Genomic DNA, 72,089 nt, shown 5'->3' with positions numbered 1-72,089 from the left:
AAGGGTCAAGAGAGGAGGATGATACAATATGATCAAGGAGAGTGAAAGCTCTAAGCTTGGGGATGCCCCGGTGGTTCATCCCTGCATATTTCAAGAAGACTCAAGCATCTAAGCTTGGGGATGCCCAAGGCATCCCCTTCTTCATCGACAACATTATCAGGTTCCTCTAGTGAAACTACATTTTTATTCCATCACATCTTATGTGCTTTACTTGGAGCGTCTGTATGTTTTTATTTTTGTTTTGTTTGAATAAAGTTGGATCCTAGCATTCATTGTGTGGGAGAGAGACACGCTCCGCTGTTGCATATGGACAAATATGTCCTTAGCTTTACTCATAATGTTCATGGCGAAGGTTGAACTGCTTCGTTAAATTGTTATATAGTTGGAAACAGGAAATGCTACATGTGGTAATTGGTATAATATCTTGAATAATGTGATACTTGGCAATTGTTGTGCTCATGTTTAATCTCTTGCATCATATACTTTGCACCTATTAGTGAAGAAATACATAGAGCTTGCTAAAATTTGGTTTGCATGATTGGTCTCTCTAAGGTCTAGATATTTTCTAGTAAGGGTCGAACAACAAGGAAGACGGTGTAGAGTCTTATAATGCTTGCAATATGTCTTTTATGTGAGTTTTGCTGTACCGGTTCATACTTGTGTTTGTTTCAAATAGCCTTGCTCGCCTAAGCCTTGTATTGAGAGGGAATACTTTTCGTGCATCCAAATCCATGAGCCAAACACTATGTCATTTGTGTCCACCATACCTACCTACTACATGGTATTTCTCCGCCATTCCAAAGTAAATTGCTTGAGTGCTACCTTTAAATTTCCATTCTTTGTCTTTGCAATATATAGCTAATGGGATAAATAGCCTAAAAAACTATTGTGGTATTGAATATGTACTTATGTATCTTATTTCTTATTAAGTTGCTTGTTGAGCGATAACCATGTTCCTGGGGACGCCATCAACACTTTGTTGAATATCATGTGAGTTGCTATGCATGTTCGTCTTGTCTAAAGTAAGGGAGATTTATCATGAGTTGAATGGTTTGAGCATGCATATTGTTAGAGAAGAACATTGGGCCGCTAACTAAAGCCATGATCCATGGTGGAAGTTTCAGTTTTGGACAACAATCCTCAATCTCTTATGAGAATATTATTTGTTGAATGCTTATGCATAAAAGAGGAGTCCATTATCTGTTGTCTATGTTGTCCCGGTATGGATGTCTAAGTTGAGAATAATCAAAAGCGAGAAATCCAATGAGAGCTTTCTCCTTAGACCTTTGTACAGGCGGCATAGAGGTACCCCTTTGTGATACTTGGTTAAAACATATGTATTGAGATGATAATCCAGGTAAATCCGAGCTAATTAGGACAAGGTGCGGGCACTATTGGTATACTATGCATGAGGCTTGCAACTTGTAGGATATAATTTACATAATACATATGCTTTATTACTACCGTTGACAAAATTGTTTCTTGTTTTGAAAATAAAAGCTCTAGCACAAATATAGCAATCAATGCTTCCCTCTGCGAAGGACCATTCTTTTACTTTTATGTTGAGTCAGTTTACCCATTTCCTTCTATCTTAGAAGCAAACACTTGTGTTAACTGTGCATTGATTCCTACATACTTGCATATTGCACTTATTATATTACTTTATGTTGACAATATCCATGAGATATACATGTTACAAGTTGAAAGCAACCGCTGAAACTTAATCTTCCTTTGTGTTGCTTCAATGCCTTTACTTTGAATTTATTGCTTTATGAGTTAACTCTTATGCAAGACTTATTGATGCTTGTCTTGAAAGTACTATTCATGAAAAGTCTTTGCTATATGATTCAATTGTTTACTCATTGTATTTACCATTGCTTTGAATCGCTGCATTCATTACATGTGCTTACAATAGTATTGATCAAGATTATGATGGCATGTCACTTCAGGAATTATCTGTGTTATCGTTTACCTACTCGGGACGAGTAGGAACTAAGCTTGGGGATGCTGATACGTCTCCAACGTATCGATAATTTCTTATGTTCCATGCTTGTTTTATGATGATACACACATATTTTATACATACTTTATGTAACTTTTATGCATTTTCCGGCACTAACCTATTAACAAGATGCCGAAGAGCCAGTTGCTGTTTTCTGCTGTTTTTGGTTTCAGAAATCCTACAAAGGAAATATTCTCGGAATCGGACGAAATCAACGCCCAGCATCTTATAATTCAACGAAGCTTCCAGAACACCGGAGAGACACCAGAGGAGAGGCCCATGGCCACCACACGTGTGGGCGGCGCGGCCTAGGGGGGGCGCGCCCCCCTACTGTGTGGCTGCCCTGCAGCCCCTCCGACTCCGCCTCTTCGCCTATTTAGGCCTCCCTGACCTAAAACATCGACACAGATTGACGAAACCCGAGAAAACCTTCCAGAGCCGCCGCCATCGCGAAACTCCAATTCGGGGGACAGAAGTCTCTGTTCTGGCACCCTGCCGGGACGGGGAATTGCCCCCGGAGTCATCTCCACCGCCATCTCCACCGCCATCTTCACCGCCATCGCTGTCTCCATGATGAGGAGGGAGTAGTTCACCCCCGGGGCTGAGGGCTCTGCTGTAGCTATGTGGTTCATCTCTCTCTTTGTGATCTAGTTGAATATCATCTATGTGCTACTCTAGTGACGTTATTAAAGTAGTTTATTCCTCCTCCATGATGTAATTGTGATAGTGTGTGCATCATGTAGTACTTGGTATATGCTATGATTGTGATCTCTTGTAGATTATGAAGTTAACTATTACTATGATGGCATTGATGCAATCTATTCCCCCTTTCATAGTCTGTCGGTGACGGTGTGCATGCTATGTTAGTACTCGGTATGATTGCGTTGGTCTATCATGCACTCTAAGTTTATTTAAATATGAATATCGAATGTTGTGGAGCTTGTTAACTCCGGCATTGAGGTGCTCTTGTAGCCCTACACAATTAGTGGTGTTCATCATCCAACAAGAGAGTGTAGAGTGGTTTTATTATGTGATCAATGTTGAGAGTGTCCACTAGTGAAAGTAGGATCCCTAGGCCTTGTTTCCAAACATCGAATCTCCGTTTGTTTACTGTTCCGTTGCATGTTTACTCGCTGCCATATTTTATTCAGATTGCTATTGCCACTCATATTCATCCATATCATTTGCATCTCACTATCTCTTCGCCGAACTAGTGCACCTATACATCTGACAAGTGTATTAGGTGTGTTGGGGACACAAGAGACTACTTGTATCGTAATTGCAGGGTTGCTTGAGAGGGATATCTTTGACCTCTTCCTCCCTGAGTTCGATAAACCTTGGGTGATCCACTTAAGGGAAACTTGCTGCTGTTCTACAAACCTCTGCTCTTGGAGGCCCAACACTGTCTACAGGAAAAGGAGTGTGCGTAGACATCAGAGGTGAATGCCGAGTGTCTTGTGCTTGGCGCGGAAGGCGTAGACATTGATACGTCTCCAACGTATCCATAATTTCTGACGTTCCATGCTTGTTTTATGACAATACTTACATGTTTTGCTTGCACTTTATGATGATTTCATGCGTTTTCCGGAACTAACCTATTAACAAGATGCCACAGTGCTAGTTCCTGTTTTCTGCTGTTTTTGGTTCCAGAAAGGTTGTTCGGGCAATATTCTCGGAATTGGACGAAATCAACGCCAAACATCCTATTTTTCCCGGAAGCATCCAGAACACCGAAGAAGAGTCGGAGGAGAGCCAGGGGGCCACCAGGAGGGTGGGCCGCGCGGGCTGGACCCAGGCTGCGCCCCCCTATGAGGAGGCCACCCTGTCGACCCTCCTGCGCCGCCTCTTCGCCTATATAATCCCTTTCGACCTAAAAACACAGTACCAATTGACGAAACTCCAGAAAGACTCCAGGGGCGCCGCCGCCATCGCGAAACTCCAATTCGGGGGACAGAAGTCTCTGTTCCGGCACCCTGCCGGGACGGGGAAGTGCCCCCGGAAGCCATCTCCATCGATGCCACCATCTCCATCATGCTCCGTGAGTAGTTCCCCCATGGACTACGGGTTCTAGCAGTAGCTAGTTGGTATTCTCTCCTCCATGTACTTCAATACAATGATCTCATGAGCTGCCTTACATGATTGAGATTCATCTGATGTAATCAGTGTTGTGTTTGTTGGGATCCGATGGATGATACATTATGATTAGTCTATCTATAAAGTTTGTGAAGTTATTGTTGCTGCAATCTTGTTATGCTTAATGCTTGTCACTAGGGCCCGAGTGGCATGATCTTAGATTTAAGCTCTATATGAATTGCTTAGATTGTATCTACAAGTTGAATGCACATGTTGCCGTCCGGAACCAAAGGCCCCGAAGTGACAGAAATCGGGACAACCGGAGGGGATGGCGGTGATGTGAGGATAACATGTTTTCACCAAGTGTTAATGCTTTGCTCCGGTGCTCTATTAAAAGGAGTACCTTAATATCCAGTAGATTCCCTTGACGCCCGGCTGCCACCGGCTGGTAGGACAAAAGATGTTGTGCAAGTTTCTCATTGCGAGCACGTACGACTATAATTGGAAAACATGCCTACATGATTAATGAATTGATGTTCTATCTTAATGCCTTATCAATCCTATCAATTGCCCAACTGTAATTTGTTCACCCAACACTTGTCACTTGTTATTGGAGAGTTACCACTAGTGTAGATCGCTGGGAACCCCGGTCCATCTTTCATCATCATATACTTGTTCTACATGTCATTGGAAGTAGTATCAACTATTTTCTGGTGCCATTGCTCCTGTGTTACTATTACTGCTGCTGTGTTACTGTTACTACTGCTCTCATATTACTGCTACTTTCACATCACCCCTGTTACTAGTGCTTTTCCAGGTGCAGCTGAATTGACAACTCAGTTGTTAAGGCTTATAAGTATTCTTTACCTCCCCTTGTGTCGAATCAATAAATTTGGGTTTTACTTCCCTCGAAGACTATCGCGATCCCCTATACTTGTGGGTTATCAAGACTGTTTTCTGGCGCCGTTGCCGGGGAGGCATAGCTCTACTCATAAGTTCACCTGGGGAGTACACTCTACCTCTCTCTCTGTTTTTATTTTGTTTTATTTTGTTTTGCTTAGTTTACTTTTGTCTAGTTTATTTGTGCTTAGTTTATTTCTGTCTAGTATTATTTTGCTTAGTTTACTTTTGCTTAGTTTCTTTATGTCTTGTTTTATTTTCCTCATATACCCAAAAATCCATAAAAATTTGAAAAATCTAAAAATTAAAAACTGCTGTTATGGGGGAACCCACAACCTACTTGGAGCTTATGGAATGTTATAATAATTATAGAGAATCGAGAACCGGTAAAGTAATGAGTGCTGTGATGGAAAAATTAAATACAATGGCTAAAATCTTGCTTAAACGCCATGATATAAACTGTTGCTCTCAACAGGATACTAAACATCTTAAATTTCAATGTGGCTTTAGTGAGGAATATTTTATTAAGAGCTATAATCGGAATTGCTATATTCATTATGGGTTCGAAGAGGTAGAACAATTTGTCGTATTTATGGGAGCCTCTGAGATTGAAAGTATAGAGATGGTAAACCTAGAGGGGGGGGGGTGAATAGGTTTCTACAGATTTTAATTCTTTCTTTGCAATATTAGGCTTTGCGGAATATAAAGGTGAGCCTAATGCAAACTAGGTGAGGCAACCTATATGAGGATACAACTAACTCAAGCACGAAGGCTCTCACAGGCAGTTAAATCACAAGTAAGGAGTTCGGTTTAGAGATAACCGATAGCACGCGGAGACGAGGATGTATTCCCGTGTTCCCTTGCTTTGCAACAAGGTACGTCACGTTTGGAGGAGTGGAGATCCCACGAAGGATTCCCCGCGCCACGAAGGCTCACCCTATTCTCCGGAGCCTATCCCACGAAGGAATAGCTCACTCACTTGTGGTAGACTTTGAGGTAGCCTCCAAACCTTCACAATCTTGCCCGGAGCAAATCCACAGCCCGGATGCTTCCGGACTCCTCTTGCCCACCTAGGGTTTCCAAGGAACCCTAGGAAGCAAGCTTCTCAATGAATACAAGGGGGAATGATATTTGGCTTGGTAGAACGGTAGATCGGGTCCTCCTCTAACGATTCCCCGGAGGGATTTGAGTTTGGGTGGAGGAGGAGGGAGATCTGAGGCTTTTGGTGTTTCTAGCAATGGAGTAAGAGAGAGAGAGCTCAAGAACAGCTTGTAGTGTAGTGCCTAACTGTTCAGAGGTAGGAGAAGGCCTATTTATAGTGTTCTTTGAAATACGGCCGTTGGTCACTTGCCACATCAGCAGATTCGTCGAGGAACCCGGTCGACCGGATCTGGCGCCGGACAGGCCGGTCCACAGCCCGGTCAGACCGGGCCACAGACCGGGCGGCCGGTTTCCAACCAGAGCTGGGACCGGGTCTTGACCGGGCAGGCGTCTGAGGTTACTGGATGGCGCCCGGATGGCACAGGCGCAAAGGCCGGTTGCTGACCGGGCCGCTCGGTCAGGTGCCCGGTCCGACCGGGCCGTGGACCGGAGCAGCCGGTCCAAACCGGGCTGACGACCGGACGCCGACCGGAGGGCTTGCCCTTCTTTACTGGAACGTGTCCGGATGGCACCGGTGCTGGGTCCGGTTGGTGATCGGGCTGTCCGGTGCCAGGGCCGGTCCGACCGGATCTGGGACCAGCCAGGCTCTGAGAAACTTGCTGATTTTTCGTCGAATTGGGGGGGTCTCCCGTTGCCTTCTTTTTCCATTGCTATACCATCATACCTCTTTGGCTAATACCTGAAAGTCATCTTGTAGACATGTATTAGTCCAAATACTCTAGCACGGTGTCATAGATACCAAAATAATGGATAAGGGTAAAATACCCTTACAATCTCCCCCTTTTTGGTATACGATGACAAACCGAGCTAGAGTAACATATAGATATTATGATAAGCTCTAAACCTTGATTCCATATAAGATATTACGACAGCTCCCCCATAATGTGTGCACTTGGAGAATTTGCGTTTGAATGCAAAGTGCACCATTTGTGAAATATGAGAAGCTCCCCCAATATCTTTAGGAAACAAGCATGGTATGGACAAGTATATCAAGATATATAAGCATAAAGCATGATTATCCATAAAGCATGATTATCCTAACATAGAGTAGCACACATAATAGTCGTCCATACATATCCATACATGAATTATTCAAAGTAGCAAATGGTTCTTGAGAAATCAAAGCAAATACGCACAAGCCATATAAAATCCAAATAAAGCAACTCCCATGGCCTTGTGACAATCAAAGAACCCCGTGGTCCTAGACTCTACTCTCTTCTCCCCCTTTGGCATCGGAACACCAAAAAGGCGAAGAAAAGAGGAGAGATGCTAGCGCCCCATCAATAGAACTCGTGCCCCGCGGATGGAGAGCTGCCATCACCATCCTCATCGTCATCCTCTTCATCATCATCCTCGCCATTGTCATCCTCATCACCTTCATCCTCTTCATCATCAGCATCAGCATGAGGTGCACGAGCAGGTCTAGGAGGAGGAGCACCAAAGTACAAGGAAGGATCAAAGTTCTGGAACATCTCATCAGAAAGGAGAGGCATCTCCCAGTTTGGTGCGTGGACAGGCTCCAACTCAGGGCCAGGAGGAGGGACAGGTACATTCCTAGTAGCCATGAACTCATTTTGGCGCCTCCTTGTCTCTTGGTTCAAAGAAAGACTTTGATGTGCAACATCATTGGTATTTTTGCACATCTGCCATAAGCTAGAGAAGAACCGTGAGACACCACGCTGTGGGCGCCTAGAGGAGCTGGAGCTAGCATGGTCATGGCGTTCCTTGGACCGGCGCTCAGAAGGCATCATCTCAGGAACATCCGGTCTATCACCTTGGGCAGGTACCTTGAAAGCGTCCATCCTGACCCGCTCACCTTGAGTATTGAGAGGTGCGGGCACAACCTTGTTGATGAGCAGCTGAATGTACTGGGCAAGATTAGGAGTCAACCGCTCGCGAACACAGCGCCGTAACTCACAGTAGATGAGATCACAGCCATCAATAAGTTTCCGGTGCTCAGGGTGACAGTAGTACATCATGTTCAGATGATATGCACGGCATTCACTTGTATCGCCGGACTTGCTGATGAGGGTCTCACGGAATAGCTTGGCAAGTATAAGGTAGGAGTAGTACATGCCAGAGATGGTGGGAGGTCCAGAGGTGGGTTCCGGAGGATAGCAAAAGGCAATGTCCCCTCTGGTGAACTTCTGCTGAGAATATATCTTGAAACCAGAAGCACTCCCTCCACCAAACCCCAAGGCTTCACAGAAATCAAGATAGTTGCAAGTGTATTTCTGTTTGCCAGTCATCCAAGTCATAGTCCGAGCTGCATCATCATGGAAAAAGACTGTGCAGTGAAACTGTCTCACCAAGGTTGGACAATAGCACCCATCAGTAGGTGTCAAGCACATAAGATCATACAACCCCATCCGCCTCAAGGTCGCAACCACAAAGCGAAACTTGGTGGCTTCATACATTCCAATGACATCCTTGATGGCCTTGGGCATAACAATGGTGCCTTTCTTCATGTGCTCGTGGGAGTCATAGTAGTCATCCCACATGACTTGCTGTGTCTTGGTCCAGAAAAACTGATCTCCCCCTGTGTAAGTGGGTTCCTCAAAGCGATAGGGGTTGGACTCTCTGAGTCTTCTCCATGCACCAATATGTACATCACCAACATGGAACTCTGGCAGTACCTCATCACCATCCTGTGCTGCATGTTTATCTTTCCTCTTACTGGCAGATGTCTTGGTTCGGCCCCTAGATGAGCTGCCACCAGTGGGCTGAGATGCACGACCACTAGTACGGCGTGGTGGGTGTCCTGCATGCCTCCCTCTCTTGGCAGGGGTGTCACGGTCCTCACCGCTCCAGTCTCCTGTGAATAAGCAATATAGGGCGAGGAGAGCAATGAGGTAAGTGTACATGTCATCAGCATATATGAGGAAGCCAAAAGCATAGCCTATATCCAAGTGTTTCGACGAGATTATGCGAAAAAGCTGGGCGAGCCGGCGCAGGGGCCGGTCCGACCGGACGACAGACCGGACGAGCCGGTTGGCCATCCGGTTGACCGGGCGGTGCGCCGGACCAGCTGGTCGAGAGGCCGGTCGACCGGGCTGTAAACCGGGTCGTGCTGAGTTGTGATGTTTGCCCAGAAATTCGACACAAAATCATGCAAAAACTCACAAACTTGAACATAGATTATACCAGGAGAGTGAACAATGTGCATAGGAGGGGTGTGACACTCTAGGTGGCATGAGGACTTACTAACCCTAACCCTAACCCTAACTTTTCTCAACTTTCCTCAAAAATGGGCAATGGGAGAGGGAAAGCAAGAGGGAGAGGGATAGGGAGAAAGATTTACCCGAAGACATCGTCCTCTTTGCCCAAGTGAGCAAGAAGAACTCGTGAAGAAGGCTTGAGGACCAAATCCCCAAGATCTCCCAAAATAGCTTGAGAGGGACCAAATCCTTTGGTGAAGATGCTTGAGAGATCCCGATCTATGGTTGTGTGAAGTTTGGGGAGAAACTAGTGGTGGGAAGTGCCTAGGGCGTGGTGGAGATGGTGGAGGCGGCGGCCATGGAGGTTTGAGAGGTGGGGGATAATGAGGAAGAAGATCCCCAAGGGGTATCCTCTCCAAGACATAACAGCCCGCACGGCCGGTCGGGCGCCCGGTCGACCGGGCCAGACGCCGGACGACCCGGCGCAAAGGCCGGTCCGACCGGGCCAGTGACCGGCCAGAGTCAATTTGCCCAAAAATGTGTCATTTTGCCTCGTTTTGCCCCTATTCTTTGTGTAAATGTGTGTGAGTGCTCAGATGATGACATGTACATATAGATAGATAGATGATGATGAGATGAGCATAGACATGGGGTTGGAAACACACAGTTCTCTAGGCATACCCATTGGAATGAAATCCAAACAAAATATAAATAGCGACAATGGGTATGATTCGAAGTATATTTATATCAAGAATCATAAGTCATTTTGAAATGATTTTTGCAATAAGATCATTTGGCCTTATATAGTCAAATCAAGTTGTAATGAAGGCTCAATGAGGGGCGGGGGATTACTCCCCCTATGTGAAAGCGCAAATGTCATGAGACCTCGAAGAGACATGCTTGGGTCCATATAATGACATTGGGTCTATTTATGTTGCACACATAGGTATGCATCATACCAAGACATGGTAAGATGTCTATCCCCATATGTGCTATTCCTCTAAGCTAGATAGCAAGATAAATGCAAGAATGTAGTGCAAGAAGTTAATCAATCCAAGTTTTTAGGATCAAGAATACCAAGTTCTCCTCTCAAGTTAACAAAGCGGGCTTCATCCAAAGGCTTAGTTTAAATATCCGCCAATTGGTAGGTTGTTCCCACATGAGTGAGATCAATATCCTTATTGGCAACATGATCACGTAGGAAGTGATGGCGAATGTCAATATGTTTGGTGCGACAATGTTGAACCAGGTTATTGGCGATCTTTATTGCACTTTCATTGTCACAAAGAAGAGGCACCGTACCAAGAGACACACCATAGTCTTTCAAGGTTTGCTTCATCCATAACAATTGAGTGCAACAAGATGCCGCGGATATGTATTCGGCTTCGGCGGTGGATAGGGCGGTGGAGTTTTGTTTCTTGGATGACCAACTCACCAATGACCGGCCAATAAATTGGCAAGCCCCGGAGGTAGACTTCCGATCAACCTTATCACCGGCCCAATCGGAATCCGAATAGCAAATGAGTTCAAAGGTTGACCCCTTTGGATACCATAGCCCGAGAGTAGGAGTGAGAACAAGGTATCTTAGTATCCGTTTGACCGCCACTAAATGGCTCTCCTTGGGAGCGGATTGAAAACGAGCACACATCCCTACACTTAGCATGATATCCGGCCTAGAGGCACAAAGGTAGAGCAAGGATCCTATCATGGAGCGGTATACCTTTATGTCCACATCCTTCTCACCGTCACATGAACCAAGTTGCCCCTTTACGGGCATGGGTGTCTTCATTGGACTCGCATTGGTCATGTTGAATTTCTTGAGCATGTCCTTCACATACTTTTCTTGAGAGATGAAGGTGCCTTTTGCAAGTTGCCTCACTTGGAAGCCTAGAAAGAACTTCAACTCTCCCATCATGGACATCTCAAATTTCCTAGTCATCAATAGCTCAAAAGCTTTGTTATGATTGGGGTTAGTTCCACCAAAGATAATATCATCAACATATATTTGACATATAAAGAGGCCACCCCTTTAACCCGCTTGGTGAAAAGGGTGGAATCGACCGTACCCATGCAAAACCCATCATGTAGTAAGAAATCCCTAAGGAACTCATACCAAGCACGTGGAGCTTGCTTGAGACCGTAGAGTGCCTTATGGAGTAAATACACGTGGTTGGGTCGGCATGGGTCTTCGAAACCCGGGGGTTGAGCCACATATGCGGTTTCTTTTAGGGGACCATTCAAAAATGCACTTTTCACATCCATTTGATATAATTTGAAATTGTGGAAAGATGCAAATGCAAGCAAAAGACGAATAGCTTCAAGACGGGCTACCGGCGCAAAGGTATCCTCAAAATCCATACCTTCTATTTGGGCAAACCCTTGCGCCACTAACCTTGCTTTGTTTCGTATAACAATGCCATTCTCATCTTGCTTGTTCTTGAATACCCATGGTCCCAATGACATTGATGCGATGATCCTTGGGTCTCTCAACTAGAGACCATACTTCATTACGAGTGAAACACTCCAATTCTTCTTGCATGGCAATTACCCAATCCGGATCGACCAAGGCTTCATGTACCTTAAGTGGTTCAAAACTAGACACAAAAGCATGATGTTGACAATAAGTGATAAGTAATGCATGGTGTCTACGAGTTACCACTCCTCTTGAGATGCTCCCAAGGACTTGATCCACTTTCATGTCACTTGCCCTTGTAGCGGCCTTGATCTTCCGAACGGTTCCTTCATGATCAATGAATTCATCTCTTGCTAGTACTTGATCATGAGGGACCACTTGAGCTTGATCATGAGTTGAGGATGTTTCGTGATCGTCATCATGATCTTGCTCCATGGAATGAGGATCTTCTTCTTGTTCTTCGGATTGAGACTCATCTTGAGTAGAGGATGGTTCTTGAGTTGCACTTGATGGTTCGGCTTGAGTTGAGCTAGGCTCCACTTGTGGCGTGCTTGAAACATCTACTCCATCATCTTGATCATCATTATGAACCTCCATGGGCCGGATGTGTCCAATGCCCATATGCTTGATGGCACTAGATGGATCATCATCATTACCTGCAACACATGGAACAACTTGCTCCACTTGGGAGCCATTATCCTCCAAGAACACCACGTCACAAGATACTTCAATAGTCCCGGAGGACCGGTTGTAGTATCTATAGGCGTGAGAGTTCTCCGCATATCCAACAAATATACCCTCTATGGTTCTAGTTTCAAATTTACCGAGCTTTCCTTTGTTGTTCTTAACAAGGCATTTGCATCCAAAGACACGAATATACATGACATTAGGCTTGTTACCGGTAAGGAGCTCGTATGGGGTTTTGTTGTGGAGGGGACGGAGGAAGAGCCGGTTGGAGTAGTGGACGGCCGTAGAGATGGCTTCTCCCCAAAAGTTGTGGGGTGAGTTGAATTCACTCAACATGGTTCTTGCCATCTCAATGATAGTCCGGTTCTTCCTTTCAACAACACCGTTTTGTTGAGGAGTGTATGGCGCCGAAAACTCATGCTTGATGCCCTCATCATCAACAAACTCTTGCATAGTGTAGTTCTTGAACTCGGTGCCATTGTCGGTCCTAATTGCCTTGATCTCGGATTCATACATACGTTGAGCTTTCTTGGCGAAGGTGATGAACTCTCTATGGGTCTCGTCCTTAGACTTAAGGAGAAAGACCCAAGAGTATCTTGAGTAATCATCAACAATGACAAGTCCATACTTGCTCCCACCAAGAGTATCATAATGTGATGGCCCAAAGAGGTCCAAATGAAGGAGCTCCAAAGGCCTAGATGTGGTAACAATACTCTTGATGGGATGCTTCTTCTTGAGTTGCTTTCCGGCTACACATGCACTACAAACACGATCTTTCTCAAAAGAAACGCCGGTTAGTCCCACAATATGCTCACCCTTTAGGAGTTGTTTAAGATTCCTCATGTTAACATGACCAAGGCGGCGATGCCACAACCATCCTTCGTCATGCTTGGCCGCCATTAGACATGTGGAGAAGGAGGGGCTCTCTTTCGAGAGGTCAACCACGTAAAGGTTGTTCTCCACATATCCAACAAGGACCAATTTGAGATTGTCACTCCTAAAGACTTGCACATAATATTTAGTGAAATATGAATTGTACCCGGCATCGGCAAGATGATATATAGAAAGTAAGTTATAGCCAAGGTGTTCAACAAGCATAACCGTCTCAAGGCACAAGTCCTTAGAGATTGCTACCTTGCCATACCCAAGTACCTTTCCCTTTGAGTTATCACCAAAGGTAATGCTTGACTTCTTGTTGATATCTTCAATGAATTGATCAAGCACACCTTTTCCTCCGGTCATATGATTGGTGCATCCACTATCAAACACCCATTTTGGACCACCGGAGGAATACCCCTACAAAATCAAGTAGAGGATTTAGGAACCCATCGATTAATGGGTTCCTTTGCAATGGCAACAATATCTTTTGGTACCCAAATTGAGTACTCTCTATAAGCATAGCCATTAGGAGGGCCAACATAGTTAGCATAGACATCACCATAATAATCAACAAATAATGCATAGTGATCCTTTGGCCCCGTGCGGTCACCACTAGTGGCTTTGCCCTTTGAGGCTTTGCCATTGTTAGTGACCTTCTTGTTCTTATCTTGAGCGGGTTTCTCCTTCTTGTAGTTGTTCTTCTTGTGGGACTTGGGAGTATATCCAAGTCCATACTTTTGATTGTTTGACCTTTGCTTACTCAAGAGGTCATCCAATCCCATCTTGTTCTTGGCGGTGGTGAACTTTGCAAGTTCCTTTGTTAGCCTAACATTTTCCTCAAGAATAGATGCTTGCTCACAAGAAGATTCATTAGGATGATAGTCAAGACCATATTTGGTCACCAAGGACTCAAGATATGCATTGGTCTCAACATGCAAAGAAAGTTCCTCTTGTAAACGAATATGTTCCTCAACAAGTTTAGCATGCTCACTAGTAAAGGAAATGGAGGAACAAGCAAGCTTTTCAACATCAATGGGATCCTTCATTGATCCAAGAGCCCTTTTGTAGGATTCTTGAAGTAGATCATGGTTCTCTCCAAGTTTCTTGAGCTCATCCTTGACAAGCTTGTTAGCTCTTTCAAGGTGGTCAAGATCCCTAGTGAGAGAAGCATGAGCAACTTCAAGTTCCTCCTTTGAGGCATTGAGCTCTTGGGTCAATAATTGAGCCCTATCAATAGTTTCTAGGTCCTTAACTTTATCAAGTTCATAAGTTTCAATTTGTTGCTTAAGGCCTTGAGATATGCACCTTTCAGTTTTTAGCTCTTGTCTTAGGAGATTGAATCTCCGTTCCTTCTCATTCAATTGATATTCTAATTCCTCAATGGACTCATCCTTTTCTTTGAGTGAGTCCATCAAGAAATCAAACTTGACAAGAGCTTCACCACGAAGGGTGCATCTAACATCATAGAGTTCCTTAAGCATAATTAATTCTTCTTGATCTTCGTTTTCATCATCAAGAACACTAGATAGGGAAGGTGGAGGTTCCATTACCTTGGTTTCCCTTGCCATAAGACAAGAGCCAATGATTGGAGAGGAGGGAGAGTCATCGGAGTCATCATCTTGAGTTGTTCTTGCCATGAAGGAAGAGCCAACATCATTCTCCGTGGAGTAATCTTTGGAGTAGTCATATGTGAAGAGTGACCCGGGCTTAGAGTAAGCTAAACCGGCCACTCCGGCCTCATTCTCCTCATCTTCCTCTTCTTCATCGGACAAGTACTCGGCCCCAACAAAAGCTCTTCCCTTGTTCTTCTTGTACCGATCGTTGATTGGGTTCGGCTTCAATCTTGGCTTGACCCCTTTGATGAACTTTGGCTTGTCTACCCTTTTCTCATAAGGGCACTCATTTGCAAAGTGGTTATCTTCATCACAATTGTAGCAAGTTCTCTTCTTCTTCTTGTCATTGAGGAGCATTGGGAACTTTGCCTTGTACTTCTTGGCAAAGAAAGCAAAGTCGGTAGCGATGTCACTAGTTGAAGTCATCTCTTCATCTTCTTCAATTTCATAGTCTTCTTTGCTTCCATGGTCGGCTCTAGCTTTGAGAGCAAGGTTGTGTGACGCTTCATGGTTGTGTGAGGCTTCATCAACACGGTTCATTGCCTTGAGCCTCTTTCCGGCTTTGGCCATGCTTTCATTGGCGGCCACATAGGAGACTAGATCATCGGAGTTGAGATCGGCACTCTTGGTCATGATTTGCAAGTTGAGTGCAAGGTTGGTGTCTTCTTGTTTGACGGCAATCATAGCAATGACCTTGGATTTTATGAAGGCTTCGTTCATCTCGAAGCCGTCATTGTACTTCTCGGCACCAAGTCCCTTGACCCTTACTTTCAGAGCACCAAGCCTAGCATAGGCATCGGATCTGATTCTCCATCTCGAATCATGAACTGGTGGGCCTCTTGCTTTGCGGTCTCATAAAGAGCTGATTGGATCAAATCGGTTCCCTCTTGGAGTACTACGATCCGATCCCACAACTCTTTAGCGGAGACAATGTCATCGACTTGATCAAGAAGCTTGCGGTTGATGCCACTTCTAATCTTGTCACGTGCGGATGCATTGAGTTGACGGTTGTAGAACTCGGTGGAGGTCAACCGAGTAGGATCTTGTGGCTCTCGATGTCCATGAACAATGAGCTCCCATAGCTCCACACTGCAGCTGCGAATATGAGATTCCATAGCAGATTTCCAATGTGGAAAGTGAGTTCCATCATAATGGGGAACGGTCCCACTATGGTTTATATGAGGCATGGGTGAAGTGTTTTTGGGATAGTCATGGTTAACATCATGGTAGGTTTCCTTAGAGGCCGAAGCCCCACTAGGAGTTCCACCCGCGGTTAGGTTCTTAAGCATGGCAGTCATTTCTGTCATTTGGTTTTGTAACTCATCCTCCTTTTTCTTCTTCTCGGCATCATATGCCAAGAATCTAGATTTCATCTCTTTAACCGAAAGGTTAGAGTCGTCATCTAGACCCTCGAAGAGTTTATCCATCTCACTCTTAAGGCGGTGAAGCCCTTAATAAGAGTCCAGGCTCTGATACCAATTGAAAGTATAGAGATGGTAAACCTAGAGGGGGGTGAATAGGTTTCTACAGATTTTAATTCTTTCTTTGCAATATTAGGCTTTGCGGAATATAAAGGTGAGCCTAATGCAAACTAGGTGAGGCAACCTATATGAGGATACAACTAACTCAAGCACGAAGGCTCTCACAGGCAGTTAAATCACAAGTAAGGAGTTCGGTTTAGAGATAACCGATAGCACGCGGAGACGAGGATGTATTCCCGTGTTCCCTTGCTTTGCAACAAGGTACGTCACGTTTGGAGGAGTGGAGGTCCCACGAAGGATTCCCCCCACGAAGGCTCACCCTATTCTCCGCAGCCTATCCCACGAAGGAATAGCTCACTCACTTGTGGTAGACTTTGAGGTAGCCTCCAAACCTTCACAATCTTGCCCGGAGCAAATCCACAGCCCGGATGCTTCCGGACTCCTCTTGCCCACCTAGGGTTTCCAAGGAACCCTAGGAAGCAAGCTTCTCAATGAATACAAGGGGGAATGAGATTTGGCTTGGTAGAACGGTAGATCGGGTCCTCCTCTAACGATTCCCCGGAGGGATTTGAGTTTGGGTGGAGGAGGAGGGAGATCTGAGGCTTTTGGTGTTTCTAGCAATGGAGTAAGAGAGAGAGAGCTCAAGAACAGCTTGTAGTGTAGTGCCTAACTGTTCAGAGGTAGGAGAAGGCCTATTTATAGTGTTCTTTGAAATACGGCCGTTGGTCACTTGCCACATCAGCAGATTCGTCGAGGAACCCGGTCGACCGGATCTGGCGCCGGACAGGCCGGTCCACAGCCCGGTCAGACCGGGCCACAGACCGGGCGGCCGGTTTCCAACCGGAGCTGGGACCGGGTCTTGACCGGGCAGGCGTCTGAGGTTACTGGATGGCGCCCGGATGGCACAGGCGCAAAGGCCGGTTGTTGACCGGGCCGCTCGGTCAGGTGCCCGGTCCGACCGGGCCGTGGACCGGAGCAGCCGGTCGAAACCGGGCTGACGACCGGACGCCGACCGGAGGGCTTGCCCTTCTTTACTGGAACATGTCCGGATGGCACCGGTGCTGGGTCCGGTTGGTGACCGGGCTGTCCGGTGCCAGGGCCGGTCCGACCGGATCTGGGACCGGCCAGGCTCTGAGAAACTTGCTGATTTTTCGTCGAATTGGGGGGGTCTCCCGTTGCCTTCTTGTTCCATTGCTATACCATCATACCTCTTTGGCTAATACCTGAAAGTCAACTTGTAGACATGTATTAGTCCAAATACTCTAGCACGATGTCATAGATACCAAAATAATGGATAAGGGTAAAATACCCTTACAGAGATAGAATCCTTCATGGTTGAGAATTATGAAACTTGTGTTGTTTGTAAGGACCTTAAAGATTATGTCTCTTCTATCCTTAATTTTTTCAATGAAAGTTATAGTAATAATCCTTATATCATTGACTATAAAAAGAGACTCATTAATGCACAAGAATGCACTCACAATTTGCAGGAACCGGTGGAAGAAGAAACTGAAGAACCTGAAAGCGCATTGGATGAAAAAGAGGAGGAAATTGATGAACTTGAAAGCTCATTGGATGAAAAATAAGAGGAGAGTGATGAACAAAAGGAGGAAGAATGGATTAGCTACCCATGCCAACCTTCTAATGAGAGTAACTCTTTATCTCTTACACTATTTGATTGTCCTCCATGCTTACCGAAAGAGGTTGAATGTTATGTTCCTGTGGATTCTCTTGAAATATTACCTATAAGTAAAACTTGTGAAAATAATTATGCTACTGTTATCTATGATAATCCATGCTACTTTGATAAATCTTATGATAATGCTTTGTTTGTGCCTGATGTCGAAATGCATGGTACTAAAGAATTTTGCTTGGCAAATGTTTATGATAAAGCTCTAGATGATGGTCCTATGTTACTTGATAATAATTGTACTACTAATGAAAATGGGATTGGAGAGTTCTTGACTTTATCCATGAGTCCCATATCTCTTGAGATCGATCAATCATCATGTTATATTATTGATAAAAGTGAGTTTGAAAGTTTTAATTCCACTATTTTTGAGGTTGATAAAAATTATGTGTTTGGAAACCATGAAAAGTATGCTGCATGTGATAGTTATATTGTTGAGTTTGTTCATGAAGCTACTGAAAATTATTATGAGAGAGGAAAACATGGTTGTAGAAATTTGCATGGTACTAAAACACCTCTCTATATGCTGAAATTTTTGAAGCTACACTTGTTCTATCTTCCTATGCTTGTTACTTTGCTCTTCATGAACTTGTTTATTTACAAGATTCCTTTTCATAGGAAGCATATTAGGTTTAAATATGTTTTGAATTTGCTTTTTGATGCTCTCTTTTGCTTCGACTCTTATTTCTTGCGAGTGCATCATCGAAACTGCTGAGCCCATCTTAATGGCTATAAAGAAAGAACTTCTTGGGAGATAACCCATGTGTTATTTTGCTATAGTATTTTGTTTTATATTTGTGTCTTGGAAGTTGTTTACTACTGTAGCAACCTCTCCTTATCTTTATTTTATTGTAATGTTGTGCCAAGTGAAGCCTCTAATCGAAGGTTGATACTAGATTTGGATTTCTGCGCAGAAACAGATTTCTATCTGTCACGAATCTGGGCTGTTTTCTCTGTAGGTGAATCAGAAAAATATACCAATTTACGTGCGTGTTCCTCAGATATGTACGCAACTTTCATTAGTTTTGAGTTTTCTGATTTGAGCAACGGAAGTATTTATTAAAAATTCGTCTTTACTGGCTATTCTGTTTTGGCAGATTCTGTCTCTGTTTTTTTTGCATTGTCTCTTGTGGACTTTAAGCAAGGCTTTCTACACGTGGAGAGCTGTAGCTAATGTTTTATTGAGTACTTGCAATGTGTCACTACAGGACCAAGGTGGATTCAAGTTTTTTTTTTGAGTACTAACCCCTCTAATGAAGTTTATGAGAAGTTTGCTGTGAAGGAAGTTTTCAAGGGTCAAGAGAGGAGGATGATATATGATCAAGAAGAGTGAAAAGTCTAAGCTTGGGGATGCCCCCGTGGTTCATCCCTGCATATTTCAAGAAGACTCAAGCGTCTAAGCTTGGGGATGCCCAAGGCATCCCCTTCTTCATCAACTTATCAGGTTTCTTCTATTGAAACTATATTTTTATTCGGTCACATCTTATGTGCTTTACTTGGAGCGTCTGTGTGCTTTTATTTTTGTTTTTGTTTGAATAAGATTGGATTCTAGCAATCCTTGTTTGGGAGAGAGACACGCTCCGCTTTTTCATATGAACACTTGTTCTTCGTTTTACTTTTAATGTTCAATGATAAAAGTTGGAAGCTACAACACTTATTATTGTTTGGTTGGAAATAGAGAATGCCTCATAATGTTTTGGATAATTTGACACTTGGAAATTGTTTTGAGCTCTCAAGTAGATCATGATTAAGTTTTTTTCATGTAGTTTAAACCTATTAGTGGAGAACTACTGTAGAGCTTGTTAAAATTGGTTTGCATGATTGGTCTCTCTTAAGGTCTAGATATTTTCTGGTAAAAGCGTTTGAGCAACAAGGAAGACAGTGTAGAGTATTATAATGCTTGCAATATGTTCTTATGTAAGTTTTGCTGTACCGGTTAACACTTGTGTTTGCTTCAAACAACCTTGCTAGCCCAAAGCCGTGTACTGAGAGGAAATGCTTCTCGTGCATCCAAAACCTTGAGCCAAAAACTATGTCATTTGTGTCCATCATACCTACCTACTACATGGTATTTCTCCGCCATTCCAAAGTAAATTGCTTGAGTGCTACCTTTAAACAATTCAAAATACTTCTCAATTTGTGTCAATGTTTTATAGCTCATGAGGAAGTATGTGGTATTTTATCTTTCAATCTTGTTGGGCAACTTTCACCAATGGACTAGTGGCTTCATCCGCTTATCCAATAATTTTGCAAAAAGAGCTGGCAATGGGATTCCCAGTCCCAAATTAATTAACCTAAATAGACACTCCTACATGGTATGTGATTGTTGGACGGCACCCGAAGGATTCGGTTAGCCATGGCTTGAGAAAGCTGTAACATCCCAAAATCCATGCATTTTCAAATTCATGCATTGCATCATTGCACCATGCCAAAGTTTCAGTTTTAAAAGAGTTTTAATTCTTTTCATGCATAAAATCAATTTCTATACTAAGTTTTGCTAATAGTCTATTAGTTCAACGGTGTCTATGTGTCTATGCGCTCACCGGATTGGAACAGTGTTCCACGGTGTCCAGCAATATACTGATAATTTGTACAAATTTAATTCAGTAAATCAGAGTTCTAAATCAAATTCTACAAAAGAAATAAACTAGAAAAAAAAAAGCCGGCCGGCCGGACTAGCCGAACGCGCACGCACGTGCCAGGAACGGCCAGGCCAGCAGTACGTGAGGCAGCCCACGTTCGTATTTTCTTTCTCTCATACTCTTGTTTTTTTTCCTGATGTGTGGGCCCCGCAATCATCACCAACCTTCAGCCAGAGTTCATATCACGTACGCCGATGAACCAGAACCGAAAACTGCCCAGAAAAATCTCCGATTCGGCTCAGATTTTTGCCCCTCTGCCACGAAATTCCCCCATAAATACCCATGTATCCCCTTTGTTTTTCCCCTCCGAAAATCTAATTTGGTTGCCGCCAGGCTGCCTCGATTTCGCTCGCCGGAGTTCGACATCTGCCACGGCGCCATCGCCGATTTCAGCCGGTACTGGAAGATCACCGCCTCGCTCTTGCACCCATTATCCTTTTCCCTCTGTGATACATTCCTTCTCTTTTTATCTGTAGCCAGACAACCTCCGTGACGACGACATCCACGACGCCACCGGAGCTCGTCGCCGCGTCTGTGACTTCGGCCGAGCAGCAGGACACGGAAGTTGACGTTGACCACGCCCCCGCATCATCTCGACGAGCCCCGTCTTGTACGCGTTTTTTTTTCCCTAGCCGAAAGAGCGCCGGAGATCCGCCGCGGAGCAAGTCCGATCCGTCACTGCCAGTGTAAGTCGTCGGCAGCTCAGTACTTGATATACGCTTTAGACTAAATCGTTCTCTGTTACACCAGTTCATACCCAATCACGGATCGGTGCGATGTGTGTTAGCTCATATTTTATATGTAACTTCAAAATTTCAAATCAAATGATCTATAACTCGGTTTTAGGTGACGTTTCTTGCATTAAGTTTGTAATTCAATCCTCTACAACTTTCGTGTAGAAATTTTCTTCATCGGAGAAACTTTTTCTGACAACTTTTCAGATAAAATTATTAAAAAGCCGCGAAATGTTTAAACTTGTAAAAATCATAACTATAGTTTCGTAACTCGAAACATTACATACGATATACCGTTGGAATCAAAAAATTAAGAAGAACACAGCAGTGCTGTTACTTTGTATCTTTCGGAAACTTACAGATTTTCAAATTTAAAACTAGTGTTTATACTATTTTTGATATATTTTAACTTTGGCAAATGCTTTTAAATTGATTCCAACGCCAAATGAAAGATAATGAAATTGTCTCTGTAGCAATATGCCTATTTTGGGTTTTCCAAATTATTTTATGCATAAGTTACTGTTTGATTAAACATGCTATTTGAAAACTATTGAATAAATGAATTGTTTTGAAAGTATTTGTGAACAGAAATTGTTTCCAGAACATGCATGCATATTTTCATTGTGTAACTTCTCTGTTTGCATTGCTTTGTAATTGATTGTAAATTGTTTGCTTCGTTAGATTGTCCGGAGTGCAACGAGTGCGACTGCGGTGATTGTCTGAACAATAACGAAGGCAAGTGTCACACACCGTTCTATCCTACTATTTTTCTATGCACTTTGTAGTTATTTTCAGTAGCTATCCATGTGTAGGATTGTTTTAAATATATATTGCTATGCTATGAACACCTATTAGAACAGCCACATGTTCAACAATTGATTCTTTTGTCGCCACCGTGTTGTTGTTTGCTTAGCAATGCTATCTTAGATGCGTGGATTGGGTTATCATGATAAGTTTAGATGAATAAAATTATATGTTTTGATATAATGAAAACAACCTGAATAATGAAACACCTGGACGGATTGGTAAGACGGGAGCGTCTGCACGGTGAACAATGGTGGGGATTGCCGCCCAGGGATCAAAGAGATTGGACAGGTTTCTTGTTTAGTAGCTTCCGTGTACAGCCGCATGTCATATGGGCTCTGGCTTGACTAATTAAGTTGTAGGAACCCGACCTGACGTGACTAGCAGATGTAGCTGTGTAGGTTGGCATGGGTCCGTCCAGATGGCTTGGGGTCCTACTTCTGAAAACGGTCTCGACTTAGTCTTTTCCCGACCATTTGAGCAAATTGAGCATCATGGTAAAAGGGGCTGACTAGGTCATGTGGGTAAAGTGTACAATCCTCTCGAGAGTGTCAAACTAAGTACTTAGCCGTGTCCCCGGTTACGGACAACTATGAGCAACTAGGCATGTTACTGTTTGGAAGATCTCAGCATTCCAATTTCTTAATAAAACTTGATGGGAAACAATGGGTATAGGAGCATGCAAAGCTAGGCTGGCTTGTGTCTACATGGGTCTATGCTAGCATGTCCATAGATGTTTAGGAGCATATGAAGCCGACTGTCTTGCTGCAGCATGGGTTGTGCTAATATGTTCTTAGACGATGTTTCTAAATAAAATGATTTATAAAGGATAGGGAAACTATTGCTTTCTGCAAATTAGCCTAAACTCCACCTGCCAAATGAGCACGTAGTTGTTAGGTGCCATTATATATATATCCACCAAATAGTGACATTTGCCAATACAATTCCAAATGTATTGACCCTGCGTGGTTGCAACGTTTTATGTTGCATGTTACCCCGAGGACGAGTAAGGTATCGATTTTAGGTCGCGAGCTTCCACTCAACATGTTCGCCTGTGGCGTGATGGAGCTCTTTGAATTTATTTGTTTTCCGCTTTGAACTCTGTTATTTGAGCTAGCCATGAGCTATGCAAGTTGTAATAAATATATTTTGGATCATACGTTGTAATAAATGACGCATTTGCTATTCTGTTTATTCATCGAACTGTGTGTGCTAGCGAGTCGATCCAGGGACTAGCACATTATGCACAGAGATCCAATCCTTACCGGGTTGAATCGCTTCAAAAGCAAAGGTGGGGAGGAGTGTCATCATAATAAAACTAAAATAAAAAGGCACTCCTTCATGGTATGAGATTGTTGGCAGGCACCCGAGGATTTGGTTAGCCATGGTTTGTGAAAGAAAGGTTGGAAGGAGTGCCACCCAAAAATAAAAATAATTCATGGGAGCCGCTCTTCGAAGGTTTGTCTGGCAAGGGGGTTAGAGTGCCCACTATCATTCGTTGACAACAACAAACACCTCTCAAAACTTTACTTTTGTGCTCTCTTTATGTTTTCAAAACCAAAGCTCTAGCACAAATATAGCAATCAATGCTTCCCTCCGCGAAGGGCCATTCTTTTACTTTATGTTGAGTCAGTTTACCTACTTCCTTCCATCTTAGAAGCAAACACTTGTGTCAACTGTGCATTGATTCTTACATACTTGCTTATTTGCATTCATCATATTACTTTATGTTGACAATTATCCATGAGATATGCATGTTGAAAGTTGAAAGCAACTGCTGAAACTTATATCTTCCTTTGTGTTGCTTCGATGCTTTTACTTTGAATTTATTGCTTTATGAGTTAACTCTTGTGCAAGACTTTTGATGCTTGTCTTGAAAGTACTCTTCATGAAAAGTTTTGCTATATGTTATCTATTTGTTAGCAACTATAGATTATTGCCTTGAGTCACTTCATTCATCTCATATGCTTTGTAATAGTATGATCAAGGTTATGTAAGTAGCATGTCACTACAGAATTTTTTTTTTTTATCGTTTACCTGCTCGGGACGAGCAGGAACTAAGCTTGGGGATGCTGATACGTCTCCAACGTATCCATAATTTCTGACGTTCCATGCTTGTTTTATGACAATACTTACATGTTTTGCTTGCACTTTATGATGATTTCATGCGTTTTCCGGAACTAACCTATTAACAAGATGCCACGGTGCAGTTCTGTTTTCTGCTGTTTTTGGTTCCAGAAAGGCTGTTCGGGCAATATTCTCGGAATTGGACGAAATCAACGCCAAACATCCTATTTTTCCCGGAAGCATCCAGAACACCGAAGAAGAGTCGGAGGAGAGCCAGGGGGCCACCAGGAGGGTGGGCCGCGCGGGCTGGACCCAGGCCGCGCCCCCCTATGAGGAGGCCGCCCTGTCGACCCTCCTGCGCCGCCTCTTCACCTATATAATCCCTTTCGACCTAAAAACACAGTACCAATTGACGAAACTCCAGAAAGACTCCAGGGGCGCCGCCGCCATCGCGAAACTCCAATTCGGGGACGAAGTCTACATTCGGCATCCTGCAGGGACGGGGAAGTGCCCCCGGAAGCCATCTCCATCGACGCCACCATCTCCATCATGCTCCGTGAGTAGTTCCCCCATGGACTACGGGTTCTAGCAGTAGCTAGTTGGTATTCTCTCCTCCATGTACTTCAATACAATGATCTCATGAGCTGCCTTACAGGATTGAGATTCATCTGATGTAATGAGTGTTGTGTTTGTTGGGATCCGATGGATGATACATTATGATTAGTCTATCTATAAAGTTTGTGAAGTTATTGTTGCTGCAATCTTGTTATGCTTAATGCTTGTCACTAGGGCCCGAGTGGCATGATCTTAGATTTAAGCTCTATATGAATTGCTTAGATTGTATCTACAAGTTGTATGCACATGTTGCCGTCCGGAACCAAAGGCCCCGAAGTGACAGAAATCGGGACAACCGGAGGGGATGGCGGTGATGTGAGGATAACATGTTTTCACCAAGTGTTAATGCTTTGCTCCCGTGCTCTATTAAAAGGAGTACCTTAATATCCAGTAGATTCCCTTGAGGCCCGGCTGCCACCGGCTGGTAGGACAAAAGATGTTGTGCAAGTTTCTCATTGCGAGCACATACGACTATAATTGGAAAACATGCCTACATGATTAATGAATTGATGTTCTATCTTAATGCCTTATCAATCCTATCAATTGCCCAACTGTAATTTGTTCACCCAACACTTGTCACTTGTTATTGGAGAGTTACCACTAGTGTAGATCGCTGGGAACCCCGGTCCATCTTTCATCATCATATACTTGTTCTACATGTCATTGGAAGTAGTATCAACTATTTTCTGGTGCCATTGCTCCTGTGTTACTATTACTGCTGCTGTGTTCTTTGTTACTCGCTCTCATATTACTGCTACTTTCACATCACCCCTGTTACTAGTGCTTTTCCAGGTGCAGCTGAATTGACAACTCAGTTGTTAAGGCTTATAAGTATTCTTTACCTCCCCTTGTGTCGAATCAATAAATTTGGGTTTTACTTCCCTCGAAGACTATCGCGATCCCCTATACTTGTGGGTTATCAGACATTCACTGTCGCGCCGACTTTGGGGAAGGTCCTTCCGATGTCCTCGGCATGCGTGAGGAGGCAGTTGAAGTCAGTGCCGCCGAGTCTCCTAGTGCAGAAGGGGCATTTGTAGACACCTTTGGCGAAGTAGAAGGCGAACTGGCCGACTTGCAACCTCCGCAACACCTACCGAGCCTTGGTGTGCTGATCCTCCTCGTCGCTATCGACGTCGCTGCCAGACACCTAATCTATCAAACGGAAACTATGAGTGAATGAGTTGCAACATAACAAAGTTAGGAAAAACAGAGGCAACCTCAGTTAGATTGAACACGATTATATATCTACAGGGACGGGGTTAGCAAACCAAAGCTCATGCACAACAGATTTGTACACAGCAATGGTTCGCTGAACCCGCCCTGTACAAATTTGTGCCCAACGATTCATCATAGGCAAAGAAACAAATTCCAGATCTGAATAAATTAGCCGAACGGTCGGACCCCAAATCTTAACTGATTGAGATCACATGATTACTTGCATAAATTAACCGAATGGCCGAACCCCAAATCTTAACCTCAAATCTTAATTTATTGAGATCCCATGATTACTTGCATAAATCAAGAAGGGATCAAATCAAAATGAAATAAAATCGACGCAAATATTAACCCAATACTCATCCTACCTACAGATCGGCACTAATAGTTACTAGGGAACCAGCAAAAATAGGGTTGAAAAAGGAAACGGGAACAACAAGGGAGCAAACCGTAGTTACCTCATTCCAAGGGTCGTCCATGCAGGTGTTGTAGGGGTTCGCCGGACAAATGTACGGCACCTTCTCGTAGGGGTCCCATTCCGGCGGGATCTGACCGCCACCGGTGGCAGTCTCCGATGCATCGGCGGGAGCCACCAATGCACCGGCGGCGGTGACGGTCGTAGAGGGGACGGCGTCGAATATGGATGCGCCGTGCTTAGAGGGGACGACGTCGAGGATGAAGGAAGGATTCGCATTCTCCTTGTCCATCGCCGGCAGAGGAGATGGAGAGGGTTTTTTTGCTTTGAAGAAGATGATGGGACGTGAGAGGCGACGTTGCATGAGGGAGTGAGAGTGACAGTGATATAGTGCGAGGAGGCGAACAGGGAGAGACAATTATCAACTTTCTTTAGCATTCATTTTCTTTTAGGGAATATAGTTTGGGATATAGTTTTGGTAATTTGAAACGGCCCAAAAGTGGTATAATTTTGGTATGAACATGAGGATACATATTTGGCATATTTGGGGGATTTCGGTGAATGGATTATTTATCACCCCTCTAACAATTATCAACTTTCTTTAGCATTCCTTTTCTTTTAGGGAATATAGTTTGGGATATAGTTTTGGTTATTTGAAACATCCCAAAAGTGGTATAATTTTTGTATAAACATGCGACATACATATTTGTGGGATTTCGGTGAATGCATTATTTGTCACCCCTCTAACAATTATCAACTATCTTTAGCATTCATATATTCCCTAACACGTATTTTTATTTTTTTGGTAATTTCGATGAATGCACACACTAAGTACATGTAACTGAATAATGGATTTGTATCAAGGGATCCCTTGTAACAACTTCTAGCGTCTAGTGAGCAATGATAAGAATCCGATCGCAATTATACAACAAAAAAATACCAGCCATCAGATTAGCTTGCTTCTCTTCAACTCGATCAGCTGCCTTAACTGCTTGTTCATTTTATTCAGTTCTCTCTTCACTTCCACCAGTTCTGCATTGGGAGCATTAAGCATAATCGGAACGGCTCCTCTCTCCGCCACATTCTCTACAGCAAGTCCCCCTCCCAAATTGCGCTCCCCAATAGCGCCAATTGATTCCTGCAATTGAAGCCTCTGAATGTACACATCGATCCACTCGAAATACCTACATTTTTTCAGGATCTGAAAACAACAATGTGAACCCTAATCCCAAATTCGAGGGAATAACAAGAAAATCGAGAGAAAACAGAGCAATTGGAGCGAGATTTAAGCTTACCCCCTCTCCATATGGCAAGCTCTCACATGCAAGGAACTCACGTTCACGGTTGCCGTTATCGTCCGTCTTACAGATCGACCGCTTCAGAGGCTCCTGGCTGACTCGGGGAAAGAAAGGGGAAGCAATGACACGGGCACGGGCGCGGGGCTGGCTCAGGCTCCTATTTTGCAACGGTCACCTAGGTAAGCTGTGGTTCCGGCGCGCTAACGTGGACAAGTTGTGGGTCCCACGATGATCTGGATAAGTGGAGACGTGTCCACTGCGGGGCACCAACAGCGGTCCCACTAACGGTCAACTTAACGGGATTCATCCCGTTCGAGCTCCTTGTGAGGGTTTCAGACAAGGGCTTGGGGAAAACTGAGGAAAAATTAAGCGGCTGGGAAAAACTGAGCATAACTAAGGATTCGAGGGCACGAAAATAGAAATCCCTAAAAAGAAACACAGAGTCAAAAGATGGTCACCCAATATGGTGTGTTCGCTGATGCTTTCTGCAGCTTCAACATATACAACCTATGTACATACATGTCTTAAATGGAAAAGGAATTACAAGGCGATGGCATCCTTTTGGAATCGACGCCACACGCTAATATGATAATCTATCTGTTTCCTCTCTAACGTTAAGATTTCTTTTGCATTTTCGCTTTAGAACGTCGATGGCTTCCCTTGGGCGGCTCCAGCGAGTCCAGACCGATTGTTTGTACAAAACAGGGTTTTGATGAATTCCAGCTCTGCCTGAACTTGGCGTGAGATTTCCTCAAGTCGGCCGATGATCTCCGCAAAAACTGGACGTGCATCAGGATCTTCATCCCAGCACAGTTCAACCAGTCCCGACAAACCTGGGTGCACGCTTGGTGGGATCTCTAAGCGGAATCCCTATTGGATGGTAAGCAGAGAGTGAGAACAAATTCAACAAGGATCTCTGAAATAAGATCTAAACTGAAGATAAGAATTGAGTTCATTCCGGGATAGCCAATGACACGGATTTACCTGCCTTACTGCCAATGCGGCTTGCAAGGGCATCATGTCATCATAAGGGACCTATAGCATAAGAAATAGTGATCTGTTACCTTTAAGCAGCATATAGCAAAGAACTTTAATGTCATCTTTAAAGATGTATTTGACATCAGGATATAATCTCAAGATGTATTTGACATCAGGATATACCTTTGATGTTATCAGTTCCCATAGGACAACAGCAAAGCTGAATACATCCGCTTTGTGATCATATGGCTTATGGTTGATAATCTGTCAAGATAAACAACAATAATGAGCTTCTCATGGAAACTAAAATTTTCAGGTGCTAGCGCTGTAAAAATGATCTCAGCTCACACAAGCAAAACTTGAAAATAAAATGGTTATGTGCATCGATTGATGTAGACAGTGGCGTATTTCCCCTTTTCAAGAACTGTCAAGATAAACAATAGTTATGAGCTTCTCACGGAAACTAAAATTTTCAGGAGCTAACGGTGTAAAAATGATCATAGATCACACAAGCAAAATTTGGAAATAAAATGGTTTTGTGTATCTATTGATGTAGACGGTGGGGTATTGCCCCTTTTCAAAAAGGTCAAGATAAACAACAGTTACGAGCTTCTCACGGAAATTAAAACTTTCAGGAGCTAATGGTGTAAAAATGATCTCAGCTCACACAAGCAAAATTTCCAAATAAAATGGTTGTGTGCATTTATTGATGTAGACGGCGGGGTATTTCTCCTTTTCAAAAACAGAGTTACTTGGTTGCAATTTTTTATCTTGAAATATTCCTTCTATTAGGACAACATGAGATGTCGTGTTTCTCGGTTGTTTCTGTGAGTTAGGTAGGAATTCAGCTTGCACAAGCAAAATTTCCAAATAAAATGGTTGTGTGCATGGATTGATGTAGATGGCGGGGTATTTCTCCTTTTCAAAAATAGAGTTACTTGGTTGCAAATTTTTATCTTGAACTATTCCTTCTATTAGGACAACATGAGATGTCGTGTTTCTCGGTTGTTTCCGTGAGACAGGTGATGCAAGGTTTCCGCGTGGTAGCTTGCGGAGCAGCAACGGTGTTGATGAGTGATAGTTTAGGCGTGTTCGACAGGTTTTCGCGTTGGTCTTCTCCTGCTGTGAAGTTAGAGCTGCGGTTGTCCCTTCAGCAAAAATGCCCTGCGACGGGCGGTCCGATCGTGATGATCTTCATCATTAGCGCAAGTTTTACATATCTCCTCTTTGGAGCTCATAGTCAGAATAGAAGTTGCCAATGCACACACACGCACGCAGGAGCGTATGCATCGATGCACGGGCGTGGGTGTAATATTATAGCCATAACAAGTTAAATTAAATTAACATCCAATTCTTATTAAAAATTTAAAGAAAATCGATTTCAAAAGATGACAAGAAAAATAGTTTAACACTACCTCAGGTGCCATCCATCTGTAAGTTCCAGTTTCAGCGGTCATTTGTCCGTCCTGATTACCAAGTTTAGCCACACCAAAGCCTGTAATCTTCACAACCTAATTCCAGAAGTAGCTCTACAAGTTAATACATAATGACTAGGCAAGTAGGCAGATGATCTTCGGAAAGCCAAAACTGAACCGGGTGCATATGCACCCAGTATGTACAAAACAAATTTTAAAAAGTTAAAAAAAATAGGAAAAAAATTCGGCATGTAGAGGGACATGTTCTATGAATGCACGTAAAATTTTAGATAAAACCGGCATTTTTGTGCCTGTGTAAAGAAGACAAAAAAAATTCTTGAGAAATAGATTATTTTTGCACCAATTTTTTCCTTTTTTCCACAGGGTACAAGCATGCCGGTTTTTGTTGAAATAACTTTGTGAGCATGTAACATGTCAAGATATACACGAGACATTTTATTTTGTATTTTTTAATATTTTTTAGTATTTTTAAATATGTTTAAAATGCATTTTAAATAAAGGGTGAATATGCACCCGGGTGCAGAAACACCTGTCCGATGATCTTACTTTAATTAAAAAATATTGTCATCACTTTCTCGTCTAATTAAGTCTCAACAAGGAGGACGCGGCTATATATGTTTAGGGACAGTTTAATTAAATTTCTGACATAGCATAATTGAAATTCACATTTTAAAGGACAAAATATTTTTAAGGAAAAAGTGTTTTTGCTAAAAATAAAAATATAAGTAGGTGGTAAGAACTGTTATTGATTTCTCAAGTAACTATCCCTCCATCCCATAATATAAGAATATAAGATGTTATTACAACTTTACAAGGGAGTAACATTTTTCTGAATGGGTGTAGATTTTCATCTGTGTAGTTCTTAAGCATGAAAACATTATCTATCATTGCTAGTTCGCAACATGTGAATTGTAATCTTTAGGTGTTTAAAAATAAACCATACAACAAAGCAGTGGCATCTGACTAAAAACCAAATCGACTGTTGCAATGCTTTTATACGTTTTCCAGGTTGTATACTACATATTAGAAAAGCAGAAGAAATGGACTCTGGGATTCTCAGAACCAATAGCTTCAATAGTTTGAACAAGTATGCATACTTGATTGTAGCCTAGCAGAATGTTTGGAGTCTTCAAATCTCTATGGATTATGCTATTCTGGTGCAGATATTCCATTCCTTTTGAGATTTGGATAGCAATCTTTAGAACAAGATGGAGGCCTAAAACATCATTTTGATTGTGTAGAAACTCATATAAATTCCCTCCAGGCATGTATTCTGAAAGAAACAAAATCAACCGCAAGGGAAGAAGTAAGCTCAGGTGAGAAACTGAGCACTCATCACTTCGCGTATTCTCGAAAAAAAGGGTGAAATTACTAGACAGTGGGCTATGTTTAAATTGCAAAGCACACCCATTTAGGGAATAATAATAAATAAACAAACAAACAAGAGCCTAAGACACGATCACGCAGTGTTCTAGAATGCATGCTAGGCGACTGCTCAGGTGTCCAGTCATCGCAATTTGGCCCTGGATGGTCTGTTAGGTTGTATGGACAACCTAGGTAGTGACCGTCTCTAGTGAAATCAGGTTAGTTGAAGAAAAAGAGGGCCGCATAATCACATATCACATGATTCCATACAGAAAGAATGCAGAACAGAGAAACTATCAGAAACGGATTCATGATAAAAACGTCCAATTAGACAAGTAAAAAATAGAACTTTCGTTTTCCTGCCCAACAAACAAGTTGTAAGCTAGCAGGCAGACTTGACAGGAGCAACAGCAAGTCAGTCTGTCAAACATACAACAGGCATAAAAAGAAGTCTAACATGATTATAGCTTCATGCGAATTAAAAATTTAATAAATTTCAATTCAGAAGTCGCATCACAAACACGACCAAGATGTACACCACCTGACTTCAGATTCAACCTTAAGCTACAATCCAAAATAACAACTTAGATTCACAGAGCAATCAGAGTAGTGCAGTACAGCCGAAATATTAGGTTGGGAATGGTTTTACTCTGCATCATGCAATTTTCTCCTTTTCTTGTTACTATGAAAATTCTAAAATAAGCTCCAGTAACTGACTAGAGAATTATAGCCTATCTGAAGACCATATCCAGGTATTTAATGGTCATGAAATGCATGTTTATTTGTTTATATTGACACCTAAATACCAGCTCCAGATTTGAGGCTGCATGTGTGCATGCGAGAATTATAGCACTGTTATCCAAGTCAGCAACAATCGTGGAAGAGTTTATTCAAATCTATAATATTCTTTTGGCAGTATTGACTGTACCTGTTACAATGCCAAAACACTTAGTATGACCTGTGCATGTCCCATAAAATTTGACGATGTTTTCGTGATTAACTCTCCTGCACAAAAAATATCTTTAATCGTCAGAATAAAATATAACTGATTATTCAGTTATGGCGGCAGAAAACTTGCCTTAGAATGAGTGCTTGCTGTAAGAAGTCAACTTCTGAAGAGCTGTTTAAATCTGTAATTCTGAGTATCCTTATACAAACATCATAACCATTGTATGTTCCTCTATATCTGTGAAATAGAACATGAATGAGATGAGCAGTGTGGCTTCCCCTACCAAGGGCAAATGTAGGCTCATGATATTCTTGGATGTTGTAGTGGAAAAGGGCCATTCATAATTTCATATAGATTGGAGTATTTGTTTTTGTCAGATGTCGTCATGATAACATGCTAACGTTTGTGTTCAGCAGATGCCAGCATGCATAGAGATGTCAAATACTAGTTCTTACAAGTCCGCATAAGACCCAGATGCAATCTTTTCCGTAGTTGTGAGCATGCTCCAGTCGATTTCACAATCTCCAACCTGTTGTCGTAGCCCAAGTATTCTTCCCGAGGATGAAGTACTCGCTGAGTTAGATTGTGCTCCCTACATATTTACATGTGGACAATTTAACTCGATCTGGAAGTAAACTGTTAGAGATGCCATCTTAACCGAAGGTGCATATATTTTTGCACGTAATGCTGCATTTATTGTAGTTAGTGGAAAAGGGTATCATACATTTTTTCTTGTTAACGTATCCTTAATTGCCGTGATCAACGTATCTGTCTCCTGCATGTACGATTGCAAGCTGACATAAGACTGCTCATAGTGGGAGTAACATAGCTAGTAACATCACACATCTCAATGCATTTTGGTGACATGGCATGCAAATAAATGAAGAAAGAGAGTGATGTGGTAACTAGCTATGTTACCATAACATCACACATTCCAAGGCAAAATGAGTTTACAACATAATAAATGACACAATGCATGACACCACATATAAGTTACTATCCACTATGAAGGTAGTAACCTAGACTAGTAACATGACATATGTTACTAGTCTAAGTTACTCCCCACTATGAGCAGCCTAAGAAGATGTAATTATAGAGATTACGAGTCATAGCACCCGAGAAACATAAGCAAGTATAGTAGTTGTAGGCTTGTAGCCAGTGGCACCGGAAACTGGCAAGTTTATTAAATTAATTGTGCATATAACATAGTCAAAACCTATGGACAACATGATGATAATATGTGCAAAAAGTAACAAAAAGTTAAGTCTTTCATATAGCCATTCTAAAAAATGTACCTCTGTCTTCCACCCATCAACAACAAAAAGAGCCAAACAGAAGTTATCTCTTGTGGAGTAAACATGAGCTTCGCGAATATTAAGTCCAACTTCAGATAGACTTGCGCTTAGCTGTTGATCAACCATTTCTTTTAAGATACTTTCACATGTCAAAGACGAAAAGCAAGCTATATGAAATTGGGTATTAAAGAAATTCTAGAAAATATTTGGCATTACCCTCATGAGGAGCTTGGGCTTATCGAAGGAAGAGAATATGATCTCGTGGAGAAAGATAGGTCCTGAATCCCTGCGGAGAATTGAGAGGACAGCTTCAGCAAAACAAACAAGTGTACACTATATGCCGGACAATCTGGGGGTGTTAGGACTTAGGGGGGGAGGGGGGTGATTTATTGTTGGAGGAAATACATGTTGTAGGCAGTAGTCTCGAATTAAAATAAAATAGCACTTGGAAGTGAGAACCAATCGTGTGAAAAAACTAAACAGAAAAGGTTATCAAGGAAAGTTATGTATGTTATGATACGATTTTAATGATACTGGTCATTGGCACAATTTCAAAGTGAATTACCTTAACGGTGAAGACATATAGCCCATGTTGTCAGCGCCATGTATCCTTTCCAAAGTGAGGTCTTCCAGTAATAACCTTTGAGTTGGATCATTACACTCAGGATAAGCACCCTCACCGTACGGTTGAACTTGAATGGCCTGGTTAAACATGAAGGTAGATCAACAGAATGGTAAAATATACTAAGAAATTATTATGGTGTGTCAATTTTGGTACCAATCTAACTGGCGTCACCTCAAATTATAAGAGTAGATAGATGACACGCTACACTACTGCACGGGACTACCCTGTGGTGCATGTCTCAATTGAAACGAGCAATCAAGGCTGAGGACTCGGTGAGCACAACTCTTCCATCTCATATCATTACTGACCACAACACATTTCAGCCTTGCGCAGCGCAGCTCGGTGAACGGTTCATCAGGCGTGGCCGCAAGATGGTGTACCTCAGGTGAAGATCCACTGGAGCGGTCTTCCTCCATCATGCACATCATGGGAGCACCTCTTTGTCGTCATCGAAGCGTGGCGAAAGGTGCAGCCGCACCGTGAAGAAAGCGAGGCGAGGATGGGGTGAGCATCTGGGAACTATTCTGCTATAAACAACCCGAGTGGTTGAGACTTGTCTCTCCCCCGTACCGAGAGTTCATCTGCGAGACGCTGGGGTATTGTAACCTATGAATTTGTGAGAACCTTTCAATCTATCTTGAGTGGTGCGGGACAGACACGCCACACTAGTGCACCAGCCTATCCACCCAGGGTTTATATTGGATTTGGGAGGAATTTGCTAGCTAGCTTTGGGATGAAATGAGCAGCGAAAATCTGGGCGGGTACCTCTAGGAAGCGAGCTTCGAAGACGGGGCCGTTGCTGTTTGCGGCCTCGTCGATGACCCTCCGGTGGAGCAGTACGTCTTCGGCTTTATCCACACCAAAGTCTATCAGGTACCTGTACGGCAGCTTGTCGAAGTGGGCGTAGAGCATGTCCCGGAACGACGAAGGGTCAGACTCCCCCTGCTTGCCGGCCGCCACCAGGCGCTCGTATATCCTAAGGCGCAGGTCGTGGTAGGCGCTGGGGGTGCTGGGTGGCAACGCCTCCTCCCATTCCTTCCCAATTTGTGACGGCATCGTGAAACTTGGAATTTCATTCCCGGTTTGAGGTATTTATAGGCCGCCGATCGATGGGAGCTCGAACCCCGCCTCCCTCCCTCCGATTGGACTGGATTGGATTGAGAAGGATGGAGACGATGTAGGGGGCAGCTTCAAAGAAGTATGTTTCTACTAAATTTGTTTTCCGGCGGCGCTTTGCTTGACCGTACCTGCGGCGAGGACGGGAATAGGAGAGCGACGCGCGCGTGACGCTGCCGGCGGTAGAGATTGGACGCTGGATATATGCAATACCGAGGGAGGTCATACGGTTCGGACCCCTTGTGGTCTCCGAGCCGACGAGCTCACCGAGAACCTATACACTCCTTGTCCTACGCATCGTCTGTACTCTGTAGTAGGCAGCAGTGAGCCAGTAACAAGAACGTATTAGAGGCAGGTCGGTAGGTACAATGCTTTGATTCAACCTGATTTTCCAACATGGGTGGCAGCGTGATCTTCGCCTGGACCCACCTAGCTAGTTTTGTTTATCAAGATATTTGGATTCTTGCCGTCGGATTTTTTTGGTGTTTGTAACAGATATTTGTACGGTTCTGCGCATTCTAATTATGCAGAGGCCGAATTTATTTCTTAAAGTAATAAAGTGTCCATTTTCGAGACAAAAAGGCAGGAAGAATATAAAATGGATTGTAGTACTATATGTTTGCTGACACTAAATTTTATGTATGGCTGTCGAGAGATTTTATGTGCTGGGCTTCGCCAGGGATTTGATTCCCAGCCCCGTCTTTTGCTTTATTGTAGCAAAAAAAAACCCGCTTTTGCTTTATTGTAGTAGTACAAACCATTCAACTAAAAATGAAAATATGAATGTTTATAAAAAGTGAAAATATGAAGACCCATCGGATGTGAACCTTGTCGGAGACCTCGTAGCAAAATAATTGTGCTATTGTAGATAAACCGACCTCATTAGAGATATCGACGGAGATCTCGTTGAAGACCTCACCAAAGATCTTGCCAATTCGCAAAAAAAAATCTATACTATTGTAGCAACACCACAAAAAATTTGTATAAACTAATTATTCCAATGTTGCAAATTCACGGAACCGTATGGTGGAAAACCGCGGAACATTTGTAACATTGTCACAACATTTTTTTTTACCATGGGTCAAAAACAAGAAGAAAAAACATTGGAGCATTTCCATATCAGAAATGTAGCACAAAATAATATGAGCAAGTAGCAAAAATCCAATGTTGCCGTAGAAAAATCATCATACACGACCAGCCTGAGTAGCATCGCTGACCCCGGATTGTAGCGATGCCAAACATCGTTAGTAGCAGCCTCGATCACCATCGGTAGGCATATGCAACATCACAGATCTTGGTAGTGCCTGACTTGGTGGCAAGCATGGAACGGGTGAATGAGCGGGCGGCATCTCCGGTGGGATGAAGAAGTTCGCCGCCTCCGACAGCTCGGCCTCACCAGGCAGGGTGGCTAACAAGGCGAGCACCAAGGGAGCTAGCCAAGATCTCCTAGACAGGAGGTAGGAAAAGGATGATGTTGTGGTGGAACTCGTAGACGCGTGGAAGGCTGTCGACACAGAGGATGGAGTGGGTGTGATCCTCGAGGGGAACTAAATCATTTTCCTTATACTTGCACTACTCTATAGGTAGGTTAACGCTTGCTTCAATTTTCATTGGGTTTTGTCGGAACTAGAACAAGCCACAATTTCTTCTTTAAGGATTTGTCTTGAGTCTTGCGTTTTTGCAGGTTCTATACTGCTCCATTATTATTCTATTATGACCCACCGATTAAAATTATGTGTGGTAGGATAGAAGAAGTTGTCGCGAGTTCCATTCAAAGTGGATGACTATGTTCACCCAATTTGTTTGACCTCGACCTCATGTTTCTTTTTATTTGCAATATTGTTATGGTTGTGCATAGCTGAGCGTGTAGAAGCCTGGAGGCTTGTGCCTTCCTTTTCGAGAAATAAACCTTAATCCGACCATGTTTAAAATATGAAATATGGCCATCTACAACCCGTCTAAACAAAAATGTGCATTCTGCTTTTTCAAATACAGATTTTTCTAAACCAAAATGATCATATTTTAAAGTAAAATTATTCGTATAAATATCGTCACATGATACACAACATATTTTCTTTTGAATTTTCTAGGGAACCAGTATAAAGTGTGATATTGCTATGCTCACATGGTGCAAAGTGACCACTTCGGTATAACCTCTTTCCAAAAAAAAGGAAAATTTTGGTATGGGCCAGTGCAAAGTGGAATACGTGAAGTTTGGTCTACCATTTACGTTGTTGCAATCGAATAATTAGAGATCAAGAGACTCAGCGACTAGATCGTTTATTGCATTGAAACATATTACATATAGATGCATACCAATCAGCTCTACTGCTCTAGAGTTTCAAGAGAGATTACATAAATCTGCATGTGCAATCACGAGCAACAAATTACATTGATATGTCTCTTATGAGAATATAATTAACTGTTCTTCTACAAACGTGACTATAATTTTTCTTTGAGAACCACTCAATGCAAGTAGTAGGGGCACACACATTGACATCACAATACACATATAAGTTATCACAAGGCCATTTGGATATCCATTTTATATCCATCTTCAGCAGGGGCATGCTCCAATCCTTATACATTGTACACCTTTTCACGAATCAATTCATCCTCTATCGCTTCGATCAATCCTTTAACATCCTGTAAAAGGGGTATAACTAAAATATGATATGTGTTTTCATGAACGTATCATAACTTGAACCATTGCATAGAAATAAAATGCAAAAACTCACAGATGTGAATAATGCAACAAAGCTCATGGATGTCAGTTCAATTTTTGGAACGGAACCTGAAGCATTGCATTTCAACATACACACAAATGTGACAATATTAATGTTAATGTTTTATTAACTACTTAATTCTCATTGCGTGAAAATCTACTTAACTTATGAACTAGTGTTATTTTTATATCATATAATACTTACCTCTTTTTGAAAACATAACAACAAACTGCATATAAATGTACCAACTTATGTAGATAATAAAAATTCACCATCCCTAATGAAAAAACCATATTTACTTGGAACTTCATGTTTCCATAATGATATATAAGTAGAAATATCGAGATTCATTAATTTTGGCAACATTTACTCATGGTAAATTGGGTAAAAATTTAGAAAAGTTTACCTCCCGAGACCAACCGTCGACATGAAAAATGCTCAAACAGAAGCCATCTATTGTGGTGAAAATATGAGCTTCGCGAATATGAAGTCGGACACAATTCATCAATGTCGATAACTGCACAATGAATAATAGCATATAACATCGAGCATTGAATCGACTAGACCTCACTTTTAAAGAACAAAAAATAGATTGTGTTTTCTACCGTTGGTTATCACTCGTGGAGTATCAACAACTACGCGAGTTGATTCGAAAAAGAAAAAACTACACCAGTTGCCAGATTCACTTCCCCTTCCCTCTCTTTAGCCCACGTACACATGTAAATTATCACACAATTTAATCTATTTAACAATTTCTACGCAACCTCGTAGTTTGAACCCTGCATGTAAGAGCGAAGTGACATCTGATTTCAATGCCACATCATAAATAAATCAGAAAACATATAGATTTTTTCTAGTATTTTGCCAGAAATTATATTTCAGTAATGTTTACCCTAATTTGAGTGATTGTTTGATAAACTTTTTGCCGGTGGGTACTTTTGTACATTAATGCACACTAGTACAAATAAAAACTAAACAGAAACAATTTTAAATAATTTTTATTTGAACTAAATTTATGATATTTTAACTTTTAAAATGTGTTTAAATATCTTTAGTTGAAATTGTTATTTCCTGGTATTGATAGATTATTATGGAGGAGAGAGGGTATGATAATTAATGTAATTATAAATGAGTTGTAAGATTTATGTGTCCTTAAATATACTAGAATTCCAACATAAAAAGATGAAGTATGTTTCCGTTTGAAATTCGTATTTCAAAATCTAAAAGCAAAGAACGAACATCACTTAGTTGATGCTCATGTTTAATTATTACTACACCGTACCTGTAAAATTCGCCCTTGTTTCAAAATCTGTAAGTTTGTAGATAAAACTAAACACTCAAAACCAAAACTAATAAACCGATCACCTGGCTAAGGAGTCCTGGTTTGTCGCGAGAAGCAAAGATAATCTCATGAACAAGCAATTCCTCTTGCCTGTGCCCAGAGGAAGTTTGAGGTTTCAAAACGTATCCATTAATTAGTTGCTGAAACCAAGTACAGTATATAACTAATCACACTGTACTATGCGTAAGAGACGTTTGTACCTCAGCTCCGGCAGCGTCGGCTGTTCATCGGGTGGACCGCCGCCGAAGCCGTCGTCGTCGTAGGGGAGCCGAACGCGTTGTATGAAGCGTGCGTGGGCGGCGATGCGCTTGTTTGCGGCGGCGTCCGAGAGGACCTTCCGGTCGAGCAGCACGTCGTCGGGCCCCGGCCACATGTAGCGGGTAGTCAGGTAGCTCGACGGCAGGCGATCAAAGTGGCGGCGGAAGGAGGAGAGCTCCTCCTCCCGCAGCTTTCCCGTTCCCACCAGCCCGTGGTACAACGCCCGGATAGCCTCCGCATCCGCCTCCTCCATTACGGCCAGCCGGCGGAGAAGAAGATGATATCACGGGACGAGCCACCTCCTCCGGTTATGCGGCTCAGCTAGTCGATGATCGAGCTTGTTATAGCTGGGTTGGTACGTACGTGGACCAGTAAAGCAACGACATCTCACAGCCATTTATTTGTTAAAAAAAGAAAGCGAGGTCGGCGCCTACGATGGGTACATTGATCGACGGTAACAATGCACTTCATAGATCCATTCGCGGCATCTGAAAAAAGCCAAGGATATTGACTCTTATTTCTCTCGCTTAAAATAATTGCTGACGATGGATCCCCTGTCACAGTCATGTATCGACAAAACATGCGGCGTACGATTGATCCATCGAGCGATGATTTCCATGAACTGGTATATTCATTCATTCTGGTTTTACATAGGAATCTGCCATTGATTCTTGTCTTTATACTATCACTCAATTGATTCTTAACTCGGGCAGTACAGTTGTCGCGGAACGTACGTGGAAAGACAAGAGAAGCGAAAAGTGTTTTATCTCCCGAGCTCCGGTGCTCTTGCTATGTTAAGAAAAATTTAAAAATATTCTTACAAGTTATAAAAATCATGAAAATAATTCTGGAGACTGTCATTGATATATTCCACAATCATGCAAAATCCCAATCCGATTTTTATTTTATTTTGAGCTAGATAAAAATGACAAAATCTGATATGTTTTGAAGATTTGAAAATGACTATTCAGATCTACAATTTTGTCATTTTTGTGTAGCCCAAAATATTAAGTATTTGAAATTTATTTTTTGCACGCTTGTGGGATACATCATTGACTATGTGCGGATTTTTTTCCAGAATTTTTTGAAACTGAAAAATATGATTTTTGTTTTTTTAAACGAGATCACTGGTGCCCGTGTGCACCAAATCTCTGTCCATAAAACCGATTCTTCTTTGTTAAGAATGATATATTTCTTCCCTTACAGCTCCACTATCATGGGACCAAAGCCCTTTCTGGGGTGAGTTGTTTCTTAGGTTTTTGTTAAATATTTTTTCTTCGGTTATTCCTACTTGCTTATTTTTTGTTTTATTTTTGTTGTTCTTCTCGATTATTCTTTCACTATTTGGTTCTCTATACTCATTTCTTATGCACTTCTTAGTAATGTATTTTGTTTCCATGTGTTCCATAAACCATTTGTCTTTTATGTTACCATTTTTTATATAATATCTGAAAATATTTTCCATTCTAATGGTGTTTTTTTCCTTTTTCAAAAATAACAAAGTTATCACTAGTAAATCAATTATATTCGTGTGAGTTAGATAAATCTTTTGTTTTTGAAGATATAAATTTTTATTTAGAACACATGCACATTTCTTCTGGAATACATATTTTCCCGGATGTACACTCTAATATAAAAAGATTTGGTGCAAAATGTTTTTTTGATTTACTTAGGTGATTTTGCGTGAATATTTTATTTGATACACGTGAAAAAATCTCACGAACTTTTTGAAGAAATCAGAATAGATTTGATTCTTTTGGCTATAAAATGTGAAGGAGAGTTGTACATATTTTTTTTCTCGATGTTGTTGTTATGGAATAAAGAGTAATTAGGGGGTGTATTTAGGCATGTTGTCAAAACAAAGATTAGTAGGGGTACGTATGATGGTCTTATAGGGATGTCATTGTAGAGAGACACACCTATAAAGATGTTTTTGGAATAAGTTCATTTGCCTTGACAGAGCGAGGTCTTGTTCTATGTTAGGAAACGTCAAGACAGGCATGAGTCGTCCAAGACTCCTCGAGGCCAACTCCAATCTTCTATTCTTCACCATTGATCCTAGAGCTCATTAAATTGTTTTTGTAGCTCTAGTGTCCTCCCCTTATTAAGATTCAAGCGAAGAGTGGATGGAGTACACTATTAGGGTTTGGGTAAAGGACCAAAGGTACCCTCTACGAGTGTAGGTCGAGCATAAATCGTGAAAGTTTGGTTCGCCTAGTGTATGGTGTGATAAGGGATCGATAGGAGAAAAATATATTTCATAATTTATGTTTTGTTATATGCTAAGCGATATTACGCGGGATCCAGATAAAGCTAACCATCCAAAAACACATACAAACACAAAGAGAGTGTAGCAAGGTTTCTTAAGCATACCATTGTTTGCATTGGCGAATCTCGTAGGGTGAACTTGTGGGCCTTTCAGCCATGACCCATATGTCACACAAATAAACTGTTGGGGCAAAAAAAACATGTTTTTTTTAGGGAAAGCCATCATGGCAAGCTTTATTAGTCGGAAATCACAGATACATCATTCGCTAATACATGCATAATACAATCAGGGGAGTCGTCAAGCCTCCCAATTTACTGATTACACCTCTGATCTACTAGCCAGCACATGCGCTACCACATTAGCTTCCTTACGACAATGGCTAAGAACAACTTCCGCAAAATTACCACAAAGAAAAGTACACTCCTCACATATTGTCGCTGCTGGTCCAAGAGAGTTGCCTCCATTCTTCATCGCTTCCATAACATCATCACAATCCGAGTTTCCCTCTATTCTATTGGCAGCCCGTTTTGGCTTAGTAACAATAGTCCATCTCCAAGCGGCTGAGCTTTTGCAGTTGGATCAGAAACAAAAAAAAAAAAAACACCACAATTGCTTGCCGCCACAAAAAAAGAAAACATCTTTCATCACGCATGATTGCACCAGTACTTCCTTTACCCTCCTCATAACTAAAACTTGCATCAACATTCAGTTTTACAAAATCCTCTTTTGGTTTAATCCACCTATGCCTCACAATGCCACTTCTCTTTCTCTTTACAAAAAAAAAAAAAAAAACAAAAAAAAAAAAAAAACAGCACTGCTGCCGAACGCCGTTCCCCAGTTTCCGTTTCCACCACCCGCGCCTCATCCACTGCAACATGTGCTCGACGGATTCCCTCTGAGTCTCACACCACGCCGCCATGGCGCTCGCCCTCCTCTCGCCGCCACTCCACCACCCACTCCGCCCGCTCAACCCTCCACCGCTCGCATGCACCACCGCGTCCAGCACCGGCTTCTCCTTCTTCTTCCCTCCCGCCCCGCGCTGGAGGGCCAGCTCCGCGGCCGCCGGTGATGGCCCCGGCCCGTCAGAAGCGGCGGGCGACACGCCCCTCGACGCCGACCTCCTCAGGCGGGTCTCTGCGGCGGCGGACGCGGACCAGGCGCTGGACATTGTCGCCGAGTCGCTGGGTGGGGCGGGCTCCGGCCCGAAATCCTCCCTGGACGCGTCCGACTGCAACGCGATAGTCGCGGCGGCGCTCGACCGCGGCAACGTCGACCTCGCGCTCTCCGTGTTCGAGGCGATGCGGTCCGGCTTGGCGCGAGGTGAGCTGAGCCCCCCTTGGCCATTCTGCCATTCTAGTCGTGAATTCTTTCTGAATTCTGAGTCTTGCCTGAGTGCTGAGTCTGGCCGGTGTCCGACGCTGAGCTGCAGTGGGGCGCTGGAGCTGGGCGAGGCCGGACGTGCGGACCTACGCGTTGCTGGTCCAGCGGCTGGCGGCGGCGCTGCGTGTCTCTGATGCTATCAGGATTGTCGGCTACGTCTCCCGTGCTGGTGCGTCTTCCGCAGAGGAGGTGAGATTTCGTGGCAGGAACTCATGTGTTACTCCAATATTGTATCATGTACCGCATCATGCTCCAGTATTGTGCTACTAGTATTATATCATTTGATTTCTGACCCATTGTCATGTAGTGTCAGAAACCTTCCGTTCCAACTTAACTGATATATACCTAGCACAACAGCACATCCTTTTTGTAGCTAACCCAAAATACACGGGATCAAGCTAGACGAATTGAGCTAGTTAGCCAATTCCAAACTTAAAAAATAATAATACATGGGATCAAGTTTGAAATGCTTAGGATCAAGTACTCTTAAATGTGGCCAACTCGTGGTTTGCAGAAGGTACACCTTAGTTAATAGTTCGCGGGGCACAGCGTGTGAAATCGACTCAGAGACATTCTAACTGTGGCAATTATATTTTTGTTGGGAAGCTAATGTATCAAAATAATCATGTTGCAGTTAAATATTTCCTGAATATGTTTCATCTGAATCAACTAGTGGAAAATAGAAAAAAGAGTACAATCTTTTCTTGTTTCAGGCAGTCTCTACTTTCAAACACTTTTGCAGTATTAATATCACAAGATTGCGCACAGGCACAACAATTCCAGTAGTTCTGAATGTCTTAGTTTTTTTTTCCCAAAAGGGGAACGTAGCCCTGGCCTCTGCATTGAGTGATGCACATAGCCTTTGTTTTTTTGATAATTCTAGTTTCTGGCCCCATCTTACTTTCGGAATTAGAATATCCTATATTAACATGTGGATACCATCGTGCATGGAAATATCTTTAGAATAATGCATTTTACTTACTTCAGGTCCGGTTTGGGATAACTGTTTGCTGTCCAACCTGTATGGTGGCAATTGCTGTTGCTCAGCCTCAGCATGGAACACAGGTTTGATGCAGTAAAACTATCTTGCGTTACATCTCGTTGAATAAATGAATTCTACTTGTTAGCTTGCACAACACGATCTTCTGTAAAAATATCCACAACTTGGATATGTCATGATATGTAAGAGACCTATAGGTCACTTAGAACAATAAGATGGAAAACAGTGTGGCCTAGGTAGCTGTTATATATTATTAGCACATGAATCAACGTGTCGCATCCAGAATTAGGTAGGGGAACAAAAATAAAAGTTCTAGGAATATAAATGCTTCTAGATCCGCATGCAAATAGCAATAACTGTAGTCTTGTTTTGTAGTTCTGTCCCTCACTGGCGCATAGTCAATTGACAGCTTTAGTAAAGTGTTTAATATCCTGACACAGATCAAATTCAATTTTATAGGGATGATCATTGTGAAAAAGGAAAACAAATGTGTTCCTTCTTTTATGCCTAGCCACGCTGAGAGATGACAGCATGAACAAGAAAACTTTCATTATTTTTATTTGGAAGCTTAGAATGAAAATTTAGTTTAGTATTTTTATTCGGATGCTCTTCAGGTGGTTTCATGTTCGAAGTGCCGGTACCAATATGAACTACTTTCTGGAGACATTACAAACATCGAATCTGAAGAAGTGAGGTTAGTGAGTGTGAGACATGATTTATTCTCTCAGCTATCTCTTGGAATTTATTGTTGATTATTATAACTTTTTTGTATATTTAGCTATGATTATGATCACTATTTTTTAGTAGTAAATAATAAGTACCTCCGGCAGCAACATTCTAATAAAACAGGTGTCTTTTTCTGTAGTTGAGAAGGCTAAGTCTAACTTGTGTTAGAACTTCAGAAATACTCGATATGTTAATTAGGATTTATATCATAATGAGTCATTGAAAATTTTAAGGTTAATCAGTATGATCCATTCATGGTCTAACTGATACTTTTTCATGCCTTGAGGATGGCACGATAGGCGAATCTATATTGCTCTATGAATTTCGTTGCCGGGCGCAAATGTCCACTTTCCAGGACGCCAAAACTTCCGGACACCAAAATTAAATATGATAACTGCATTTTGTTCTTAAATGTAACTCTTCGCTTCCGCCCTTTCAATGACTATTCATCCTCTGAGTACTCGAGCAGTTGTGTTAATTTATTGTTACCTCACAATACTATTTTTTAGTTACTTGTTTCACTTTTCCTGCTGTACTGTACATGATGTTGCTTCTAATATTACTTTTCTAAGGATCTCCTCCTGCCGAACGCAGCATGGACACTTCAGCTTTTGAGAAGGCGTTGCAGTTCATAAATGTGATGAAAGATGATCTTCCAGCTGCTGTTCACTCTATTGTGGTAGGTTCCCTTTCCAAAAATGCATAGTACAATTTTTTCTAATATCTTTTTGCGTAGTAGAACTTACTTTTATTACTTATATGTTCTTGCGTCATCTGTGTTGTAGATCCGCACACCCTCAGGAACAGCCCGCACGCATAGATTTGCTACCAAGACTGTGGAACTTCCTGCTCAAGGAGGAGAAAGAGTGACCATTTCCTTGGCCGCCCCAGCTAATGTTTATCGTGAAATGGGTCCCCTCAAGATCGCGGCACGCTCAAAAGGGTTTAGTCCAGGAGAACCCATGTGCCTCACTAACCACGTCAGTGGACAGGTCTCAAAGCTACTAAGGCCGCCATCGAAGAATGTGGGACCATTTGTTCTTACTCCGTATCTATTTGTCGGTGCTCTTGCTTTGCTTGCTTCTGGAGATGCTGTTTCTGCATTCATTGATCCAAGTCTCCCTAGACTAATTACAGCAACTGCCATTGCATCAGCTGCTGTAGGAACAACTCTCAATCAAGTGATCCTGCCAGAGACTCGAAAGGTATATTTTGATTCCATGTAGCATAAACATCCTCAAAGTTTTTTCATTAAGGAAATGAAACAAAGTGCGAACATTGTAAGCAGGTAGGTAAAGCGCTAGACTCGTGTATTGGCAATAAGTATGTTACTTATTAATATTAGCCTGTTCCATCTTGCTTTGTTGTTGGATTAGCTCCACCCAATCTTGCCATTGCTTGTTGACAGCGACACTACTACTCATTTGGCTAATATTACTGTTGGACAACACCCATTTTAAGTCTTGTTCCACTATATTTTCAAATATTTTATCCAAAAATCTTAATCGCACAATCAGCTTGAAAGTCTTCTTCTGGTGATTAACATCAACATCGTGACTTACAGTCTGAAGTTAGAAACTATGAAGTGTATTATCTGTTCTGCATGATTTAAGTCTTGTGTTTGTCCAGCTTCCCCAAAAGGCAGTAGACATAGTCGCTGTACGGCAGAAACTCTTGTCTCAGTATGACATGCTTCAGAGTCGTCTTACGGATCTGAAACAGCTTACTGAAAAAGAGGTTTGTCTCTTTAATCTATGTAACCAGTATATTTTCTGCTAAGCATAAAACTTTGGAAAGCATAGTGTTCAGAGTTATTTCATCGAAGGTGTGGATGCTTGCAAGAATGTGTCAGTTGGAGAACAAGATATTAGCAGTAGGCGAACCATCATATCGGTAATTCTTACAAAAGATCCATGATCTAACATGTTCATCTATCGTAGTAGTTTAGCCTACTTAAAAACACTCTTTTATTAGAATATTTCCTGTTCTACTGCAGTATTTTACTATGAGAATTAAGCGTTGTACAAACTAATTTCAGTGCTCGACGTGGTAGACTGAAGAATGTACGAAAAAGCTTGGAAAGTACGCTGTTGGCAAAGATTGAGCTGATGGAAAGTTATGCGAAAGTAATACAAGAAATTGTGCATAAATCTACATACATTTCACGTTTAATCTAGCAGAAATAAAATGTTAAATATGCTATTGCAGTTATGTTCTATGATTGAAATTGAAGTTGAGATGGACTCTGATGTTCTCGTTGCTGAAGCAGCTACTGGTGCAGTAAGTAGTTTAATCCATCCTATCAATGCATATAGTATATACCTAAAGTACCATTGCGTTTGTTTTCTTATATATTCCTGGCAGATAGCTAATTATCAGCATCATGGTTTCAGGAAAGGATATCAGAACAAATTCAACAGTTAATGGAGATTGATAGTCTTGAAGAGGTGAGAAATACTTTCTTCCCAAATTTTTATTGACCATAACACTGTTTATAAGGAACTAACATTTGGTTCTGAAATCATTGTAGCAATGGCGCATACAAGCTGAGGCTAATGATGAAGCAGAAAGGCTTCTTAGCTCAGATTCTTCGGAAGCATTGTCTGCTGAGCATGTATAATGAGATTTTGGTAATATGCAAGAACGTTTATTTGTTTTTCATTTGCCACATATCTCAGTAAAATATACATTTTCACTTTCAAACTAAGAAACCTTACTGGGCTGGGCATAGTGACTTAAGAAGATAGTTCTGATGCAGAAGACAGATTGATTATTGTGTAGAACCATGTGTTTTGCATACAACAGAATCAGAGTGAATACTGAGAAGAATAGAAACATGTTTTTTTTTTCATCTACCAAGCACATTCCCCCTTACAGACACTTGACAGTACAGATGAGGACAGACTTGTAGATGGAAATAAAGGAAGTATGCTTACAAGGAGACAGACAATGCCAAATTCCTGGAGAGGCATGGTGCGTTCAAGGCAGTTCAAGGACTGGTGCTGAGTTTCCTATTTGATTTGCAGCATGTTTTCTTTGAACTAGCAAAAAAAATATGATACTCACATATAAATGGCTCATTGTAACCTCTTAACACCATCGTGTTAAATTGTGGGACTGTAATTGTACATAAGTGCGTAAACTGAATCGCATCTCATTTTATGCTGTGTGAATGTTTGCAGATCCTGTAAATTGATGTTTGTAAGCAAATCTGGAATAAATGTGGCTGAAAAACAGCAATTGAACTCTGTAATTCTGGCTGTTCATACTCTCGTTCGCTTCATGTCAAAGCTGCGTCAAAGCTGCTAGAGCCTGGAGAGGGAGGTAGCGTAAAGTCCAAGTTATATATGCGAAGAAATGACACAATTACATGGTACTGGTATCCTTGGCATATAGTTATGTGATTTCGCCGGATGAGGAAAGGAGACCACTATCTGATCTACCCCGCGCAATGCGAGGAAACCTCGTCGTTTATTATGTTGGTGGCATGGTGAATCGATCTGGAAGCACCGAAACACTGTTATCTTTGACACCGCGAACCCTAGCTCTAGTAGATTCCTCAACACACACCATGAGCCCTAGCTCTAATAGATTCCTAAACACAATTCGATCCAAGGCACGAGCTTGGGCTTTGGCAGGCGCAATTTGCTTGAATGCATCCCTGCCATCGCTTACATCTAAATATGTTTAACTCATTCTTCTATCAATGCATCCAAACATGTCAAATCACATACGTACAAGAAACATACTGAGTACCATCAACATCAAGAGATTACAAGATCTGTAAACTATGAAAATTACAAAGCATCGAAACATGTATAGTAGCTTTTTGGGCTTTGCGCGAATTTTATGTGATTGAACATAAATAAAGCAGATAAGTCAGTGTCTTAAATTACTCACAGATAACACATTGGGTTCAAGATTTCAACATTCTTGCTTAATGGTAATCCTCTCTTTTCGATTCATACAACAAACATACTGGAGTACCGTCAACATCAAGAGATTACAAGATCTGGAAACTATGAAAATTACAAAGCTGCCTTAGAGCCAAGAATCAAGATCGATGAATGATCTACACGGAGAGGGTGGATGCTTGATGAAGCGGCTGGTAGCCATGTGGGTGCACGAGCCGCTTGACGCCGCGGCACATCCTGCCCAAGAAGAAGCCGCCGCCGCCGAGGCGCTTGGCCTTGGAGTCGTGGTGGTCATGGTCGTCGTGGGAGGACGCGCCCACCTGGTAGTGCACCAGCCAGTCCTTGCAGTCGACGTCCATGGCGAAGTTGTCGAGATGGCGGGCGAGTACGCCGCGGTCGCCGTGCCGGAAGAGCAGCTCCACCTTGAGGTTCTTGGCGTAGATGGTGGGATCGCTAGGGCAGGCCTCCACGGCCGCCTTAGCGACGTCTCGCGCGCGGTCGGCGCCCCCGTTCTTGACCTCGAAGTTGATGAACTTGCACCAGAAGTCGATCTCGCCGCCGCCGCCGTCCTCGGCGCCCTCGTATATGCGGCGGCCCCACTCGAGGAAGAGGCCCCGGGCGGCGCCGACGTCGCCGTCCTGAAGCTCCATGGCGATCCACGCCTTGTAGACGGAGGCGTAGTCGGTGACCCTGCCGCACCGGAGGGCGCTGCGCAGGAGGAGGCGCGCCTCCTTGGTGTCGCCGTCGGCCCTGTACATCTCCCGCGCCTGCTCGCACCACCGCAGGGCGTAGCCGCGGTCGGGGTAGGCCGCGTCCAGCATCTCATAGGCGCGGCGCCGGCGGTCGACCGCGGTGGCGCCCGCTCCCGTCTTCGCCATGCCGATGCCGATGGAATCGAGAAGAGCTAGGGCGAAATTCAGGACGTAGCAAAAGGGAACGAAAGAGATTGATCGATCCTTTCTTGGTTCTTGCTGCTGTCGTCGCCGTATGGGTGCTGTATTTATTTGTGGAGGATCCCTTGTCTGTCCCGTGCAGTTCATTTCGGACTCTTTTTGTTTTTGTTTTTGACATTGTTCATTTCGGACTCGGAAACCAACGGAAATTGACCGGGCGACGTACTGTATGTATAACGTATTCCTGGCAAACTGAATGATGAACCTAATACGGGCGCAGAGTCTGCATCTGAGTTGTACCAAGGTTATCACCTATCAGTCCGTGTCCTGGAAGCTTGAATAAAATCGATGTACCAAGCTATGTTTGGATGTATTGAATTAGATTGAGAATTCCAAATCTAAGATGGAAATGAATTGGCTCCAATTTAAATTCTTTTGTTTGGCTGCGCTTGAAATTTGTTGTTGGAATTAAAGGTGTACCCAAACTCCAATTCTTGTTTGGAGGATGCACAAACCATGAAATTTAATGTTTTCAAAACGAAATAGATGCAAAGAAAGAGAAATAGACAGAGACAGAGAAGGCATATCAGGTCGGGTGAGGGACATGATGGCGAGGTGACTTCCAGGGCACATGCCGGCGAAGCGAGGCCACCGCTGCTAGCCCTATTCCAGCATGCGAACATCCCGCGCTGGGCCCCATTCCGCCGACGATAATCTCTACACCTAGGGTTGGGAGAAGGGCGAATGGCAAGGAGGATGGCGGAGATGGGTGGAGGGCGGGAAGGAGAGCTGAGGAGGGTGGATGTACTCGGGGCTATGTAAAAAAAATATCCGATAGAGTTGGAGGTTTCAAATTTTGCGATGTTCACTACTTTAGATGTCATATTTAGTCATTTTTGGGTAGACAAAAATACAAGATATTTAGGGAGTTAAGATTTTGCATGTCGGTAGAATACATCTTTCTCAACATCTAAATTGTTTTTAAAATGGTTTGAAACTTTGAAGCGCAGTACACACGAATAACGTACCTGCTACATTCACGGTTCGATCCATGCCCTTTCCTTGTTGTTTAAACCTTGCTAGGCAGCCAAAAATAAAAGGTACTCAGAGTTGAGCACATTCGTAGAATGCATCATTGCCAATAGCCCAACATCTAGGGGGTGTTCGTTCCGGCCATAATTTGTCAATTCAAAGTTTGGCCATTGTACAAGTTTTTTTTGTGCACTGGTTGTTTTTTTTTTCTCTACTCTTTTTTGTAGCCTTACTACAACCTTGTAATTCTCCCATCTTCTTCCTAACGGTTTTCTTCTAATATACAAACCGTGTGTTTAAGAAAAAAAAAGTTTGGTAATTTGGTATGTGCTTGGTTTTTTCCAACAGTTTGGAATTGCCACACTTTATTATTCATATGGCCTACTTCCTCTGAACGTTTTTAATCGACGCAGAGGTGTTCGCTGGCATCCATGCAATTAGCGTGCGCGCACGTCAATTATTGCAGACCAGAGGTAGTACTTGTCATTGATTAAATTTCTTACCAATTTTTACCACACTTTATGGGTTCTAAATTCTCAGTCACACTTTTGTAACTGCCAGTCTTGCCAAACTCCGTTTGGCCAAGTGTGGCCAGAAGCCAAAGCGCATCTTATAAGATTCTGTTTTAAAAAATGTTTGAAACTTTGAAGTGCAGTACACATCTCATAACGTATCAGGCTATCAGCTACATTCAAATGTGTGATCGATGCCCGTTCCTTGTAGTTTATCAAACCTTGCCATGGGTACCCTGGCCCGACACGACCTGGCCTGAAAATCCCAAGTCGGGCATGGTTTGTGTTTAATTTTCGAGCCTGAAGGTCGGACTAGGCCGAGCTTGAGCTTGGCAAATGGGCAGGCTACAACTTCTTTCACGGAGGGCATGCTATAACTAAGATCCAACCTGGGCTCTCAGGGCTTTTAATATGTTTGCGCAAGACTTGGACATGAGTTTTTGGCCTAATGGGCTCGGTCCTAGGTCTTTACCTGTGGGCTTTTTGTGGCCTGGCGTGAGGTACGGCTAGGTCTACTTTATATACATTCGGTCCCTGGCGCTCGCGCGCCCCCTTGCTTCCACATCGCACAGGTAGTTTATTTTAAATGCGGCCCAATATGGGATGGTTCGTTCATTTCGCTCACTGGGCCTTTCTTCGTTCAGCGGCCCATGAACATCTACGACCCACACAACAACTGCTTGACCTGTAGTTGCCCGGCGGGGTATTTAAACTGGTCAATCTCCTCTCAAACTTCCGAGGTGGGACTAAAAATTAAACCCGTATCTGCCACCGGGCCGACACTGCGCTTGCATGCTTTGGGCCTGATGCGCTGTAGGCTGTCGTGTACCTCGTGTGGCCCACTATTCGCATGTAGTTCGTGCTAGACGTTGCTCTTTGCATGTTTTTTTAGTGCTGCTCTCTCCTTGTGTCAAGCGCTGCTTCGATCATGCATGGAATGGAACCAGCTAGTGGTGGTGAACCGAGCGTAGTACTACGTGGTCTGTTTTTTTTCTTCTTATTGCTAGCTCGCGGCTGTACACACTGATATTAAAAGGCACTTGTATCAGACCTTGCCGCTAATTCCATGCATGTGCATGCGAGCTGATCATGCTAGGAATGCATGCGTGTGTCAGTGTGTGATATTGTCGCTATGCATGCAATGCATCTAATCTGTGTGCTGCTGCAGCTAGCTAGTACTGATCGATATAGGCTGTACATGCACTCGTGTTAGCTTAGACTATTGATTTTCAGTTGCAGCTTTGCGTGTTTACATGATATGACAACACACGACGGAAAACAATCTAGTGTCTACACGACAAATACTTCCCAAACGTGAAAAATTAAACTAGCCAATTATTTTAGAGCAGTAGAATCAAATCAGCCTCACATAAAATTAAAGAACAAAAACATTAGGAACAACGGTCTAGACACAGGGGAACAACGACCTAGACGCAGGGGAACAATAACCCATACAGAAGGGAACAACATTCTGGACGGAGAAGAAATAATTTGAACAAAAGGGAACAATAGCCTATACTCTGGGAAACAACAACCTAAGTGGAGGAGAACAACCATGAAAACGGTGGGAACAAGAGTATAGACAGAGGGGAACAAGATCCCAAACAGAGAGGAACAATAACCTGAACGGAGGGGAACACTAACGTAGACAGAGGGGAACAACATCCAAGATGATGTGGAACAACAACCTAGACAATAGGGAACAACCTAGATAGAAGGGAACACCAACCTAGATGGAGGGGAACAATAACCTAGACGGGAGGGGAAAAAAAGCCTTGGTGGAGGGGAACAACGACCTACACGAAGGGGAACAACGACCCAGGCGGAGGGGAACAACGACCTACATGGAGGGGAACAATGATCCAGACTGGGGGGAACAGTTACCTACACGGATAGGAACAACGGCCTAGGCAGAGGGGAACAACGACCTACATGGAGGGGAACAACGACCTACACGGAGAGGAACAACGGCCTAGACGGAGGGGAACAACGACCTACATGGAGGGGAACAATGACCCAGACCGAGGGGAACAATAACCTACACAGAGAGGAACAACGACCTAGGCGAAGGGGAACAACGACCTACATGGAGGGGAACAGTGATCCAGACTGGGGGGAACAGTTACCTACACGGATAGGAACAACGGCCTAGACAGAGGGGAACAACGACCTACATGGAGGGGAACAACGACCTACACGGAGAGGAACACCGGCCTAGACGGAGGGGAACAACGACCTACATGGAGGGGAACAATGACCCAGACTGAGGGGAACAATAACCTACACAGAGAGGAACAACGACCTGGGCGAAGGGGAACAACGACCTACATGGAGGGGAACAGTGATCCAGACCGGGGGGAACAGTTACCTACACGGATAGGAACAACGGCCTAGGCAGAGGGAACAACGACCTACATGGAGGGGAACAACGACCTACACGGAGAGGAACAACGGCCTAGACGGAGGGGAACAACGACCTACATGGAGGGGAACAATGACCCAGACTGAGGGGAACAATAACCTACACAGAGAGGAACAACGACCTAGGCGAAGGGGAACAACGACCTACATGTAGGGGAACAGTGATCCAGACTGGGGGGGAACAGTTACCTACACGGATAGGAACAACGGCCTAGGCAGAGGGGAACAACGACCTACATGGAGGGGAACAACGACCTACACGGAGAGGAACAACGGCCTAGACGGAGGGGAACAACGACCTACATGGAGGGGAACAATGACCTAGATTGAGGGGAACAATAACCTACACAGAGAGGAACAACGACCTAGGCGAAGGGGAACAACGACCTACATGGAGGGGAACAGTGACCCAGACTGAGGGGAACAATGACCTACACGGAGGGGAACAACGACCTACATAGAGGGGAACAACGACCCAGAATGAGGGTAACAACAACCTACACGGAGAGGAACAACGGCCTAGACTGAGGAGAACAACTACCTACACGGAGAGGAAAAAAAGAAATGAAATAAAACATGAAAACATGAAAAGAAAAAATAATAAAATAATGTACGAAATAATAAAATAAAATAATAAGAAGCCGTACATGTAGAAAAGAATGTATAATAAGAAAGAAGAAAAATAAATATTTAATATAAGAAAGAAGAATGGAAATAGATAACAACGCTGGTGAGCAATGTTTATCGGTAACAGCACACTAGCCCAGCGGCAGCGGCCACTGGGTTATCGTTTTGACGTCCCGGGATCGAATCCCAGCTCTAGCTTGTTTAATTCAGTTTTTTACTCTGACGCTTCGCATATGGGCCGGCCCAGAACCCCAAACGCCCTTCAGTGAAACAGTTCTCGGTAGCGCGCGCGCGCTAGCGAGCAGTTTCCGAAAGCAGGGGAGTGCTGCACACCGACCTGGTCGGTGTGTACGGGCCACCGCACACCCCACCGACCAGGCCGGATGGTTGGGCCGCGGCCCATTAGTAGTAGGTAAGTTTTTTTTTTCTGTTTCTTTTTTGTTAATATTTTTCTTTTTTAATATCTAACTTTTAAAAAATATATTTCGGAGAACAAATTTTCAAAATCTGTTCAGATTCGAAATTTTGGAAATGTTCAGATTTTGATTTAATTTTTTTCGAAATTTAAACATTTTTTCGAATTTGAACATTTTTCCAAATTTGAACGGATTTCAAATTTGAACGCTTTTATAATTTAAACATTTTTTTATTTGAACATTTTTCAAATTTGAACGGATTTCAAATTTGAACAATTTTTTGTATTTGAACATTTTTCAAATTTGAACGGATTTCAGATTTGAACATTTTTTGTATTTGAACGGTTTTAAAATTTGAACATTTTTTAAATTTTGAACAGTTTTCAATTTTGAAATTTTTCTGAATTTGAAATATTTTTAAATTTGAATAAAAATAAATATAAACAAAAAAGAAACAAAACAAAAAAAAGAAACAAAAAGGAACAGAAAATAAAAAAGGAAAAGGAAAAGAAAAGAAAAAAGAAAAAAAAAGAAAGAAAGCGAGAAAGCGAGAAAGCAGATAAAAGAAGCAGCCCGAGCCGACCAGGCCAAACCCATACTGCATGAGGTGTCTGGCCTTAGCGGTAGGGACCGACCTGGTCGGTGTATAGGATTTGCCGTGAAAGCACGCATGCCCCATCCAAGGGGCCGTGTCTAGTGGCTACATGTAAATTGGATGGTAGTCGGTCCAACACTATTTGCCAAGAGAAAAATCTAATTTCAACATGAGGCTCACAAGATAATTCACCACAATATATAATAATAGTATGAGTGGATAAATTACTAAGACCAGCACATACAATATATTATTTTAAGGAGTAGTGCTAGTATTCACATGAGGCTCACAAGATGTTACCTTTCACATACTAGCCTCATGAGCTAACTTACGCCTATCTTGGGACAGTCGAAGATCTTCATGGGAGCTAGAAAACTTTCCATGAATTTCTTCGAATTTTTCATAATTGCTAGTTAGCAATTCAAGTTGAGCCCTTAGCTCGACATTCTCCTTTAAAATGGATGCTTCCCAAAAGTAAAGTTAGTAGCACAAGCATCATCATTAACATTAGAAGGTATCATAGCATGCGACTAAGGGAATTTAGCATGCCCAACTTGGTTTAGAGGCTAGTTTAAAGTAGTGATACTTCTCCAAACCATGTACCCCTTGGCCCAATGCAGGGAATATATTGTTTGTGTTGTTATATTTAGACTAGCTGACATCTTGGTTATTTGATGGCTAGTCTGCCGGATGGAATCACCATCCTAGTAAAACTTTCAAACCCACTTCAACATAAGTGTGATGTTCATACTCTTTGTGTTGATATGCCCTAATATACTAGACTCCTTTCGTCGACAAACCATTGAAAAATTCATCAAGTGGTATCTTTGTTTAGGGTCAGATCCATCCCAATAAAATTGTGAGCAGTGGGTATCATACTTTGAATGGACCCATTCCTCAAGGAGAAAGCCCATTGCATGCTAGGAAGGATTTGGACATGACCAATCTCCCCCGGAGAGAGGAATCTACCCTGCCACAGATCCACTTGAGTGGAAACTTTTCGTCAAGCAAACAAATCGATTGTTCTATCGTCATGTTCCTATCTCACATTGATAAGCCTAGATACATATACAAAAATATACCAAACCGACAGCTCAACTTGTGGAGGTTTGATCTTCAGCCCGAATATGTACAAAAAATAGAGTAAAATGTTGGACATGTGCAGAAAATGGAGTTGCTCCCACTTTGCGCCCCTCTCATCAGCGCGCTCATTGGTGGCTGATGACCCTCGAGTATAGGGGGTGTATCGTAGTACTTTTGATAAATAAGAGTGTCGAACCCAACGAGGAGCAGAAGGTGTTGACGAGCATTTTCGATCAAGGATTCACTGTAAACACTAGCAAACAGATTTGCAGGGGTATTTGGTATTGCAGATAAATAAAGTACGAGTAAATAAAATACAGTAATAATAATTGCAGCCAGTGGCCCAATCCTGTTTAGAGCAAAGGGCAAGCCGGTTGTTGTACTTATGATGACCAAACGTTCCTAAGGATACACGGGAATTTCGTCAAGTGCTTTCGCTGCACAAAGCTAAATAATGTCCAATTGTTTGGTAAGTGTTGTGTGAGTGAATCTGTGCTAATGCACTACCCCAAACATGGACTAATGCATACTTGTGATTATACCTCTTGCAAGTATCCGCAACTACAACAAAGTAATTAAGATAAATCTAACCATAGCCTTAAACTCTACACTCCCTCGTGCACCGGTTTCCTAACGGGGGTTTGGGTTTCTGTCGCTCCCGCAACTCCACAATTAGTAGCCAAATACATGATGAATTACCCTAGGCCCATAAAGGTGAAGTAACATATAGACGACTGATACGTCTCCAACGTATCTATAATTTCTTATGTTCCATGCTAGTTTTATGACAATACCTACATGTTTTATTCATACTTTATATCGTTTTGATGTATTTTCCGGCACTAACCTATTAACAAGATGCCGAAGCGCCAGTTCCTGTTTTCTGCTGTTTTTGGTTTCAGAAATCCTACACAGGAAATATTCTCGGAATTGGACGAAACAAAAACCCACGGTCTTATTTTCCACGGAGGCTTCCAGAACACCGAAGAGGAGACGAAGAGGAGCCACGAGGCGACCACACCCTAGGGGGCGCGGCCCCACCCCTGGCCGCGCCGCCATGTGGTGTGGGCCCCTCGGGACTCCACCGACATCGCCCCTTCGCCTATATATTCTCTCCGTCGCGAAAACCCTAAGATATCCAGTCATATTCCACGAAGAGTTCCGTAGCCGCCGCCATCGCGAAGACAAGTTTCGGGGGACAGAAGTCTCTGTTCCGGCACGCCGCCGGGACGGGGAATTGCCCCCGGAGTCATCTCCATCAACACCACCGCCATCTTCATCGCCGTTGCTGTCTCCCATGATGAGGAGAGAGTAGTTCTCCCCCCGAGGCTGAGGGCTCTACCGGTAGCTATGTGGTTCATCTCTCTCTCCCATGGTGTGATCTTTATGTGATCATGAGCTTTGTATCACTATTAATCTATGTGCTACTCTAGTGATGTTATTAAAGTAGTCTATTCCTCCTCCATGATGTAAAGTTGACAGTGTGTGCATCATGTAGTACTTGGCGTAGGTTATGATTGTAATCTCTTGTAGATTATGAAGTTAACTATTACTATGATAGTATATATGTGATCTATTCCCCCTTTCATAGCTATTGTTGACAGTGTGTATGCTATGTTAGTACTCAGTCTAAATTTCAACGGTCTATTATGCACTCTAGAGGTTACTTTAATATGAACTCCGGATTCACTCTCCACGGTGTGACGGTGACAGTGTGCGCATCGTGTGTGATTCCTTTATGAAGTTGTGGAGCTTGTTTACTCCGGCTTGAGGGTGCTCTTGTAGCCCTACACAATGAATGGTGTTTGTTATCCAACAAGAGAGTGTTTGAGAGTAGCATTTATTTATTCAGTTATGTGATCATTGTTGAGAGTGTCCACTAGTGAAAGTATGATCCCTAGACCTTGTTTCTAACCATTGAAACACCGTTTCCAACAAGTTCTGTTGCATGTTCGCTTGCTGCCATTTTTATTTCAGATTGCAATTACTACTTATAATCATCCATATTACTTGTATTTCACTATCTCTTCGCCGAACTAGTGCACCTATACATTTGACAAGTGTATTAGGTGTGTTGGGGACACAAGAGACTTCTTGTATCTTAATTGCAGGGTTGCTTGAGAGGGATATCTCTGACCTCTACCTCCCTGAGTTCGATAAACCTTGGGTGATTCACTTAAGGGAAACTTGCTGCTGTTCTACAAACCTCTGCTCTTGGAGACCCAACACTGTCTACAGGAATAGAAGCGTGCGTAGAGATCAAGCTATTTTCTGGCGCCGTTGCCGGGGAGGTAAGGTAAAAGGTATTCACATCCTCCGACTACTAAGCTATTTCCTAGCACTGTTGCCGGTGTGTGAGTGCTCTAAGGTATCTCCTTTAGATTCTGCAATTTTATCTTTTTGTTTCTTGTTTTTATTTTCACTAGTTAGGCTTAATGGAAAATAACAAAAAAATTAGAGATCTTTATGAACTTTATATTGAATTAGGACATGATGTGTTTGAAGAGAGAATTAAAAAACCCATGGAACTTTGTTTGCAAAATAGTTGTAGCAATGTTATTAGCATGAACTCTTTGAATACTATTATTGCTAATGCTATGGAAGAATTTAAGCTTGGGGAAGCTGGTTGTGATATTTTTAGTCCCCCAAGTTTTGAGGAGAAAATTTTCTTTGATGATACTTTGCCTCCCATTTATGATGATTATAATGATAGTGGTATTTTGGTGCCACCTACTATGGAGGATAAAGTTTATTATGATTATACCATGCCTGCAATTTATGATAATTACAATGATGGTTGTGATAGTTTTACTCCCACTATTACTAATAAAATTGATTATGCTTATGTGGAGAGTAATGATACTTTTATGCATGTGAATAAGAATGCTTTATGTGATAGTTATATCGTTGAGTTTTTTCATGATGCTACTGAAAGTTATTATGAGAGAGGGAAATATGGTTATATGCATCTTAATAATATTAAGTTTCCCCTCTTTATGTTGAGAATCTTGAAGTTGCGCTTGTGTTGCCTTTCTATGCTTGTTGCATTATGCTTACATGACTTGTTTATTTACAAGATTCCTTTTCGTAGGAAGTGGGTTAGACTTAAAAGTGTTTCTTATTTGCTTTTGATGCTCTCTTTTGCTTCAACTCTTATTTCTTGCGCGAGCATCATTAAAATTACTGAGCCCATCTTAATGGCTATAAAGAAAGAACTTCTTGGGAGACAACCCATGTTTTTATTTTGCTACTGTTTTGTTGTGTCTTGGAAGTTGTTACTACTGTAGCAACCTCTCCTTATCATGTTTGTTTTGTTTTTGTGCCAAGAATTGCCTCTAATGGTAAGAAAGTGGTATTTGGGAGATTTGCAATCTTCTTTACTGTTTCTGGTTTGTCACGAGAAAAATCGCCAAAAATCACCAGAACGTAAGTTTAAGCTGCCAATTTACGAGCATCTTCCCCAGGTATTTATATAACTTTCATTAGTTGAGAGTTTTTAGAGTTACGCAGCGTAACTATTTTTCAAAAATCAATTTTTACGAACTGTTCTGTTTTGACAGATTCTTGCACTGTTTTGCATTTGCATCTTTTTGCCCACCTTTTTGAGTTCTCTTGATCAAACAACCTTATTGAAGTTGTGCTACAGTAGCTAATGCTTATTAAAATTCTTTTCATATGTCATACTGAACTTTGTAGATTTGATTAATATTATCATTGCACTAACGCTGCTAATGAGATTTGTGATGAGTTTTGTATGAAGGAAGTTTTCAAGTGTAGGAAAGAAGAATGATGAGATGAGATGAAGAATGGACAAAATCTCAAGCTTGGGGATGCCCATGTCACCCCAAGATATATTCAAGAAGTACAAGCGTCAAAGCTTGGGGATGCCCAAGGCATCCCCTTCTTCATCAATAAAAATATCAGGTCCTGTTTCTGTTCACTATATTTTTATTGCTTCATATACTATGTGTTATTCTTGGAGCGTCTTTATTTTCTGTTGTGTATTTTATTTTCAATAAATTGGGCACCATCATACAATGTTTGTTTGGGAGAGAGACACGCTCCGCTTTTTCATATGAACACTTGTGTTCTTAATTCATGTTCATGGCGGAAGCTGAAAACCGTAGCACTTATTGTTATTTTGTTGGAAACAAAAAATGCTTCATATGGTAGTTGGTATATTGTCTTGAATAATTTGATACTTGGAAATTGTTTTGAGCTCTCAAGTAGATCATGTTTAAGCTTTTGCATCATGTAGTTTAAACCTATTAGTGGAGAACTACCGTAGAGCTTGTGGAAATTTGGATTGCATGATTGATCTCTCTACACTCTAGATATTTTCTTGTAAAAGTGTTTGAGAAACAAGGAGACAGTGTAGAGTCTTATAATGCTTGCAATATGTTCTTATGTAAGTTTTGCTGTACCGGTTCATACTTGTGTTTGCTTCAAACAACCTTGCTAGCCTAAGCCTTGTACTGAGAGGAAATGCTTCTCGTGCATTCAAAAACCTTGAGCCAAAACTCATGCCATTTGTGTCCACCATAACTACCTATTATGTGGTATTTTTCTTCCATTCCAAAGTAAATTGCTTGTGTGCTACCTTTAAAATTTCATTCCTTGTCTTTGCAATACATAGCTCATGGGAAAATAGCTTAAAAACTATTGTGGTATTGAATATGTTGCTTATGTATCTTATTTCTTATAAGTTGCTTGTTGAGCGATAACCATGTTTCTGGGGACGCCATCAACTTTTTACACCTTTGTTGAATATCATGTGAGTTGCTATGCATGTTCGTCTTGTCATAAGTAAGGGTGATTTATCATGATTAAATGGTTTGAGTATGCATATTGTTAGAGAAGAACATTGGGCCGCCAACCAAAGCCATGTATCATGGTGGAAGTTTCAGTTTGGACATTAATCCTCAATCTCTTATGAGAATATTATCTGTTGTTGAATGCTTAAGCATTAAAAAGAGGAGTCCATTATCTGTTTTCTATGTTGTCCCGGTATGGATGTCCTCAAGTTGAGATCTATCAAAACTGAGAAATCAAATGTGATCTATCTCCTTGGACCTTTGTACAGGTGGCATAGAGGTACCCCTTTGTGACACTTGGTTGAAACATATGTAATGCAATGATAATCCATGGAAATCCGAGCTAATTAGGACAAGGTGCGGGCACTATTGGTATTCGATGCATGAGGCTTGCAACTTATAGGAGGTTTTATGCATAACACATATGAATTATTACTACCGTTGACACAATTGTTTCCATGTTTTCAAAATAAAAAGCTCTAGCACATGAGTAATCCATGCTTCCCTCTGCGAAGGGCCTTTATTTTACTTTATGTTGAGTCAGTTTACCTGCTTCTTTCTATCTTAGAAGCAAACACTTGTGTCGACTGTGTGCATTGATTCTTGCATGTTTACTTATTGCACTTGTTATATTGCTTTATGTTGACAACTATCCATGAGATATACATGTTACAAGTTGAAAGCAATGCCTTTTATTTTGAATCTATTGCTTTATGAGTTAACTCTTATGCAAGACTTATTGATGCTTGTCTTGAAAGTACTATTCATGAAAAGTCTTTGCTATATGATTCAGTTGTTTAATCATTATCTTTACCATTGCTTTGAATCACTTCATTCATCTCATATGCTTTACAATAGTATTGATCAAGATTAGCATGTCACTTAAGAAATTATCCTTGTTATCGTTTACCTACTCGAGGGTGAGTAGGAACTAAGCTTGGGGATGCTTGATACGTCTCCAACGTATCTATAATTTCTTATGTTCCATGCTAGTTTTATGACAATACCTACATGTTTTATTCATACTTTATATCGTTTTGATGTATTTTCCGGCACTAACCTATTAACAAGATGCCGAAGCGCCAGTTCCTATTTTCTGCTGTTTTTGGTTTCAGAAATCCTACACAGGAAATATTCTCGGAATTGGACGAAACAAAACCCCACGGTCTTATTTTCCACGGAGGCTTCCAGAACACCGAAGAGGAGACGAAGAGGAGCCACGAGGCGACCACACCCTAGGGGGGCGCGGCCCCACCCCTGGCCGCGCCGTCATGTGGTGTGGGCCCCTCGGGACTCCACCGACATCACCCCTTCGCCTATATATTCTCTCCGTCGCGAAAAACTTAAGATATCTAGTCATATTCCACGAAGAGTTCCGTAGCCGCCGCCATCACGAAGACAATTTTCGGGGGACAGAAGTCTCTGTTCCGGCACGCCGCCGGGACGAGGAATTGCCCCCGGAGTCATCTCCATCAACACCACCGCCATCTTCATCGCCGTTGCTGTCTCCCATGATGAGGAGGGAGTAGTTCTCCCCCGAGGCTGAGGGCTCTACCGGTAGCTATGTGGTTCATCTCTCTCTCCCATGGTGCGATCTTTATGTGTTCATGAGCTTTGTATCACTATTAATCTATGTGCTACTCTAGTGATGTTATTAAAGTAGTCTATTCCTCCTCCATGATGTAAAGTTGACAGTGTGTGCATCATGTAGTACTTGGCGTAGGTTATGATTGTAATCTCTTGTAGATTATGAAGTTAACTATTACTATGATAGTATTGATGTGATCTATTCCCCCTTTCATAGCTATTGTTGACAGTGTGTATGCTATGTTAGTACTCGGTCTAAATTGCAACGGTCTATTATGCACTCTAGAGGTTACTTTAATATGAACTCCGGATTCACTCTCCACGGTGTGACGGTGACAGTGTGTGCATCGTGTGTGATTCCTTTATGAAGTTGTGGAGCTTGTTTACTCCGGCTTGAGGGTGCTCTTGTAGCCCTACACAATGAATGGTGTTTGTTATCCAACAAGAGAGTGTTTGAGAGTAGTGATGTCTACGCACGCTTCTATTCCTGTAGACAGTGTTGGGCCTCCAAGAGCAGAGGTTTGTAGAACAGCAGCAAGTTTCCCTTAAGTGAATCATCCAAGGTTTATCGAACTCAGGGAGGTAGAGGTCAAAGATATTCCTCTCAAGCAACCCTGCAATTAAGATACAAGAAGTCTCTTGTGTCCCCAACACACCTAATACACTTGTCAGATGTATAGGCGCACTAGTTCGGCGAAGAGATAGTAAAACACAGGTGGTATAGATGGTGCTAATATTGTAGGAAGTAAAGATGCAGTAAAACAGTAAACAAGCGATGTTTGCAGTATTTGGAAACAAGGCCTAGGGATCATACTTTCACTAGTGGACACTCTCAACATTGATCACATAATAAATAAATAACTTCTCCTCACTTGTGCTACATTCACACTCTCTTGTTTGATAACAAACACCATTCATTGTGTAGGGCTACAAGAGCTCCCTCAAGCCGGAGTTAACAAGCTCCACAACATTCGGAGTTCATATTTAAGTAACCTCTAGAGCATAATAGACCGTTGCAATTTAGACCGAGTACTAACATAGCATACACACTGTCAACAATAGCTATGAAAGGGGGAATAGATCGCATCAATACTATCATAGTAATAGTTAACTTCATAATCTAAAAGAGATTACAATCATAACCTACGCCAAGTACTACATGATGCACACACTGTCCACATTACATCATGGAGGAGGAATAGACTACTTTAATAACATCACTAGAGTAGCACATAGATTAATAGTGATACAAAGCTCATCATATGGATCGCAATCATGTAAGGCAGCTCATGAGATCATTGTATTGAGGTACATGAGAGAGAGATTAACCACATAGCTACCGGTACAGCCCTTAGCCTCGAGGGAGAAATACTCCCTCCTCATCATGGGAGACAGCAACGGCGATGAAGATGGCGGTGGTGTCGATGGAGATGACTCCGGAGGCGATTCCCCGTCCCGGCGGCGTGCCGGAACAGAGACTTCTGTCCCCCGAAACGGAGTTTCGCGATGGCGGCGGCGTCCCTGGAGTCTTTCTGGAGTTTCGTCAATCGGTGTCGAGTTTTTAGGTCACGAGGGGTTATATAGGCGAAGAGGTGGAGTCGGAGGGGCCAGGGGGCTCCCTCCCCATAGGCTGGCGCGGCCAGGGGGCCACCCGCGCCGCCTTATGGTGTGGGCCCCCTGCTGCCCTTCCTCGTCTCCCCTTCGGACTTCTCGAACCTTCCGTGAATTATAAGATCGTGGGCTTTTGTTTCGTCCAATTCCGAGAATATTGCCCGAACAGCCTTTCTGGAACCAAAAACAACAGAAAACAGGAATTGGCACTTTGGCATCTTGTTAATAGGTTAGTTCCGGAAAATGCATAAAATCATTATAAAGTGTGAGCAAAACATGTAGATATTGTCATAAAACTAGCATGGAACATCGGAAATTATAGATACGTTGGAGACGTATCAAGCATCCCCAAGCTTAGTTCCTACTCGCCCTCGAGTAGGTAAACGATAACAAGAATAATTTCTGAAGTGACATGCTACTAACATAATCTTGATCATACTATTGTAAAGCATATGAGATGAATGAAGTGATTCAAAGCAATGGTAAAGATAATGATTAAACAACTGAATCATATGGCAAAGACTTTTCATGAATAGTATTTTCAAGACAAGCATCAATAAGTCTTGCATAAGAGTTAACTCATAAAGCAATAGATTCAAAGTAGAAGGCATTGAAGCAACACAAAGGATGATTAAGTTTCAGCAATTACTTTCAACTTATAACATGTATATCTCATGGATAGTTGTCAACATAAAGCAATATAACAAGTGCAATAGGTAAACATGTAAGAATCAATGCACACAGTTGACACAAGTGTTTGCTTCTAAGATAGAAAGAAGTAGGTAAACTGACTCAACATAAAGTAAAAGAAAGGCCCTTCACAGAGGGAAGCATGGATTACTATTTTTGTGCTAGAGCTTTTATCTTGAAAACATAGAAACAATTTTGTCAACGGTAGTAATAATTCATATGTGTTATGCATAAGACATCTTATAAGTTGCAAGCCTCATGCATAGAATACCAATAGTGATCGCACCTTGTCCTAATTATCTTGGATTTACATGGATTATCATTGCATAACATATGTTTCAACCAAGTGTCACAAAGGGGTACCTCTATGCCGCCTGTACAAAGGTCCAAGGAGATAGATCGCATTTGATTTCTCGTTTTTGATAGATCTCAACAAGGACATCCATACCGGGACAACATAGAAAACAGATAATGGACTCCTCTTTAATGCATAAGCATTCAACAACAGATAATATTCTCATAAGAGATTGAGGATTGATGTCCAAACTGAAACTTCCACCATGATTCATGGCTTTAGTTAGCGGCCCAATGTTCTTCTCTAACAATATGCATACTCAAACCATTTGATCATGAAAATATCCCTTACTTCAGACAAGAAGAACATGCATATCAACTCACATGATATTCAACAAAGGTGTAAAAGTTGATGGCGTCCCCAGAAACATGGTTATCGCTCAACAAGCAACTTATAAGAAATAAGATACATAAGCTACATATTCTTTACCACAATAGTTTTTAAGGCTATTTTCCCATGAGCTATATATTGCAAAGACAAAGAATAGAATTTTAAAGGTAGCACTCAAGTAATGTACTTTGGAATGGCAGAGAAATACCATGTAGTAGGTAGGTATGGTGGACACAAATGGCATAGTTTTTGGCTCAAGGATTTGGATGCACGAGAAGTAATCCCTCTCAGTACAAGGCTTTGGCTAGCAAGGTTGTTTGAAGCAAACACAAGTATGAACCGGTACAGCAAAACTTACATAAGAACATATTGCAAGCATTATAAGACTCTACACTGTCTTCCTTGTTGTTCAAACACTTCACCAGAAAATATCTAGACTCTAGAGGGACCAATCATGCAAACCAAATTTCAACAAGCTCTACAGTAGTTTTCCACTAATAGGTGCAAAGTACATGATGCAAGAGCTTAAACATGATCTATTTGAGCACAACAATTGCCAAGTATCAAATTATTCAAGGCCATATACCATTTACCACATGAAGCATTTTCTGTTTCCAACCAAATAGCAATTAACGAAGCGGTTTTCAATTCCGCCATGAACATTAAAAGTAAAAGCGAAGAACACTAGTGTTCATATGAAAAAGCGGAGCGTGTCTCTCCCCCACACAAGCATGAATTTATTTAGAGAATGAAAATAGCAAAACGAAAATAAAAACACACAAACGCTCCAAGTAAAGCACATAAGATGTGACTGAATAAAAATATAGTTTCACTAGAGGTGACCTGATAAGTTGTTGATGAAGAAGGGGATGCCTTGGGCACCCCCAAGCTTAGATGCTTGAGTCTTCTTAAAATATGCAGGGATGAACCACGGGGGCATCCCCAAGCTTAGACTTTTCACTCTTCTTGATCATATTGTATCATCCTCCTCTCTTGACCCTTGAAAACTTCCTCCACACCAAACTCAAAACAAACTCATTAGAGGGTTAGTGCATAATCAAAAATTCACATATTCAGAGGTGACATAATCATTCTTAACACTTCTGGACATTGCACAAAGCTACTAAAAGTTAATGGAACAAATAAATCCATCAAACATAGCAAAATAGGCAATGCGAAATAAAAGGCAGAATCTGTCAAAACAGAACAGTCCGTAAAGACAAATTTTTCTGGGGCACTAAACTTGCTCAGTGAATAAGCTCAAATTGAATGAAAGTTGCGTACATATCTGAGGATCACGCACGTAAAATGGCAGATTTTTCTGAGTTACCTACAGACGGGGCTGCTCAATTTCGTGACAGTAAGAAATCTGTTTCTGCGCAGTAATCCAAATCTAGTATCAACCTTACTATCAAAGACTTTACTTGGCACAACAATGCAATAAAATAAAGATAAGGAGAGGTTGCTACAGTAGTAACAACTTCCAAGACACAACAAAACAGTAGCAAAATAAAAACATGGGTTATCTCCCAAGAAGTGCTTTCTTTATAGCCATTAAGATGGGCTCAACAATTTTAATGATGTTCTCGCAAGAAATAAGGGTTGAAGCAAAAGAGAACATCAAGAAGCAAATTCAAAACACTTTTAAGCCTAACCCACTTCCTATGAAAAGGATTCTTGTAAATAAAAAAGTCATGTAAGCACAATGCAACAAGCGTAGGAAGGCAACACAAGCGCAACTTCAAGATTCTCAACACAAAGAGTGGAAACTTAATATTATTAAGATGCATATAACCATGTTTCCCTCTCTCATAATAACTTTCAGTAGCATCATGAACAAACTAAACAATATAACTATCACATGAAACATTCTTATCATGAGCTACATGCATAAAATTGTTACTCTCCACATAAGCATAGTCATTACTATTAATTGTAATGGGAGCAAATTCAATAAGATAGCTATCATTATTATTCTCATCACCATAATTATCATATATAGGAGGCTGATACGCGTTCAACACGCGTCCGTTGGGAACCCCAAGAGGAAGGTGTGATGCGTATAGCGGCAAGTTTCCCTCAGTATGAAACCAAGGTTATCGAACCAGTAGGAGCCAAGAAGCACGTTGAAGGTTGATGGCGGCGGGATGTAGTGCGGCGCAACACCAGAGATTCCGGCGCCAACGTGGAACCTGCACAACACAACCAAAGTACTTTGCCCCAACGAAACAGTGAGGTTGTCAATCTCACCGGCTTGCTGTAACAAAGGATTAACCGTATTGTGTGGAAGATGATTGTTTGCAGAAAACAGTAGAAACGATGTTACAGTAGATTGTATTTCAGTATAGAGAATTGGACCGGGGTCCACAGTTCACTAGAGGTGTCTCTCCCATAAGATAAACAGCATGTTGGGTGAACAAATTACAGTTGGGCAATTGACAAATAAAGAGGGCATGACCATGCACATACATATCATGATGAGTATAGTGAGATTTAATTGGGCATTACGACAAAGTACATAGACCGCCATCCAACTGCATCTATGCCTAAAAAGTCCACCTTCAGGTTATCATCCGAACCCCCTCCAGTATTAAGTTGCAAAGCAACAGACAATTGCATTAAGTATGGTGCGTAATGTAATCAACAACTACATCCTTAGACATAGCATCAATGTTTTATCCCTAGTGGCAACAGCACAACACAACCTTAGAACTTTCTCACATCCTTGTCCCGGTGTCAATGCAGGCATGAACCCACTATCGAGCAGAAATACTCCCTCTTGGAGTTACAAGCATCTACTTGGCCAGAGCATCTACTAGTAACGGAGAGCATGCAAGATCATAAACAACACATAGATATAACTTTGATAATCAACATAACAAGTATTCTCTATTCATCGGATCCCAACAAACGCAACATATAGAATTACAGATAGATGATCTTGATCATGTTAGGCAGCTCACAAGATCCGACAATTAAGCACAATGGGGAGAAGACAACCATCTAGCTACTGCTATGGACCCATAGTCCAGGGGTAGACTACTCACACATCACTCCGGAGGCGACCATGGCGGCGTAGAGTCCTCCGGGAGATGAATCCCCTCTCCGGCGAGGGTGCGGAGGCGATCTCTGGATCCCCGAGATGGGATCGGCGGCGGCGGCGTCTCGATGGGTTTTCCTTATCGTGGCTCTCGGTACGGGGGGTTTCGCGACGGAGGCTATTTGTAGGCGGAAGGGCAGGTCAAGAGGCGGCACGGGGGCCCCACACCACAGGGCCGCGCAGCCAAGGGGGGGGGGGGCGCGCCGCCCTAGGGTGTGGCCCCCTCGTGGCCCCTCTTCGTCTCCTCTTCGGACTTCTGGAAGCTTCGTGGCAAAATAGGACCACAGGGCGTTGATTTCGTCCAATTCCGAGAATATTTCGTTACTAGGATTTCTGAAACCAAAAACAGCAATAAAACAGCAATCGGCACTTCGGCATCTTGTTAATAGGTTAGTTCCGAGAAAATGCACGAATATGACATAAAGTGTGCATAAAACATGTAGATAACATCAATAATGTGGCATGGAACATAAGAAATTATCGATACGTTGGAGACGTATCAGCATCCCCAAGCTTAGTTCTGCTCGTCCCGAGCAGGTAAAACGATAACACAGATAATTTCTGGAGTGACATGCCATCATAATCTTGATCATACTATTTGTAAAGCATATGTAGTGAATGCAGCGATCAAAACAATGTATATGACATGAGTAAACAAGTGAATCATATAGCAAAGACTTTTCATGAATAGCACTTCAAGACAAGCATCAATAAGTCTTGCATAAGAGTTAACTCATAAAGCAATAATTCAAAGTAAAGGTATTGAAGCAACACAAAAGAAGATTAAGTTTCAGCGGTTGCTTTCAACTTGTAACATGTATATCTCATGGATATTGTCAACATAGAGTAATATAATAAGTGCAATAAGCAAGTATGTAGGAATCAATGCACAGTTCACACAAGTGTTTGCTTCTTGAGGTGGAGAGAAATAGGTGAACTGACTCAACAATAAAGTAAAAGAATGGTCCTCCATAGAGGAAAAGCATCGATTGCTATATTTGTGCTAGAGCTTTGATTTTGAAAACATGAAACAATTTTGTCAACGGTAGTAATAAAGCATATGTATCATGTAAATTATATCTTACAAGTTGCAAGCCTCATGCATAGTATACTAATAGTGCCCGCACCTTGTCCTAATTAGCTTGGACTACCGGATAATCACAATGCACATGTTTTAACCAAGTGTCACAAAGGGGTACCTCTATGCCGCCTGTACAAAGGTCTAAGGAGAAAGCTCGCATTGGATTTCTCGCTATTGATTATTCTCAACTTAGACATCCATACCGGGACAACATAGACAACAGATAATGGACTCCTCTTTTATGCATAAGCATGTAACAACAATTAATAATTTTCTCATATGAGATTGAGGATATATGTCCAAAACTGAAACTTCCACCATGGATCATGGCTTTAGTTAGCGGCCCAATGTTCTTCTCTAACAATATGCATGCTTAACCATAAGGTGGTAGATCTCCCTTACTTCAGACAAGACGAACATGCATAGCAACTCACATGATATTCAACAAAGAATAGTTGATGGCGTCCCCAGAAACATGGTTATCGCACAACAAGCAACTTAATAAGAGATAAAGTGCATAATTACATATTCAATACCACAATAGTTTTTAAGCTATTTGTCCCATGAGCTATATATTGCAAAGGTGAATGATGGAATTTTAAAAGTAGCACTCAAGCAATTTACTTTGGAATGGCGGAAAATACCATGTAGTAGGTAGGTATGGTGGACACAAATGGCATAGTGGTTGGCTCAAGTATTTTGGATGCATGAGAAGTATTCCCTCTCGATACAAGGTTTAGGCTAGCAAGGCTTATTTGAAACAAACACAAGGATGAACCGGTGCAGCAAAACTCACATAAAAGACATATTGTAAACATTATAAGACTCTACACCGTCTTCCTTGTTGTTCAAACTCAATACTAGAAATTATCTAGACCTTAGAGAAACCAAATATGCAAACCAAATTTTAGCATGCTCTATGTATTTCTTCATTAATGGGTGCAAAGCATATGATGCAAGAGCTTAAACATGAGCACAACAATTGCCAAGTATCACATTACCCAAGACATTTATAGCAATTACTACATGTATCATTTTCCAATTCCAACCATATAACAATTTAACGAAGAAGAAACTTCGCCATGAATACTATGAGTAGAAACTAAGGACATACTTGTCCATATGCTACAGCGGAGCGTGTCTCTCTCCCATACAATGTGAATGCTAGGATCCATTTTATTCAAACAAAACAAAAACAAAAACAAACCGACGCTCCAAGCAAAGCACATAAGATGTGATGGAATAAAAATATAGTTTCAGGGGAGGAACCTGATAATGTTGTCGATGAAGAAGGGGATGCCTTGGGCATCCCCAAGCTTAGACGCTTGAGTCTTCTTAGAATATGCAGGGGTGAACCACCGGGGCATCCCCAAGCTTAGAGCTTTCACTCTCCTTGATCATGTTGCATCATACTCCTCTCTTGATCCTTGAAAACTTCCTCCACACCAAACTCGAAACAACTCATTAGAGGGTTAGTGCACAATAAAAATTAACATGTTCAGAGGTGACACAATCATTCTTAACACTTCTGGACATTGCATAAAGCTACTGGACATTAATGGATCAAAGGAATTCATCCAACATAGCAAAAGAGGCAATGCGAAATAAAAGGCAGAATCTGTCAAAACAGAACAGTTCGTATTGACGAATTTTAAAATGGCACCAGACTTGCTCAAATGAAAATGCCCAAATTGAATGAAAGTTGCGTACATATCT

General features: G+C 42.1%; 3 protein-coding genes and 1 long non-coding RNA gene across 9 annotated transcripts; 2 read left to right on the top strand and 2 right to left on the bottom strand.

Annotated features, from left to right (window-relative positions):
• Positions 1–20,799: 20,799 nt before the first annotated feature.
• Positions 20,800–23,431, top strand: LOC127313578 (uncharacterized). The gene is made up of 3 exons (XR_007859112.2): positions 20,800–21,095; positions 21,176–21,385; positions 22,115–23,431. It is a non-coding gene; the product is annotated as an uncharacterized lncRNA (long non-coding RNA).
• A 4,867-nt stretch (positions 23,432–28,298) lies between these two features.
• Positions 28,299–35,664, bottom strand: LOC127313577 (serine/threonine-protein kinase STY46). The gene is made up of 13 exons (XM_051344064.2): positions 35,261–35,664; positions 34,436–34,572; positions 34,087–34,156; positions 33,871–33,981; positions 33,300–33,350; positions 33,031–33,167; positions 32,705–32,812; positions 32,555–32,631; positions 31,359–31,534; positions 30,241–30,336; positions 29,009–29,089; positions 28,832–28,882; positions 28,299–28,717 (listed from the first exon to the last, which is right to left on the bottom strand). Exons 1-13 carry the CDS (start codon positions 35,549–35,551, stop codon positions 28,487–28,489), a joined length of 1,617 nt encoding a protein of 538 aa, XP_051200024.1. The 5' UTR covers positions 35,552–35,664; the 3' UTR covers positions 28,299–28,486.
• A 2,281-nt stretch (positions 35,665–37,945) lies between these two features.
• LOC127311982 (serine/threonine-protein kinase STY46) lies at positions 37,946–40,231 on the bottom strand. The gene is made up of 4 exons (XM_051342456.2): positions 39,880–40,231; positions 39,703–39,769; positions 38,744–38,854; positions 37,946–38,257 (listed from the first exon to the last, which is right to left on the bottom strand). The coding sequence occupies exons 1-4, from the start codon at positions 40,188–40,190 to the stop codon at positions 38,192–38,194; spliced, it is 555 nt and encodes a 184-aa protein (XP_051198416.1). The 5' UTR covers positions 40,191–40,231; the 3' UTR covers positions 37,946–38,191.
• Positions 40,232–43,045: 2,814 nt separating this feature from the next.
• Positions 43,046–48,565, top strand: LOC127313574 (uncharacterized). Of its 6 annotated transcripts, none has more exons than XM_051344060.2 (13): positions 43,048–43,526; positions 43,636–43,775; positions 44,574–44,651; positions 45,201–45,280; positions 45,907–45,991; positions 46,098–46,517; positions 46,942–47,049; positions 47,138–47,205; positions 47,351–47,438; positions 47,521–47,592; positions 47,706–47,759; positions 47,843–47,942; positions 48,206–48,565. In XM_051344060.2, the coding sequence occupies exons 1-12, from the start codon at positions 43,124–43,126 to the stop codon at positions 47,930–47,932; spliced, it is 1,686 nt and encodes a 561-aa protein (XP_051200020.1). In that variant the 5' UTR covers positions 43,048–43,123; the 3' UTR covers positions 47,933–47,942; positions 48,206–48,565. The 6 variants fall into 6 exon arrangements, 4 of the variants coding, with proteins under 4 accessions (XP_051200022.1, XP_051200020.1, XP_051200021.1 ...); XM_051344061.2 differs by having other exon boundaries at positions 48,190–48,565; XM_051344059.2 differs by having other exon boundaries at positions 47,843–48,565.
• Positions 48,566–72,089: the final 23,524 nt, after the last annotated feature.

The sequence above is a fragment of the Lolium perenne genome, chromosome 7 (assembly GCF_019359855.2).
Source record: "Lolium perenne isolate Kyuss_39 chromosome 7, Kyuss_2.0, whole genome shotgun sequence".
Taxonomy (NCBI): Eukaryota; Viridiplantae; Streptophyta; class Magnoliopsida; order Poales; family Poaceae; genus Lolium; species Lolium perenne.
This window is presented reverse-complemented; position numbering and strand designations above follow the sequence as displayed.

Bases quoted from the DNA above. Each gene is read 5' to 3' on its own strand.
- LOC127313577 (XM_051344064.2), bottom strand. From the start codon at position 35,551: ATGCCGTCACAAATTGGGAAGGAATGGGAGGAGGCGTTGCCACCCAGC. The intron at 34,157-34,435 runs GTAATTCACTTT...AATTCTCCGCAG, and splicing joins TATATGTCTTCACCGTTAAG to GGATTCAGGACCTATCTTTC. The intron at 32,813-33,030 runs GTAAGAACTAGT...TCTATTTCACAG, and splicing joins TCTGGGTCTTATGCGGACTT to ATATAGAGGAACATACAATG.
- LOC127311982 (XM_051342456.2), bottom strand. From the start codon at position 40,190: ATGGAGGAGGCGGATGCGGAGGCTATCCGGGCGTTGTACCACGGGCTG. The intron at 38,855-39,702 runs GTGATCGGTTTA...TTCATTGTGCAG, and splicing joins AACCAGGACTCCTTAGCCAG to TTATCGACATTGATGAATTG. The intron at 38,258-38,743 runs GTAAACTTTTCT...CCCCTTTTACAG, and splicing joins TCGACGGTTGGTCTCGGGAG to GATGTTAAAGGATTGATCGA.
- LOC127313574 (XM_051344060.2), top strand. From the start codon at position 43,124: ATGGCGCTCGCCCTCCTCTCGCCGCCACTCCACCACCCACTCCGCCCG. The intron at 46,518-46,941 runs GTATATTTTGAT...GTGTTTGTCCAG, and splicing joins TCCTGCCAGAGACTCGAAAG to CTTCCCCAAAAGGCAGTAGA. The intron at 47,593-47,705 runs GTAAGTAGTTTA...TCATGGTTTCAG, and splicing joins CTGAAGCAGCTACTGGTGCA to GAAAGGATATCAGAACAAAT.